General features: G+C 37.5%; 3 protein-coding genes across 3 annotated transcripts; 2 read left to right on the forward strand and 1 right to left on the reverse strand.

Annotated features, from left to right (window-relative positions):
• The first annotated feature begins 13,754 nt into the window (after positions 1-13,754).
• Positions 13,755-14,870, forward strand: LOC138878623 (uncharacterized). Its single transcript, XM_070158316.1, has 2 exons — positions 13,755-13,811; positions 13,884-14,870. The coding sequence occupies exons 1-2, from the start codon at positions 13,755-13,757 to the stop codon at positions 14,868-14,870; spliced, it is 1,044 nt and encodes a 347-aa protein (XP_070014417.1).
• Positions 14,871-22,802: 7,932 nt separating this feature from the next.
• On the forward strand, positions 22,803-27,083 carry LOC104247087 (WUSCHEL-related homeobox 13-like). The gene is made up of 3 exons (XM_009803033.2): positions 22,803-23,249; positions 24,979-25,419; positions 26,759-27,083. The coding sequence occupies exons 1-3, from the start codon at positions 23,045-23,047 to the stop codon at positions 26,842-26,844; spliced, it is 732 nt and encodes a 243-aa protein (XP_009801335.1). The 5' UTR covers positions 22,803-23,044; the 3' UTR covers positions 26,845-27,083.
• A 14,136-nt stretch (positions 27,084-41,219) lies between these two features.
• LOC104247086 (amino acid transporter AVT3B) lies at positions 41,220-43,537 on the reverse strand. The gene has a single exon (XM_009803032.2). It carries the CDS (start codon positions 42,875-42,877, stop codon positions 41,597-41,599), a length of 1,281 nt encoding a protein of 426 aa, XP_009801334.1. The 5' UTR covers positions 42,878-43,537; the 3' UTR covers positions 41,220-41,596.
• Positions 43,538-72,089: the final 28,552 nt, after the last annotated feature.

The raw sequence follows: 72,089 nt of genomic DNA on the forward strand, positions 1-72,089 counted from the left end.
TTACTTGTTGTTATTACTTCCAAAACACTCATTTTGCTAGATTCCTTTTATTAAAATCGTAACGAGTTATGAGATTTCAGTTGTAAATAGGCTATAAGGTTTAGTACTGTTAAAGGCATAAAAATGGCATCCCTTTTAAAAATAAAAATAAATAAAAAATATAAAAATAATAATAAAATAAATAAAAAAATAAAATGAGACGAGCCTCGCCAAATAAAAGGGACAAATTGCGGGGCCCTCACAAAATATATGTCTTAAATACTTAGATTCCGGGACGGGCCGTTTAGCAAATTTCACGGCCCTACCCCAAAATAATAATGCGCTAGTTGCTTTAGGCGCGTCTTAATAATGTATCTCCCTAAGCTCGGGTGCACATTTATGTGACCCAAATCCAAATCTCAACGGAGTCGAAATATGTCTCTAGTCACGGGCGCATTGATTGTGGCGTGGCCCGAGATGCATTTCCATGACGTTGCAAATTCCTTTAAAAAATAAGAATGAGATGAGCCTCGCCGAATAAAAATACAAATTGCGGGGCCCTCAGTAAATACTTGTTTTAAATTACTTAGAATTCAGGAGGGCCGCTTAGTGAATTTCGTGGCCTTCCCAAAATAATAACGCGATAGTCTCTTTAGGCGCGTGTTTAATAATTTACTTTCTTAAGCTCGGGTGTGCATTTCATGCGACCCAAATCCGATCCCAAAACATCAAATAAAATGTGTTCCGGATTATGGGTGCATTTCATGTGACGTAGTCCAAAGACGTGTTTTAAATGATGTTCACATTTCTTTTAAAAACAATAATAGTAAAGCGGTTAAAAGATAAATTTGCACATAAGTTCATATTGTATTAAAAATCAGATAAATAAGCCAAATATAACAGTTGAGCGACCGTGCTAGAACCACGGAACTCGGGAATGCCTAACACCTTCTCCCGGGTTAACAGAATTCCTTATCCAGATTTCTGGTACGCAGACTATAATATGGAGTCATTCTTTTCCTCGATTCGGGATTAAAATTGGTGACTTGGGACACCCTAAATCTCCCAAGTGGCGACTCTGAAATAAATAAACCAATCCCGTTTCGATTGTCCTTTAATTGGAAAAAACTCCCCTGCGCCCCATCGGGCGCGGAAAAAGGAGGCGTGATAGCTCTGGCGACTCCGCTGGGGACGAAACCCAGAACCACTGGTTCAGGGTTAAGAATTCGAGCTTAGAATAATTGTTATTATTTGGCTTTATTTATTATCTGATTATTACATGTTTTGAGCCTAATGTGCTAAATGCTGCTTTTACCGCTTTGATATTATTTGAACTGTATATAAACTGTGCCGAAACCTTTCTCTTCTTACCTCCGGGGATGTGCTTACTGGTTGAGACTCCCTATTCTGTTAGTGTCATACCCTAAATAAAAGAGGCTCGGAAAGTTTCTAAGCCGGCTGGCCTTTTGGTTCCCGGAAAGGAGCTCCTTCCTCAGCTCGAGTTGTCCGCTCGGGTACACTGTCTAGAACACCGACCCAGGTTTTTTGAACCTAGTATAACAAAGCCACATGCCGGATCCCTAGTAGGAACGTTTATTTGCATCATGTGCATTTGACTTAGGGGACTCAACATAGGGGTTGGGTCCGTCTAGGACAAGCAACCTGAAAATAATAGACAATCTTTCGGCATCCTATGTGCTACATGTTGTATTTAGTCAAGGGCGTATGTGTCATTTGGTCATTTCCAGCATGATGTTATTTTAATCGAAGCATGGGGAACATTTGTGGAATCCAAGAAGCCTTGGAATTCCCTATGTCCCCCACGCTTGCTTTTTGGGAAAGCACATGGGGAACATTTGTGGAATCCAAGAAGTCTTGGAATTCCCATATGTCCCCCACGCTTCATATGTTGGGAAAAGCGCATGAGGAGCATTTGCGGAATCCAAGAAGTCTTGGAAATCATTATGTCTCCCATGCCACATTTTTGAAAGAAATAATAAATATAAAAAATAAAAATACAAACAAAAACAAAGCATGAAAATTCAAAAAAAGATTTTGTATGTTGTCATCATTTTCCACATATAAGAAAATCGTGAAAAGATGAGGAAATGGCAGTGTAGAGATATAACTACTTACTTTTAGAAAGAAAAAAAAATCAATGTCCAAGTAGTATCGAAACTCTGCCGAAATTTGAGAAAATGAAAAGAAATGTCTTATTGGTTTGTTATATTAAAAACAAAGGAAAAATAGAGAAAAAAAATCATCATTGTTCTGTCTTGTTTTTTTCAGAAATATATAAAAGAAAATAGTTTGTTTTGCCATGAAGATTAAAATGGAAAAGAGTCTCGTTTTTGAAATGTTTTATTTTGTTTGTCTGTGAATATGCCAAAAATAAAAACAAAAAGAGTCGGGCGTGAACGTGATTTTATTATTTGTTCCAAAATAAATATATATATAATCCAAAAAAAATCAAAAGAAAATTCAAAATTCAAAAAATATTTTTTTTAAGCATTTCTTTTGTTAAAGGTAAAAATTCCAAAAAAAAAAACATTTTCCTTTTTCTTTAGAATAAGAAAAACACATGAAAAAAAAGGAAGGAATGTTTTATGTTTTACGTTAGTTAGTTTGTTTGTTATGAACGAAAAATAATAGTTTGTTTGTTTGCTATATATATATAAAAAAGATATATATATATATATATATATATATATAGAAAATGGAAAAGGGTCTTCTCAATAATAGTTTATTTGCCCGAACTACGCGGGTTTGATTCTCACCGGATGTGAGATACGTAGGCAACCCTCATCGGGTCCAACCCCACCTTTTGCTAAAAAAGCCAAAAAAAACAAATAATAAAAAAAATACATGTCAAATTTTAGTTTTGTCATAAAGAAGTCGGGTGACGCTGTTTTATCAAGACATAGCCGAATATTCCCGAAAGGGACGCCGGAAGGCTGACTTTGCATAAACAGCCACCTTCGGGTCATTTTTTAAGATTTAGTCCAGTTGACCCACACAGCCTTAAAAATCTTCGTCCCCGAGACGTTGAAAGGCCGTGCTTGCAATATTGAGTTTTCTAATTAAAAAAAATGATAAAAAGAGTAATAAATAAGTCAGGTGATGCCGTTTTGTCATAAATAGCCGAATGTTCCCGAAAGGAACGCCGGAAGGCTGACTTTGCATAAATAGCCACCTTTGGGTCATGTTTAGGATTTTGGTCCAGTTGACCCACACAGCCTTAAATATCTTCGTCCCCGAGACGTCGAAAGGCCGTGTTTGCAATACAAGGTTTATCATAATTTGAAAAAAAAAACAACTAGTCAACGGTCAGGTGAATACCGTTCAAATTTTGTCGTAATAAGCCGAGCCAGCTTCGACCGCGTCTTAAACCGTTCTTGCCGAAATAGCCTTAGAGTATCTTTCAGTTGTCGAAAGGCTATTTTCGTAAAAAACGGACAAGTTTGTAAAGTGTCATAAATAATCCTCCCCGGCCTCAAAATTCATGTGAAATTTGGAAGGGGCCACATTTGCAAAAATAACCGTTTGGTTGCATTTGTCGAACAGAGAAAGGGAGCTAGCCTTTTGTTTTTGAGTTTGTAAAGCTTTTGATTAAAATATGTGGTTTGGTTGATTTTTGAGTTTGCAGGTCATCTTCAAACCTTTGAAACCCAGTTTGTTTTAATATGAAAAGTGAAAAGAAAAAATGTTTACTGTTGTTTATCTTTTATTGGCCCGAACTACGCAAGGTCTGATTCATGCGGGGTCATGATACGTAGGCAATCTCCATAAGATTCGACCACAACAAAAAAAAGAAAAATGAAAAAGAGCAAAATGAAAAAAAAAAGAAAAGAGAAAGAAAAGAAAAAAAAAGGAAAAAACAATGAAAAAAAAGAAAAGAGAAAGAAAAGAAAAAAAAGAAAAAAAAACATCGAAAAAAAAGAAAAAAAAAGAAAAAGATGTTGTCAATAATGAGGACCGACTGAGTCCATTCTAACCTGTTTGTTTTGCAAATAAGTTAAGGTGGTTGGTTTGTGGTAAGCCGGACAATGACACCCAGAATCCTTTACTTGCACATCATGGTGCGCACTATGCTGGGATCAGGCCGATAACAGAAGCACTCAAGTCCTATTGGGAATTTGCTGACAGAGGACGATGATATTAAAGCTGGTAATAGTCTTGGCAGTATTGATGCGAAGCTCAAGTGGCTAAGATGCCAGTTTTGATAAAGTGGGAGGACGCTCCGTTCCTTGGTTAACAAGAAGGAGGCATTTGGTGGCTTATTTTGTTGTCATTTCTTTTGTTCGGATTATTAGATTTGTAATTCGGATTTTGTCCTGTGTCAAACCTTCTTATCTTTCCATTTGGTCATAGCAGTTTGTTTAGGATTTTGTTCTGGTTTGTTTGTTTGTTTGTTTGTTTGTTTTGTTATTCAAACCATTTCACCGGTCTAAGGCAAAATCCGGTCTTTTGTTAGTTCCAGTCGTCTTTTGTTTAGTCCTTTTATCATTTCGTTCAATGTCGATTCTAGGGACATGACATGCGCACCCAGTTTGGGCCTAATCTCTAAAGTTGATCATAAAACCCTGGAAAGGCGATCAGACCATTTAAAGAAAATAAGGACGGTTTGAGATTATTCAGAGCCCGAGTCATGTGGAACTGGGGCAAGTTAAACACAAAGAAAACCGTTAAAACCAAGATTCGCCAAATTGGCATGAAGGGCGTTCATGATAATGAGAGTATCGCCCAGCGGTGTTTAGAAGTGACAAATGAACAAACAGATGTTGAATATAATTGTCAAGTCTAGCACCATCGGAAGAGACTATAAATCTATTGTTTAATTGTGTTGTTTGCACTTGGCATGTCTTGAAGACTGGAATGACGAAGGCATTTTGTTCTGCTACCTAAACACTTTGTCCTTCGTTACCCCTTTTGAGCCTTTATTTATTTTTCTTTCATACCCCTCGTTCGGAATCAGTAACAACGAAAAAAAGAGAGAAAGAAAGAAAACAACAACGAAAAAGAAAAAAAAAGAAAAGAAAAGAAAAGAAAATTGATAACAAAGAAAAAAAAACAAAACAAAAAAAAAAGTCAAATGAAAAGAGGAATTGGGAACTACGTTTGACCTGATTCCTCAAAGAGGATACGTAGACGCTTCACGGCTCGGTCATAGTTTTGAAAAATGAAAAAAGATCAATTAAAATATCCCCAAGCAAGAAACTGGGGCAAAAGTTGCGTTGGTTATAAATAAATCTAATTCCGAAGGTTGTAATTAATAACCCAAAATTAATGCATTTTTGAGCTTTTTATACCCTTTCTTTCTAGCCCTATCCAAAACCCACATTACGGTCCAAAGAAAGACCTTCTGACCAGTCTTCAAAAGATGCCAAGTCAGACAAATGAAGAGTCTTACCGGCGAACATAACATTCTGTTCCACAGCAGAAAGGACTCTAATCTCCAGCAGAAAGAGTCATACCGGCGACACTCCAAATCCCCAGCTGGAAAGTGATACAAATGAGAGAGTCTTATCGGTGAAAACCTTCACAGGCACCATAAGGCGATGAAAGCTGAGAGAAGAACCCAAAAATGAGAGAGACTTGATAGTGAAAACCCTTCGGGCACTGCAAGTCGAATAAGATTAAGAATCAGATGGGGAATCACCAATTGCGGATCTTGAAAGATGATTGACGGTAAAGGATAGGCCCCATATGCATGTCATGGCCATTAGAGTCGGTATCTGCGTTTGATAGATTTTTATTTATAGTTTCTTTTGTAAAGGAGTCATTCGTTTCCTTTGTCTTTTATTTTGTTTCTTTTATCTTGCTCCTTTCATAGAAAAATCCCCAATAGAGTCTGTCTGGTCAGAACAAGTGAATTGACTTCAAAATATGCCATCAGCTTTCTAATTATGCCAGATGAGATCTGACTAGTACCTCCAAATGGTATAGTCAGCAAAGAACAAGCGCGAAGCCAGTGTCAAAAAAAGATATCCCCAGCAAAGGGAATTGACAAAAGGATTGACAAGCGTCAAGAGGGATATCCTTGCCAAAACCAAGGTTATAAACCTCAAAGCAAGGAGAGCAGTGAGCATGATTTGGCGAAATCAATGCTAGACTAAAAGGTCGGGGAAAATGCCAGTTTCCAAGCTATGCCACAAAAGAAGAGGGATATCCCCCAGCAGGAAGGGATTATCCCTAGCACATAATATCATCCCCAACAAGTTGTGCAACGCAAAGCAAGGAAGGAAAAAAGGAAAAGCCATCCCATTGGGAGTATCACAACCAACCACCATGTTTTAAACTAACAATTTTGTTTGATTTGAAACAGGTAAGGGAAATGGCATTGAGGCAGAAACGCATGCCACAAGGGATATTATCAAACTGGGGCAGAAAATTTTCCTTCCATTTAGAAAATTTTTCTGGAAGTCAGGTACCCCCAGCTGATAACATTTTACCCCCCGACAGGTAAGTAAATCAAGGGAGGTAGTCTTTGAAGGAAGAAGCTATGCAAAAACAAAACAAAAAAGGGAATAATAAAAATAAAAAAAGAATAATAAAAAGAAAAAAAGAGAATAAAAAAAAAAAAAGAATAAAAAAGATAATAATGAAAAAAAGGGGAAAATTCATCCCAATCCCCAGCAAGTATTCGAGGTAAGACATTTCAAGTCTTAAGGATATTTTCGGGTTCATCCGCCCTCAAATAGGATATGTCGGGTTCATCCGCCCTCAAACAGGATATGTCGGGTTCATCCGCCCTCAAATAGGATATGTCGGGTTCATCCGCCCTCAAATAGGATCTGTTGGGTCAATCCGCCCTCGAATAGGATCTGTCAGGTTCATCCGTCCTCGAATAGGATCTGTTGGGGTCATCCGCCCTCAAATAGGATATGTCGGGTTCATCCGCCCTCAAATAGGATCTTATTTTCAAAGTTATTGTTGAAGACAGGCGCCCACCTGTATAACGAGAGGAATATATTTCAGTATTTGCATTTCATGCTCCAGGCGCCCACCTGTATAACGAGAGGCATACATTTCAGTCTTTTATTTTAAGTGTTGAAATTGGGAGCCCGCCCAGATAACAGAGGCATACATTCAGTCTTTTTATTTTAAGTGTTGAAATTGGGAGCCCGCCCAGATAACAGAGGCATACATTCAGTCTTTACTTTCAAGTGTTGAAATTGGGAGCCCGCCCAAATAATAGAGGCATACATTCAGTTTTTACTTTTAGGTGTTGAAATTGGGAGCCCGCCCAGATAACAGAGGCATACATTCCACGTCTTTACCCATAGGAGATGCATTTCCTCCTAAGTTTTAGTTTTACCATAGGAGACGCACTTCCTAAGTTCAGTTCTACCAATAGGAGACGCACTTCCTAAGATAAGTTTCACCAATAGGAGACGCACTTCCTAAGCAAGTTTCATCCATAGGAGACGCACTTCCTAAGTCAGTTTCACCATAGGAGACGCACTTCCTAAAGTTCAGTTTCACCATAGGAGACGCACTTCCTAAAGCAAGTTTCACCAATAGGAGACGCACTTCCTAAGCAAGTTTCATCAATAGGAGACGCACTTCCTAAGTCAGTTTCACCATAGGAGACGCACTTCCTAAGTTCAGTTCTACCAATAGGAGACGCACTTCCTAAGATAAGTTTCACCAGTAGGAGACGCACTTCCTAAGTTTCAGTTTCACCAATAGGAGACGCACTTCCTAAGATATGTTTCACCAGTAGGAGACGCACTTCCTAAGTTCAGTTTTACCATAGGAGACGCACTTCCTAGGCAAGTTTTACCAATAGGAGACGCACTTCCTAAAAAATATTTCACCAGTAGGAGACGCACTTCCTAAGTTCAGTTTTACCATAGGAGACGCACTTCCTAGGCAAGTTTTACCAATAGGAGACGCACTTCCTAAAAAATATCTCACCAGTAGGAGACGCACTTCCTAAGACAAGTTTCACCAGTAGGAGACGCACTTCCTAAGCAAGTTTCACCAGTAGGAGACGCACTTCCTAAATCCATTGTACCAGTAGGAGACGCACTTCCTAAAAAGTTTCACCAGTAGGAGACGCACTTCCTAAGTTTATTGCACCCAATAGGAGACGCACTTCCTAGGCAAGTTTTACCAGTAGGAGACGCACTTCCTAAGAATAGTTCACCAGTAGGAGACGCACTTCCTAAGACAAGTTTCACCCAGTAGGAGACGCACTTCCTAAATCCATTGTACCAGTAGGAGACGCACTTCCTAAAAAGTTTCACCAGTAGGAGACGCACTTCCTAAGTTTATTGCACCCAATAGGAGACGCACTTCCTAAAAAAGTTTTACCAGTAGGAGACGCACTTCCTAAGATAAGTTTCACCAGTAGGAGACGCACTTCCTAAGTTCAGTTTCACCAATAGGAGACGCACTTCCTAAAAATATTTCACCAATAGGAGACGCACTTCCTAAGCAAGTTTCATCAATAGGAGACGCACTTCCTAAGTCAGTTTCACCATAGGAGACGCACTTCCTAAAGCAAGTTCCACCAATAGGAGACGCACTTCCTAAGCAAGTTTCATCAATAGGAGACGCACTTCCTAAGTCAGTTTCACCATAGGAGACGCACTTCCTAAAGCAAGTTCCACCAATAGGAGACGCACTTCCTAAGCAAGTTTCATCAATAGGAGACGCACTTCCTAAGTCAGTTTCACCATAGGAGACGCACTTCCTAAAGCAAGTTCCACCAATAGGAGACGCACTTCCTAAGCAAGTTTCATCAATAGGAGACGCACTTCCTAAGTCAGTTTCACCATAGGAGACGCACTTCCTAAGTTCAGTTTCACCAATAGGAGACGCACTTCCTAAGCAAGTTTCATCAATAGGAGACGCACTTCCTAAGTCAGTTTCACCATAGGAGACGCACTTCCTAAGTTCAGTTTCATCAATAGGAGACGCACTTCCTAAAAATATTTCACCGATAGGAGACGCACTTCCTATGTTCAGTTGTACCCACAGGAGACGCACTTCCTATGTTTCAGTTTCACCAATAGGAGACGCACTTCCTAAGATATGTTTCACCATAGGAGACGCACTTCCTAAAGCAAGTTTCACCAATAGGAGACGCACTTCCTAAGCAAGTTTTATCAATAGGAGACGCACTTCCTAAGTTCAGTTTTACCATTAGGAGACGCACTTCCTAAGAATAGGTTCACCAATAGGAGACGCACTTCCTAAGTTCAGTTTATTGTACCCAATAGGAGACGCACTTCCTAAGTTTATTGTACCCATAGGAGACGCACTTCCTAAGTTTATCCCACAGGAGACGCACTTCCTCAAAGTTTAGTTTTACCCGTAGGAGACGCACTTCCTAATCGAGATTTTATTCATAGAAGAAGCACTTCCTAGTTTCTAGTCACTGAAGTTTTCACCCTTAGGAGACGCACTTCCTAGTTTAGCTCATTCTGATTCAACCATAGAAGACACACTTTCTAGTTTGAGTCGTTGAGGTTTTTATTTTAGCAGATACATTTGCTAGCAAGAGTTTTGGTTTTACTCAGAGGAGATGCACATCCTAGCCCAGTCTTTAGTTTACTCTCATCATTGCATCAATAGTGTAAGTGAGTTACAATTTTGCTAACGACTCACAAATCTTCCCAGTACAAACTGGTTAGGAAATTTCGTTTGTTTTGTTTGTTTTGATTTTCAGGGACCCGCCTGTAGAACGGAGGTTGTTGCGTGTCGAAGATAGAAGAAGTCAGGAGTCCGCCTGTATAACGGAGAAACATTTTTCAAGATCAAGCAGTGACCCACTGGAAAGCAGAAGGTTACGACAAAAATCCCCAGCACTCAATCCAAGATAGAAGCAACAAGAAGCTCGCCTCAGGAACGCGAATCAATAGTCTGGGATGATCAACAGAAGCTGGTCACAAAAACAAAAAAAAAAACAAGAAAAAGAAAGAAAGAGAAGAGCCCAAATTACGGAAGTGGAGAACAAATGTGGTCTGCGCAAGAACTAGCACCTACAACTAGCAAGTATCAAGGTTCAGATCCAAAGTCTGTATGAAGCACCATTCAAGACTCAAGACCAAGTTTCAGAAGACTTAAGAGATAGGAATCCTTGTAACTAGTAGCTGATAGGCTTAGTTAGTCTTTTTCAGTTTTCATTTTTGTTGTAATGACAGGACCGCGGACCGGAACCTCAACGGAACGGCACCTCGATCGGCTCTTCACCTCGGTACACTTCACTATCTCTCTCATTCCCGAACTACACGTGGCCTGATTCCTGTATAACCAAGGATATGTAGGCAGCTCAGATACCAGGGCTCGGTCACATTCCCTCCCTTTCCTTAAGTGTAGTCCGTCCAAGTAATGGTCGGGTCAAAAACACGTCTAGTCGTTCTTTGTCGGAAAACTCTTCGTGTTTCCAGTCAAAGAGGGGCAGCTGTAAGCACGTGATTTTTGACCCTCCCCGGGAATTTTTACGTTCTTAAGCTTAAATATCTAATTTAGGACTAGTATAGCCATTTTAACTATTTTTACTTTATTTCGTTGCAAAAAGAAAAAATTTCAAAAAATATATATATAAATTTTAGTTTATGTATCTCTCATAAACTTTGAAAATACAAAAATTGTACTTTATTTTTGTACTTTATATAATTTCGAAAATTCCAAAAAAATAGTTCTATTAAGGTTTTATAGTCATTTTAAACTTTGAAAAATACAAAAATGTTACCTCATATTTTATCTTAATATTTAAAAACGAAAATTACAAAAAAATAGTTTTATTAATATTTTGTAGCTATTTTAAATCTTGAAAAATATTTAAAAAGATATAGTTTTGTTTAAATACTAGTCTTGTTTTTGGTAGTTATTTTGCTTACATAGGACTAGTTAAGCAACGTGTTCCTATTTCTCGGGTCCGGGCAAAAGAATAATATTCAGGTTTAAACTACCCGGTTTTAGGCCTAATTTTCGGACCTAGCCCATAATAAACTGTGTCCAGGACACGTGGGGAACCCCACCACGCGTGGGGGACATATGCCTCGAACCCCACCACGCGTGGGGCTCATTTTCATGGGCATTGTGTTACAAAAAACACGGAAAAGGCCAAAGGAACGGGGGGGGGGGGGGGACCAACGAAAAGGAGTTGGAATTTGAAAAAGAGGGGACTTGGGAAATTTTAAAAGGAAGAAAAAACCTACTGGGAAAAAAACGAAAAGGACTTGAGGACTTTTGGAAATTTTTTGGGAAAAAGTACTGTGCACCTTCTTCTTTGAGAAGAAGAAACAGAAGCCCTAAAACCACGGTGAAAACCACCTTCACCAACGGACCACCCTCCGCCTCCATCACCCCCGTCCAAACACCATAACCAACACCCAAACACCATCACCCTCGTCCCTAGCTGCTCGTCGAAGCTGCGTCTGTGTCCTCACCTCCCCGTCACCACCAAACAACCCCTACTCACCCGTCGTCAACCTCCAAATAGCCCGTCGACCACTACCCAAACCAGTCGACTCTACTGTCCGAACGCCACCACCCAAGCACCATAACCAAACAAAAACCAGTAGCAAACCCCCCCTAACGCCTGAACACCACCGGACAACCCCGACCGGAGCTGCTCCACCATTTTCAAGCTTCGCTGCATTTCCGAGCAGCTGGTTCTGCATGTTGTCGCGTCGCACCCCCCCCCTCCGTCGACCACTACCCGACGACCAAACAAACCCTCCTCCACCTCCATCAACAACCAAACAGACCTCCATAGCTGCTCCTTTCATCACCTCCAACGACCCCTTTGTTGCAGCTTCTCGCAACAGTTGCTGCGTCGAAAAATACAGCAGCTGTCGCTGCGTTGCTGCGTTGCTGAGTAGCTCAGCCGTTGCTTCAGTCCGGTGAGGTTGTTTTGTTCGTCGAGGTCCGGTACGTCGAGGCGCTGTCCGAGGTTCCGTCGTTGTGCTTCGTTCAGAAAGGTCCGGCTTAAGTTCCGTCGGAATAGTGTTTGTCGCTCTGAGTTTGTCGAGGTACAAAGGTTAGTAAACCTCGATGTATTAGATAAAGAAATTTTACGTTCAATGTTCGAAGATGCAATATATAAATTGATGCGATAATGTTCTGCTTATGTTTTCATCATATGCGTTTCGTTCATTTTTGATGTTACGTATTTTGTTTATTTGATATCATTTAATTAAGTAGGGTTAGTTGTTCCATGACACAGTTTAACGTTAATTTGTTCGTCTTTTCTCTTGCTTAGTTCATTCGGACAAAACTAGCATTACTTGTTGTTATTACTTCCAAAACACTCATTTTGCTAGATTCCTTTTATTAAAATCGTAACGAGTTATGAGATTTCAGTTGTAAATAGGCTATAAGGTTTAGTACTGTTAAAGGCATAAAAATGGCATCCCTTTTAAAAATAAAAATAAATAAAAAATATAAAAATAATAATAAAATAAATAAAAAAATAAAATGAGACGAGCCTCGCCAAATAAAAGGGACAAATTGCGGGGCCCTCACAAAATATATGTCTTAAATACTTAGATTCCGGGACGGGCCGTTTAGCAAATTTCACGGCCCTACCCCAAAATAATAATGCGCTAGTTGCTTTAGGCGCGTCTTAATAATGTATCTCCCTAAGCTCGGGTGCACATTTATGTGACCCAAATCCAAATCTCAACGGAGTCGAAATATGTCTCTAGTCACGGGCGCATTGATTGTGGCGTGGCCCGAGATGCATTTCCATGACGTTGCAAATTCCTTTAAAAAATAAGAATGAGATGAGCCTCGCCGAATAAAAATACAAATTGCGGGGCCCTCAGTAAATACTTGTTTTAAATTACTTAGAATTCAGGAGGGCCGCTTAGTGAATTTCGTGGCCTTCCCAAAATAATAACGCGATAGTCTCTTTAGGCGCGTGTTTAATAATTTACTTTCTTAAGCTCGGGTGTGCATTTCATGCGACCCAAATCCGATCCCAAAACATCAAATAAAATGTGTTCCGGATTATGGGTGCATTTCATGTGACGTAGTCCAAAGACGTGTTTTAAATGATGTTCACATTTCTTTTAAAAACAATAATAGTAAAGCGGTTAAAAGATAAATTTGCACATAAGTTCATATTGTATTAAAAATCAGATAAATAAGCCAAATATAACAGTTGAGCGACCGTGCTAGAACCACGGAACTCGGGAATGCCTAACACCTTCTCCCGGGTTAACAGAATTCCTTATCCAGATTTCTGGTACGCAGACTATAATATGGAGTCATTCTTTTCCTCGATTCGGGATTAAAATTGGTGACTTGGGACACCCTAAATCTCCCAAGTGGCGACTCTGAAATAAATAAACCAATCCCGTTTCGATTGTCCTTTAATTGGAAAAACTCCCCCTGCGCCCCCCGGGCGCGGAAAAAGGAGGTGTGACACCAATGAGTCTATTCAACGTCTTTTCGTTGGTGGTTTTGAAAGTGGTGAACTAGGTCCAGTTTTGAATGAAGTTCCTCTTTCTTCCTCTGTTCCCATTCCTTCTATTTCTCCATTGATTTCAAGTGCTTCCTTGCCCATTCTATCTGTTCCCGCTCCCTTACCTGCTTCGAGTCCTTTGACTTCTGTTATTTTCACTTCTTCTACCGCTCCTCCTTCTATAGCTCCCTCTTCCTCTGTTCAACATGCAGAGGAGGGCAGTAGCAGCAGAAGCTCGGCTATGAGGAGCGTTACACTTGAAGTTCCTGCCAATAACAGTCTTTTAAGGAAGTCTGGTGGAGCAGATGACTGACTTAAGCCTTTTATTGGAGATATTGAGAAGAAGAAGATGGACAACCATAGCTGCTTAACTTTGATGAATGACATTGTTCATTCTACTTTGAAGGTATTTTTCCTTTACTTACTAACAAGTTTTTTTTTATCTCCAAATTCTTATTTCCATGAGTTGTCACTGCAGGCTAACCTCATTGGTACAGAATTGATAGGAAGAATTTCTCTTCTGGAAAAGAAAGCCCGTGAGTCTGAAAAGTTTATCCACGAGGCTGAGGAAATAGCCAAGGGAGCCCAGCTAGAAGCAGCTAATTGGAAAGAGCAGTTTGAGAATGCTCAAGGAACTATAGAAGAATTGCAACAGAGTAGAAATCACCTAGAGCAGCAAAAGCGAGGTCTGACTTCTGAATTAGCAGTTGCCAAGGCTTCTTCAAGCCAATTTGAAAAAGATAAGGAGCGCCTTGAGTGTTCATTTTCAGAGCAATTATCAAAGTGCAGTGAAGAGATCAGAGAACTTAAGGCACTCTTGGCCAAGAAAGAAGAGTATGCAGGGGAGTTAGTGCAAAGCTTGACTCAAGCTCAAGCTGATTTAAAAATCTCTTCTGATAAGGTTCATGCCTTAGAGAGTTCTCATGCCTCCCTTGAAGCTTCCTTTGATTCTTCTTTAGCTGAAAATCAAGTGTTAAAGAATGATCTTGCTATGTGGGAAAGGGAGTATGAACTTTTTGAGGAGAATTTTAACATAGAGGTGAGTTGGGCTTTTCTAAACTCTCGTCATGATGCTTTAATAGAGGCCAGTCAAGAAAACTTTGATTTAAACTCAGAGTTGGCCAAAGTTTTAGAGACTATTGAGAGAACCCAACAACCACTTGACTTTCCCTCTCCGGCAATTGAAGCTCCCGCGGCTGAAGAACCTTTAAATGTCGAAGCCGTTGCTGTGGCAGTTGAAAATGCTGCAATTCCAGCTCCAGAGGGTGAAACTTCTATGACTCAATCTGTGGAAGTTGAAGCTTCCGTGACTCTTGCTCCCCTCATTGATCCTAACACTTCAAGCTCAGCTGAAACCGCTCCTGTTGCTGCTTCTTCAGAAGTTTCCACTGTGCCTGTGGCTATTTCTGAAAGTGAAATTAATATTGCAACTTCTGATGTGCTAACCCCTTCAGTAACCAGTTAAATTTCCATGCTTTGCTTTTTTCTTTCTTTATTGGATGATGGTTTTATCCCTTAGTTAGTTTTTAAGGGATTTTTTGGTGAAAGTCCCCAGTTATCATAATGGGGCACTTGTATAAACTTTTATTGACTAAGTTACTACTTAGTCTTTTTAATTATATTAAGAAGTTTGTTAGTACTTCAATGTGTTCTATTCTTGCCTTTTCCTTATTTATTTAGGAATTATAGAATAGTTTAGCATTTTTATCCTTTGAAAATACTTTATGATTCTTCTCATGATTTATTAACATGAGGTTTATAAAAGAGGGCCCTTTTATATATATCGACACTTAATGAAGAAGACGTCTCAACTTCATAATGGTGTTACAATACAATGAAAGAAATAGGAATACACATGTTTTGTTTGAAACAACTTTGACAAGTTTTTATTCATGAACTTGGACAAGCTTTTGAATATTACATGTATTAAAATACATCTATAACTTTCTCGTAACTGTTTTTCTTGTAACAGATTTTTACAAAATAAATGTAAACTAAACAAGGTTTTTCCTCATAACCCGTTTCAGTACATAGTCATGACTCTATCTTTATGTATTAAGAAGGGTTTGAGAGGTGACTCTGTTGCTCTTATGAGTTTGAGATGTGACTCTATTGTTCTCATGAGTTTGAGACACTATGATGATATCAATCTCCCTTTGTTCTAATGGGAAAGAACAATATGATGAATGCTGGAAACTCCGTAACTTTTGCTCAACATTTGCCACTTTGTATCTGTGCACAATTTGCACGTATCTGTGTATAATATGTAGTCTCCCAAGTGTTTGAGCGGTGAAGTATGAAGTCTCGAGCACTTGTCTGTTTCTCTCAATTTTGGTCCTTTTCCTGAAACAGAAAAACATACGGGACTCGGAGGTGCGATTAGAGATGAAGACTGCCTAACCCGTGTATATTTCCATCAAATTAATTTGTAACCCTGGGCTGGGAATTTTAGAATATTCCATTTTGCCGTGCAGGTCGTGACTCATCATTTGGCACGAGTTATGGTTTTTGCCTAGCATTTAAAATCGTTAGTAAAATTTTAACAATTCAAAGAAAAATTCTAATACAGCGATACCTGATCGTAGGTACTTTCTCAGAAATAATATCGCTTTAGGTGGACAGCATTCCAATACGAGGGTAGAACCTTGCCATTCATTGTCTCCAACTCGTATGCTCCTTTTACTGCAATGTCACGAACTCTGTAGGGTCCTTCCCATGTTGGACTCAGCTTCCCTGAATTAGCAGTTTTTGTAGATTGGAACACCTTTTTAAGCACGAAGTCCCCAATTTTAAAGAATCTGAGGCGTGCTTTCCTGTTATAATCCCGTTCAATTACTTGCTTTTGTGTTGCCATCCTTATTAGTGCAGCTTCTCTTCTTCCTTCGAGCAAATCAAGATTCACCCGCATCTCTTCATCATTTGATTCCTCCGTTGCTTGAACGTGCCATGTGCTCGATTCTCCTATTTCAACTAGAATTAAAGCCTCCGCACCATAAACCATTAAAAAGGGTGTTTCTCCCGTGCTTGTTTTTGTCGTTGTACGGTAAGCCCATAATACTCCAGGTAATACCTCAGGCCAATTACCTTTTGAATCCTGTAACCTTTTCTTCAAATTGTTGATAATGACCTTGTTTGTGGATTCCGCTTGTCCATTACCCACTGGATGGTATAGTGTAGATGTTATCCTTTTAATTTGCCAACTTTGTAAAAATTCAGTGATTTGAGTTCCTATGAATTGCGGACCGTTGTCACACACGATTTCCTTTGGTGCTCCAAAACGGCATATTATATTTCTCCAAATGAAGTCTTTAACTTCCTTCTCTCGTACCTGTTTAAATGCTCATGCTTCTACCCATTTAGTAAAATAATCTGTAAGTACAAGTAAAAATTTCACCTCACCTTTTGCTTGTGGCAATAGTCCTACGATATCCATTCCCCATTTCATAAAGGGCCACGGGGCTATAACAGGGTGCATTAGCTCAGCTGGTCTATGCATATTATTGCCGTGTCTTTGACATTTGTCACACTTGGACATGAAACCGTTTGCTTCTTCACCCATTTTAGGCCAATAATACCCTGCTCGAATCAACGTTTCCTCTTGCGTGATTTCCACAATGTCCTTCATGTACTTCCCTCATCACATATTCTGTTTGGGAAGGTATGAAACACCTTGCTAATGGTCCACCGAACATCTTTCGATAAATATTTCCTCGATGTAAACAATAACGAGCAACTTTTTTGCGAAGTGCATAAGCTTTTCCTTTGTCATCAGGCACGATTCCATGCTGTAAAAAAGCAATAATTTCGTTTCTCCAATCCCATGTTAAATGATTAAAATTTACCTCGTTCTTATCAAGTTCGAGAATGGAATGAAATAAATGTATGACTGAAGCATTTGCGTTGTTTGCTACGTCTGTTGCGGATGCGAGATTAGCTAAAACATCTGCCTCCACATTCTCATCTCTTGGGACCTGCATTACCTTCCAAGTTTGGAATTGCTTTATTAGTTCCCGTACCTTTGCGAGATATTCTTGCATTCGTGTCTCCCTGGCTGTATAAGTCCCCAGCATTTGATTGACCACGAGTTGAGAATCACTCTTGATTATAATCTGTGTTATGCCGAGTTCTCGTGCCAATTCTAGACCTGCAATTACAGCCTCATATTCTGCTTCATTGTTAGTTATAGAATGACATTTTATAGTCTGTCTAATAATTTCACCCGTAGGTGGTATGAGAACTATCCCTAGGCCTGCTCCTTTTATGTTAGACGAACCATCAGTGAATAAAATCCAAGTCCCCAAGTTTGCACCATTAAAAACTTGTAATTCTTTTTCTGCTTCTAAATGCATCACTTGGCTAAAATCAGCTATGAAATCGGCTAATGCTTGAGATTTTATTGCAGTCCTAGGTTGATAAATGATTTCGTATTCACTTAATTCTATAGCCCATTTTGCTAAACTCCCTGACAATTCATGTTTATGCAAAATGTTTCGTAATGGAAAAGCAGTAACTACAACAATGGGATGACATTGAAAATAAGGTCTTAATTTTCTAGATGCCATAATCAAAGCTAATGCTAATTTTTCCAGTTGTGGATATCGTGTTTTAGCATCTAATAAAGACTTGCTTACATAATAGATAGGAGATTGTTTACCTTAGTCCTCACGGACTAAAACAGCACTTATCGCGACCTCTGACACGACCAAATAGATGAGTAGCTTTTCTCCTTCTTTTGGTTTTGCCAATAGTGGTGGATTTGACAAGTAAGCTTTTAAATTTCTAAGGGCTTGTTGGCAATCTTCATTCCATTCAAAATGATCTTGCTTTTTGAGTGCGGAGAAAAATTGAAAGCATTTTTCTGAAGATTTGGGAATAAATCTCCCCAAGGCCGCAATTCTTCCCGTTAGCCTTTGGACTTCTTTTTTACTCGTAAGGATGTCAGGGATCTCCTCTATTGTTTTGATCTGAGAAGGATTTACCTCAATACAACGGTTAGAAACGAGAAACCCCAAAAATTTACCTGAGGCAACCCCAAATGCACATTTTTCTGGATTGAGTTTTATATTAAATTTTCGTAAAATTTCGAATGTAACAGATAAATGAGAAATATAATCATGAGAATGTTGGGTTTTGACGAGCATATCGTCTATATATACCTCCATGATAAGAACATTTTGGTGACCAACCTTTGATAGGTTGCTCCAGCATTTTTGAGACCAAAGGGCATTACTTTATAACAGTAAGTCCCCCTGTCTGTGATTAAAGAAGTTTTTTCTTTGCCACTGGGGTCCATTTTAATTTGGTTGTACCCCGAATATGCATCTAAAAAACTCGAAAGTTCATGTCCTGCAGTTGCATCAATTAACTGATCTATATGCGGTAGAGGGAAAGAATCTTTTGGGCAGGCTTTGTTAAGGTCTGTATAATCCACGCAAACCCGCCATTTACCATTTTTCTTAGGTACAACAACTGTGTTTACTAACCAATTAGGATACTTTACCTCGCGTATTGACCCAATTTTTAATAGCTTTTGGACCTCATCTTGAATCACCTGATTTTTGAAAGCTCCTTGCTTTCTTTTCTTTTGCTTTACTGGTGTGAAGGATGGGTCTTCATTTAGTTTGTGAGTCACCACATCCGGTGGTATCCCTGTCATATCAGCATGGGACCAAGCAAAACAGTCCACGTTAGCTTTTAAAAATTCAATCAACATACCTCGCATGTCTGAGCTTAAATTGGCTCCAACATAAACCTTTCGTTCAGTCCATTGCTTAAATAATATCACAGCCTCGAGCTTTTCAATTGTTGTTTTGATATCTTTATTCTCTTCAGGTTCCTGAATTGTATCAGGTCTCGAGTCTAAATTTGTCTTTTCTTGTTCGGTTGAGGTTTGATCCTTGATACCTTCAACTATTTCCCGTAATTGCTATTTTTCTTTATTTGCGGTGCTCGTACCTGTTACAACATTGATACTCCTGGCTGTCTGCTGATCCCCACGAATTTGGTAAATTCCCCACGGTGATGGGAATTTAATAACTTGATGTAGAGTTGATAGGACATCATCCATATCATGGATCCAAGGTCTCCCCATGATCATATTATAAGCCATTTCCATATCTACTACCTGAAATTTAGTTTCTTTAACAACACCTGCAGCAAAAGTTGTTAGAATTACCTCTCCTTTTGTTACCACACTTGAATTGTCGAACCCGGATAGGGTATGTGCCTTAGGTATCATTTTGTCTTCAGCTTGCATTTCACGTAATACCCTTAATAGTATAATATTCACAGAACTTCCTGGATCAATCAAAACTCGTTTTACATTAGTATTATATACAAGTAAAGATATTACCAGTGCGTCGTTATGTGGGGTCATTATTCCTTCGGTATCTGTATCATCGAAAGAAATACTTTCGTTTTCTAAAACCTGCCGTACCCGTTTCCCGTGTGTTATCGTTACTTTAGAAACCTTGTTGGAAGCCGTATAAGTTATACCGTGAATATCTTCACCCCCACTTATAACATTCACGGTTCTCTTGGGTGAAGAGGGTTTGGGTGGCTCCTGCCTATTTTTCATATAGGCTTGCTTACCTTTCTCGCTAAATAACTCAGTGAGATACCCTTGTTTCAATAGATGATCCACTTCACTCTGTAAGAATCTACATTCTGAAGTTTTGTGCACGTGATCATTGTGGAATTCGCACCAATGGTCTGGATTGCGTCTATTTGGATTAGACGGCATCTCTTTTGGCCATCGTACCTTATCTCCCAGGCTCCTCAAAACAGCTACGATCTCGGAGGTAGTGACATTAAAGTTATATCCGCCGAACCTTGCCTTTAAACTACTGTCATTATCACGTGACTCTTGCCTATTTCGGTCATTTCTGAACCTTGATGAAGAACCAGATTCCCTGTTCCTCGATTTTTGATCATATCGTTGACTATCCTTCTTTGATCGTGAGTCTTTCCCTGCAGGTCCCATATATGGACCGTACCTGTTTTTACCTGATCTTTTTTCGGTTTCTGATCTCCTAGAGTTACTTCTCTCTTCATGATGAAACTGAGGCACGATATCTTCCTCAATTCGCAATTTCGTACTATACCTGTTATAAACGTCATTCCATGTGGTTGCCGGAAACTCTCGAAGGCGTTCTTTAAGTCTTCTCGTGGCTTCTGAGATTTTGTCATTTAAGTTGCTTGCAAAAGCTATTGCAGCCCAGTTATCAGGTACACGAGGTAAAGTCATTCTTTCACGTTGGAATCTATCAACAAAATCCCTGAGCAACTCGGAGTCCCCTTGCTTGATTTTGAAAATATCCTCCATTCTTTTCTCAACCTTTTGAGCTCCCGAGTGTGCTTTAATAAAAGAATCTGCAAGCTCATCAAAAGAATTAATAGAATTTTCGGGTAAAAGAGAATACCAGGTTAATGCGCCCTTGGTAAGTGTTTCTCCAAATTTCTTGACCAGTACTGATTAAATTTCTTGTTTGGTCAAGTCATTGCCTTTCACGCCTGTTGTAAATGCAGTTACGTGATCACGTGGGTCTGTTGTGCCATCATATTTCGAGATGTCAGGCATTTTGAACTTCTTAGGGATTGGAAGGGGAGCAGCACTTGGTTTCCAAGGTTGTTGTGAATATTTATCCACATCCACTCCTTTAATTACAGGGGGAACTCCAGGGATTTGCTCGATGCACTCATTTTGTTCCTTAAGCTGTTTCTGCAAAGTTAGTACTAAATTTTGCAAATAAGAATTATTTGAATTACCTGGTTCTCCTTCCTGTGGTTCACTGGGGGTTCCTCCATTTCCAGAATTAATAAGGCCAGAACGAGGATTCTCCAATGTATTATTATTTGGTGTAGGTGTGGGTGGTGCAACAGGTAATCGACTAACTAGAGCCTGAAGAGCTTTGTTAACCCGTGCATCAATTATATTTTGTAAAGCTTCATCCACCCCTTCAAAATGTTCAGATTGCTCTTGTTGATCAACACGAGATCCAGGAGCGGGAGTGCCTTCACGAGATTGACGTGGTGAATTTTGAGGGAGGGAACCACGTCAATGTTCTGTAAATCTCCTTGATTTTGATGGATTTGATTTTCATGGTTTCCCAAGGTGTTTTCACTGTTATTGTTGTTTGACATGATGATAACAACGACTGGAATGTAGCTTAAAAGAGAAGATTATCAGATTCCCGGTAACGGAACCAATTTGTTTAACCAAAAATCTGAGTCTTTGGTCAAAACTTTAGAAATATAAAGAAATTCGGGTTACTGATAATCTAGAGACGAAAATAATAAAAGACTTTTGAGAATAATAAGTAATTTTGTATTTCAGTGTAATCTCAATAATATTTCTTGTCCCCTTACAGATGTCGAGTCCTTCTCCTTTTATAGTTGATTTTAGGAGAAGGTATAATGTCTTTGTCTTAATGAGACAATTATGAGCAATAAATGACATTAAAAGAAACGTTACTCAATCATTCTTATTAAATACAAATTCTCTAACGTATTTAATATTTAATGCTGAATTTGGACTCTTGTGCGTCATCAGATTCATATCTTCAATCCCTTCCGATCTTCGGGTTTTAAATGACTTATATAGGTACGAAACTCGTACCTTTTGAATAACGACTCGTGCCTATTTAACTTTCTTCTCTCCGTATCTGTTGTCGCCCGTGCCTTCTTAGTTGATTACCGTATTCCGACCATTTGACTAGTCCACGTGTCATGACACGTCATCTTCAATATATAAATCCAGTTTTTTCCCAATACAACAACCATCCAAACAAGCTGTCATGTAACTTCAAAACATAAACTCTATTTTTCTAAAACATAAAAGACTGTAAAAATTTACATGATATGGGCAGAAAATATTGAAAGATCCATGATCCCTAAGAAACTAAAGGAAAAAATGAAATCAGCTACGAATTTCGTAGTGAATCTATCGTTAAATGGCTTGTAACGATTATAATTTTTGATAATTTATAGTTAATCCGTCACAAATAAAATTAACGATTGATTATTCCGTTTAGTTATAAAATTTGTCCGTCATTAATTCTTGTTTTTTTAGCAATGAGAAATTTGTGAAGTCCTCTCTATTCTGGAAAAAGGTCATAGAGCTTATGGATGAGATAAAACACTGTACTTTTTTTAATTTAGAAAAAAACACTGTACTTCGATCCCAAGATATCTCGATTTGGGCTTTTATGCTCCATTTAATTTTGTCACAAATTTATTACTAGTACCAATTCGTTCTACTAGCATTAGAAAATTTATTGTATTTTAATAATGTTTTAACATTTTAAAATATTGTAACAATGTTAATAAAAAAAATTATTTGATTGGTGCGCATGCCCCACAAAACAAATAGTACGTCAAAATCTCGGCTTTACTGTCTGTCCTCTTCATTTTTCTCCAACTTTTGCTTTACTTTCTCGTTACCTTTTTTCTTGGTTTTCCATTTTTGACTCTTTCCTCCATTTTTCTTTGCTTGACTTTATTGATTAGTTTACTGACTCACCCTGCATTTACTTCAAATCATATCCTTTTAGAAATCTGAGAGACATTCTCATATTCAGACAAAATTTCTCTGACTTTTTGACCAATTAATTAAGCAAAAGCAAGAAGTTAGTATTGTAAATGGAGTGGGAAAATCAGCAACAGCAGCCACCGCAGCAGACGGCGGAGGATATGAACGGCGCCGCCGTAGGAGGAGGGATGTTTGTAAAAGTAATGACTGATGAGCAAATGGAAGTGCTACGTAAGCAAATTGCAGTGTACGCTGTAATTTGTGAACAGCTTGTTGATTTGCACAAATCCATGGCTTCTCAACATGATATTGCTGGTTCCTTCTCTTCTCTCTCTCCAATTATTGTTTATACTCTTACCTTTTGTATATTGTTTTTTTTTTCTCGAAATCTAATTTTTTTGAGTTCAGAAGAATTTTCACCTAAATATTACTGTGCGTAACGTTCATAATAAGCAAGATTAGTAACTCGAAAAAATAAGTCACGTAACTTATTACAAAAGCCAAAGGTTTTACAGGTTGTTTGGATGATTGTTGTTTTTGGTTTCATAACGTATCATATTGTATTGTACTGTATTATTTTGATATATATAATGTTTGGATAGGTTGTATTGTTTGTGTTTTATGATGTCATGCACCAACAATATGAAGAATAAACTTGCAATATTACAAAGACAAGTAAGGTACGAGGAAGAATTATTATATAAAAAGGTAGGATAAAAGATAAAATATAATTATTATTTAATAATAAGAAAGGGCAAGACGAGAGGAAAAAGATAAGGTAATGAGTTGACCACACCAAATCTGTCGTTACCAAATCTGTCGTTACGTAGTAAAGTGACAATTTTGGTTGTTATAATAAAACCTAAGTTAAATAATTTTTAGTTAAAGCTTAAGTTAAATAACTTAAATTTTCTTCTTTTTCTATATCTCTACCTCTAGTAAAGATTTAACCTATATACATTGCGTGTAAAAGTACTTAATTCAGTTTAATCTATTGTAGTAATTTAACTTTTTATGAATATTACTTTAGTTATCTTTTATCTGACTTGATATTGTAAATAGAGTATTTTATTTAACTCTTCTAGTAATTGAGTTCAAAAGGTTTACCTATAATAAATAAGAAGGTCGTTCACAATTATTACTTTTTTAGCTGTATAATGCCGAAAATATATTTGTTGCATCTCTTGGTTAAAGCTGTCTAAATTCACAATTCAACTTAAATGCCCTAAATATTCTTGCATCTCTTTCCTTTTAGAGTTTTAGACTTTAGTATAGAATCTTACTCTGACAATACTAAATGTTATTTTGATTTACTGAATTATCATATAATTCTAACCTTATGTTGTTGTTATATGTTGTACACTTATGCCAACATTATTTATTCTGTTCTTAATAAGTACTCTCTCCATTTCGATTTACGTGGCATCGTTCCGATTTCAAGAGTCAAATGAGTTTTTCTTTGACTGCAATTTTCTCATAAGCCTTTTGAATATTTTGAATTGTTAATTATTGTATCTTATAGTACTTTTTACGTAGTTTTCAAATAAATAAATTTTATTTTTTAAAAAAATTTAAAAATTCAATGTTCGAAGTTATGGTCAAAGATATGAAGTTTGACTCTGGAAATCCGAATTGTGTCACATAAATTGGAACAGAGGGAGTAAATAGGAGTAACCTTGGAAGAGCTTAATACAAATATCCTTATTAACAAAAAAGAAGTATTGGAGGAGCTCAATTTTGTTGTTGTCGCCAGGGGCGGAGCTAGTAGCCAACCGTACGGATTCGACCAAACCCAGTAGCTTTAGTTCAAACCCTATACTTGTATTAAGAAATTCACTAATTATGTACAAAAATTAAATTAAAACCCAGTTACTAACATCTTATGTCGCTATTATAAATTTTATAATCCGGAAAGTTCAAATCTCCATTTAACCTTTGTATAAACAAATTTATCTCTATGAATGTACAACACACATTTTCATTCAATTCCTGAACTGAATTAATTTGTCTAAAATTGAACAACATGCTCTTCCTGCTACCTCAGGAACTAGACTGGGGAATCTATATTGTGATCCACTTATAACATCAGCTGGACACAGAATCAGTGGCAGACAACGTTGGACGCCAACGCCTGTCCAACTTCAGATTCTTGAACGTATTTTCGATCAAGGCAATGGAACACCAAGCAAACAAAAGATTAAAGATATAACCTTTGAATTATCTCAGCATGGACAAATTTCTGAAACAAATGTTTATAATTGGTTTCAAAATAGACGTGCTCGATCAAAAAGGAAACAACAGGGTGGTGGTGCAATGAACAACGTTGAATCAGAGGTGGAGACAGAGGTCGAATCACCTAATGAAAAGAAAACAAAGCCAGAGGATTTGCAATCTTCTCATATGCCAACTTCAAGAGCTGAAGAGGGTAGTTCAAATCCAGCTGGAAGTTTTGATCAGTTGTCCTTCTATGCAATGTCAAATCCAAGTATGTGTTTTCCGTTTTCATAGTACCGTGCCATTATTACTGGTTATTGTTATTGTTATTGTTTTTCCATCTATTTTCTGGTCCTAACGATGCTGGTATTATCTGTCTGGTTGTTGTTGTTATTAATCTATTGTCTTCTTGAGTCGAAGGTCTATCAGAAACAACCTCTTTACTCCTACGGGGTAGGGGTAAGGTCTACGTACACACTACCCTCCCCATACTCTACTTGTGGGATTTATTGGGTTGTTGTTATTTCCTGTATCATCGTTTTGTTTTGGGAGAAGGGTTAAAAATAACCCTCTATTATACAAAATATCGTAATTCTATCATCCGTTATACTTTGAGTTTATTCATACCCTTGCAATTAGCAAATTTGTCTCCTATTTTCCCTTGATTCTCGCGGAGTTCTTGTGTGGACCCTAACCAAAGTATAATGAAGGGTGAACTTAAGATATTCAATAGTCAATATTGCTCCAATTTTATCAGAGAGTTTGTGACAGACAAGGCATTAGGTAATGTTTGGTTTAACAATTAATAAATAAAAGCTCAGCCACTTCTTCTACTGTCTGCTTCTGTACGATGTTTAACTGAGGTAACAAAAACCTAAAAGTAGTTATATTTTGTGGCTTTTGTACTTACTATAATTCAAGTTGAAAACAAAACCATTTGTCTCATCTTACATATGATTAGGAACCTTTTTTCAGAATTTTTGATCCAGGTGTTTGCCATTACTGGATTTGGTTACATCTTCAAGACATGATTGTTTGTTATTTTTTCTCTTGTATTATATTGAATTGAAGCAAGTTCTGCTGTTGAAGGGGACAAAATTTTTGCTAGAAGAAGAGTTAATGATAAGAAAATGAGGTGTTATTTCCTTATATGAGATTGAGTTGGCCCCACACCTATTTTCTTAATAAGTGTTCCACATTGGTTGAGGGAATAATTAGTTGTTGTCTCCTTATATAGTCTTGGACAATCTTGACATCACGGGTTAGTTTTATGGATGGGTTTGGCCTAGTTCCATTTTCTTAACATTGTTCAATAACAAACAAAGCGAGAGCCTTGGCGTAAGTAACTAGTAAAGTTGCTGTCAGGAGGTCACGGATTCTAGCCGTGGAAACAGCCTCTAGCAGAAATGCAGGGTAATGCTGCATAAAACAGATCCTTGTGCTCCGGCCCTTCCCCGGACCCTACGCACAGTGAGAGCTTAGCCAGGCTGCCCTTTTTTTTGTTCAGCAACAATCTAAAAACGAAGTCTAACTTGAATGTCTAATATATGGATTGTCCCCTTTCCTTTTGATTTATTTCTGAAGTATATGTTATGAAAATGGATATGCAGGAATGGGCCAGCTAATAGAAAAGATGGAAGAACCAACTAGCTATCATCCATATTTACATACAGAAAATTATGACATGACCAGCTAATCACCAATTCAGAAACTGGCATATGAAAACTTTGATTGAAACTAGAAGCAAGTCAAAATCTTGCCAGGGATTCTGATCTTCATTTTGGCAATTGATGCTGATTTGTATTGCAAAATAATGTCTTTGTTTCTGGAGATCTGTATCTTTGAAAATGCTTATATATGAATTTTGTTGTAAATATACATAGTAGATACTACTTGATATACTTGCTGATATTCCAACTTTGCAATATTGGACTTGATGATGGCTTCCTCTTGATCAATTCATACCATTTCTCCTCAAAACCTATGTTGCTCGGACTCTCCAAAAATATTCATAGGTGCGTGTCTTTTTGGAGGATCCGACACGGGTGCGGCAGCTGTTTTGGAGAATCCGCGCAACATAGCTCAAAACAAGGTTGTTCCTGTTTCCCTTTTTTATTAAAAATAAAATAAAATAAAATTTAAGATTAGAATGTAATTGTTCCTTATGTCGAGGGTCTATCGAATATAGCCTCTCTACCTTCTTAAGGTGTAATACTCTATATTTTTCATAAGGATGTATTGGTCATTAGCAAAATAATAATAATAATAATAAGAAACTAACTTTAAAAAAAAATAACAAAACAAATCAAAAAAAATAATAAAAAAGAGACAAGTAAAGAAAAGGGCCGAAGCCCCTTTCTCTGCCCAAATCAAAAAGGAGAAAAAGAAAGGTCTTGGTGTAACCAAACCAGAAGCAAAAGAAAAAGGGGTTTTAAAAAAAAGAGAAATCCCTAGCCAACGCAAATATCACGGCACGGCAGAAGCAGCAACTGAGAAAAACGAAAAGGGGAAAGGTTTCTGGTGTTACCTCAGTGCCAAATATCGTTTCCATTAAATATTGGTATATATTATGTAGTCTCAGTGATAAGCCCAGGTAATTGCATATATTTTTCCTTCTTTTGAAACAATAGTAGTTTTTATACATGATTCTTCGCGAGACTAAGCAAATATAATATGAGATTTGAGTCTGAGTTAGAAGAGGAGGTTAGAAACTAAGAGAAATCCATAAACCTTTTCATGAATTAAGCGGGCATATTATATGAATAGGTTGGAGTTTTAGATTAATAATTAGTCATCCCGTGGGTGAATATAATTCGGCGAATTAAGATTCAAATATGAAACCTCGAGGGTTGGGTATTCTAAATTAGCTATGAATTAGCCTAAACATAGAAATTAATATAAGACCGATATTATGTAATTATAGATTGAATTGGAGGAAGTTGTACGAATTGCTCGAGGTGAAGCATTTGAAATTTTGGCATGAGTACTGTGAGTAGTAATCTTACCGCAATTTGTGTTTTCATAACTTGCATGATTTACACATAATTTTTAATATGAATATGTTACCGATTATTTTGAGTTACATGTGGGACAAGTATTTTACTCGATATGATACCGAAATAGTTATTTGAGATGAATACCGTGATTTTAAATATTTTCATTGTCACTAGATCTGTTTTACCGTTACTTGAATTTATTGTTATCGAAAGGAAATTATATGATTTGATAAGAACCGAAATGCCCTATATTGTTTTAAAATAGTTTCTACGAGTATATACGGATTACATAGACAAGTATAAATGGGAGTAGACATTGAAGGATCCCGTAGCTAACGGCGGGTTCGTTAGACCTGGTGCACCTTGTATTTACTGATTACAAAGTACAGTTATAGCCCTCGCTAGTGGGAAGGTAGAACTAGCATACCGTTACCGATTTCCTTCGAGTAGGGACTACCGTTATATTTGACTTCTTGCGAAGAAGTCCACAGTTATACCGATTACATGATCCGTTCATTGAAACCTCCCAAATTTGAATATTGATATTATACAGTGGTTACCGAGCTTATTACTGAATTATTAATTGTATTATACTACAAGAAAGGTGTGATGAGGCTGAAAATTATTTATTATTTCTGAAATGACATTTTTATATTATCTTCTGTTTGAGATACTAGCATGTTTTCTGACTTGTCCCCAATAAAAACGGTTGGGGTTAAGTATTATTACTCGCTGATCTAGCGACTCACTCCCCGCTATTTTTTTTCCAGAGACAACAGTTGAAGGGCGAGGATTTCGTTAGCCAGACGCACAAGTTGATAATTTCTGGTGAGCCCCGCATTTGTTCGTGTGGGCGGAGATTTTATTTATTATTATGGTCTTTTCTTTGAACTCTTAGAGTCGCTCCATAGTTAAATCTTTTAGTGTCTTGAGTATTCTTCGTTATTATAGATTTATGTTGAGTATCACTCATTCTTATCAAATTTGGAGATAAAGTAGTATTTCTAGTTGTTGGTGGGTGGACTATTAAAGGTAGATATTTATTTTGGTTAATTGATAAGGTAATTGTCATTTGAATTACTATTAGGATGTTTGGTTGCTGATTTGAGACAGGGAAAATTTTGGGATAGTCCAAAAATAAGGGAAACTCTATCCGATTTTCTGTAAAATACCGATAAGGCTTACTTGGGAGCACTTGCTCCTAAGCGCCGGTCATGATCCTAAATTGGGTCGTGACAAAGTTGGTATCAGAGCTTAGGTTATTCTTGTGACTAATGGAGCACACGTCGCTAGTAGAATCTCAATTATGGTTATGTAGCCGGCCATTCCCATAATCGTGATTCTGCGAGGGTGTGATAGGATGTGTCTTGTCTTTCTTTCTTTATTATTCCACCGTACGTGTGTGGCGATTAGGGTCAGATAACTGATTATCCTATTCGTGTATGGTTCAGACCAATTATCCTATAATAGAATTTGGCTAGAGGTTCAAACTTCAAATACGTCAAATTTCGCCAATGGATATGCAGCCCTCTCCAAGCAAAGAAATGCTACATAAGTAGTATATAAGACCAGTGAAAGGTTCATTGTGCCGTATGAGGTGCTTTCTGGTAAGATGCGTAATAGGGTTCATTTCGAAAATTTATACCAGCCCACTATTACAGCGATAGAGGAGTGCTATCACAAAAAGAAAGAGATCTTTATGGATATAATAGATAAACATGAGAAAAATGAGCAACGGAATAGGGGCTATAAAGTTCTCATGCACCTAAAAGATTATGGGGAACAACAAAATATTCTTAGTAAAGTTCCTAAAGTTGAAACTACTAAGTTTACTATTTCTGATAGTTCAAAGGATCCTTAAAGGTTTTAGTAGAATACTTACCACGTTATGAGCTATAAGATATTTCATGAAGAGTTCTATGGAACAGACAACTTTTAGACTAGAGAACATGGCGAATACATGAAATGCTACTATTTTCTTAGAGATGCCAACAAGAGCAACACAACTAATTTGGGGATAATTTCACTAAAGTGTTTATGAATCACTTCTTTCTTGACAGTTTGTTGTCACACCTCCTTTTTCCGCCCCCGCGAGGGGTGAAGGAGTTTTTCCAATAAAAGGACAATCGAAACGGGATTTGTTTATTTATTTCAGAGTCGCCACTTGGGAGATTTAGGGTGTCCCAAGTCACCAATTTAATCCCGAATCGAGGAAAAGAATGACTCTGTTTAACAGTCCGCGAACCAAAAATCCGGATAAGGAATTCTGTTAACCCGGGAGAAGGTGTTAGGCATTCCCGAGTTCCGTGGTTCTAGCACGGTCGCTCAACTGTTGCATTTAGCTATTATCTGATTTTTACATGAATAACCTATGTGCTGATTCTACTTTTTACTGCTTTTACATATACATATTTATTTGAGAGAGTGAACGCCGTTTAAAGTATGTTTTCGGATTGCGCCGCATCAGATGAACCCGCAATCTTAGGCACACTCTATTCAACGTTTTAGGACTTGGATTCGGGCCGCATAAAATGCCCACCCATATTTAGGAATGTAATTTACTAAATCCGCACCTAAAGATTCTAGCGCGTTATTATCTTTTGGGAGGGCCGTGAAATTCGCTAAACGGCCCTTCCCGACTTCTAAAAAAAAATTCTTAAACCTTTACTGAGGGTCCTGTAATTTTTTATTATTATTATATATTTTTTTTGTTTTTATTTGACGAAGCTCGTCTCATTTATTTATTTATTTTTTTAAAAAGAAAGTAACTACATTTCTATTTTTATTTGTCTCTAAATAAAGAAAAATCCTGGTTAATTACATGCTAAAAAAAACCGTAACTTATTTAATTAATAGATTACAACAGATGCTAACGAAAATTGTACTTGAACTTATAAAAATGGAAAATTGTTTCGCGCCTTATTCCATAAGCTAATATTACTAAAAATGGAATTATGTATAAAAAAACGTACAAGATTGACTAACGTTACTACAATTAGCCATTTTTAACTGTGGTGAGGTTAACTAAATGATCAAAGCTATAGACTAATTCATTAACCCTAATGGATTCGCAATTTAACTATACTAAATGCTTATTGAAACTACTCTACATTAGTGTAAGTATACTTAATTATTAATACATAAAATTATCAAATACGGCCTTTATTTATTTATTTATTTATTTTTATTATTATTATTGGAACTATAATGTTGACACTACCTAACCACCTTACATTTACATTTTTATCAAGTCCACAATCTATCTATGTGAGATTATTTGTAACATGAATTAATGTCAATACTGATGAGAGTATAATCACTTAAGAGGATTAATGGAAATTAGTTTTAACCATCTAAACGAAATACTAATCGGGTTTTGACTAAGTACTCTATCTCGTTTGTGGACTACTTGAATATATGCATGAAAACAAACAACTAACTAGAGATATGCTACTTATCATGATTTACCCCATTAATCTAACAAAATTGAAAGGTTCATGTTATATCAGCGCATGACCATTTATACAATTCCTTCTCCTTTCAGTCCAATTATACAAAAAAAATTTAAAACAGTTCACAAAGAAAAACTAAATAGACCAGATTGTATATTATCTACTTTATTGAAGCGGTTGGATTTTATTGTTGCATTTCAACTTCAAAGCTTTATCACTACAAGATTCGAATGTGTACCTGGAATTCGAATTACAAATAGAGAGAAAAGAGGTCAGGAGCAACAATGTACAGCAGTAGTACAACAACAGAATCCCACAGCAAATAACAGCAACAAAAACCAGCAATAACCAGTGTAACAATGGTCAGAACCAAACTGAAAAATCCCGGAAAGCCTGACTGAAAATCAGTAGCACTAAACGCCAGCACACAGAGGCAATAACAAAGTTCCGACTTCAGTGGTAAAGAAAAGGACCTCATTTTCAGTTTTTAGCTCTCAAAGACTGATTTTCAGTTCTGAAAAATTAGCCTATTTCTCACTTTTAAGTTCTGAAAATTTTTCTCCTCTCAATTTTTTCCAGTCCCCTATCTCTATATCAACTCCTCCTCTTTATAGGCTAGAACTAAACATTATTTATTCAAAGTTTTTCACTTTCAGCCTGTATATTCCCTCCCATGTGCATCTATACACTTTTATCATTAATCCCATGCTTATTTTCTGATTTCCCACCCTTAAAGATACCAGACAGGGTGTATTCTGCACTACTAATTCCCTTTTCATTAAATAATTCATTAATTTAATTGTACACTGAATATTCAACTGGCAGACTACTAACACTAAACATTTTAAATCTTTTAACACCCAAAAATCCCCCTAAAAGCCCCCTATTATTATTGCCTTGCCCTCACTCTTAACAATCTGTATTTAAACCTCTCTGATTTACAACTACACCAAATCACTACACAGCTACAACCAATCCTTAAGTCAAATTCACACAAATGATTCAAGCATCAAAACAAAACAAAGAAATGATTCAGGCTGTATTCGTCCAAACAAAGCAGTCATAAACTAACTTTTCGACGAAGTTGTTCAAATCAAATGTAGCTTATAACGCACACTCAAACAAACAGAAGAAAACCTTGACCAAATAAAAAGGTCTTGAAGAAGAAGGAGAGCTAATGAACAAGACAAGATTACAAAATAACACTTTAAACAAAGAATCAATAATCCGAAAAATAGAATGAACAAAACAAGATTACAAACAACACTTAAAACCAAAACCATAACAGAAAAATAGATCAAATGAACTAAATAATCTTGAACGAAAAATATGAAACTTGAACGAACCCAAGTCGAAACTCGGACTTGAACTATTGGAGGTCGAACGGACTGTTTGTGAGCGTTTGTAAAAGGACGAAGCAGAAGCTGGTCATTTGGACTGTGGTGGATTAGCATGGAGGGAGGAGGGTGGTCGTGAGGCATCGAGAAGCAGCAGCGACAGCAGCTAGGTTCGCTGCTACCATGGTCGACGTGAGGAGCACCAGCTGGACGACGGGGAGCAGCAGCGGCACTAGCTGGACGACGGGGAGCAGTGGGGTCGTGGTGAGGCTGCTGCTCGTCGTAAGCGAGCAGCTGAACAAGCGTTGGGCAGTGGGGTAGTCGACGGGGCAGTGGGGTGGTGTTGAGGCGTCGAGCAGTTGGAGGTGGTGGTGAGGAGCTGGAGTGGAGTGGTCGACGGGGCAGTGGGGTGGTGTCGAGGTCGACGTGAAGCTGCCATGGCTGCTGCTCGTCGTAGGCGAGCAGCTGAGCTTGTTTGGTCGTCCATGGCTATTTCGCGAAAGGAGAATGAGCAGCTGCCATGGCTGTTTCGTGAAGGAAAAGAAACAACGTTTATGGAGGAGAAGAAGTCGTTTGGCGACTTGAAGACGAGGATGATGGCTGGAGAAGATTTGGTTTTTTTTTCTCTAGGGTTTCTTCTTCTTGAAGAAGAAGAAGAAGAAGAAGATAGGTGAAGCTTCTTGAAAAATATCGGCTGATGCATAAGTGTAGGGTTTGGGTAGTTGGGTTGTGGATCAAATAGGGTATGGGTCATGGGTGTGGGCCTGGTATTGTTTGGGTTGGGTAGAAGTGTTTTGGGCCTTATTTTTAATTCCGAAAATTGGCCCAATCCGAGTTTGTTCTTCTTCTTCTTATTATTATATTTTTTTGATAAAACTAAAATTCTAAATTGAGTCACAAACTAAATTAACTCCAAAAATACTAATTAAACTCCTAACAACAATTATCATACACAATTAAACACCAATTAAAACAAAATTGCATAATTTGACATTAACTGCTAACAATGCAAAAAATTCCTATTTTTTGTGATTTTCATTTTTGTAAAACAAACTTAATTAAATACTAAATGAAAATGTGATATATTTTATATTTTTATTAATTAAAACAAATAAACATGCACTCATAAAAATACAAATAATTATACAAAAATACCACAAAATAACAAAAATTGCACACAAAGGAAACTTGTTTTATTTTAAATTTTTGGGAGTAATTCTTTCATAGGGCAAAAATCACGTGCTTACATTTGTGACATGAACTTGCAAGCTAGATCATTTAAGAAAATGATTTAGACGTTGGGTATAATTACATATAACACCAAACCTTCTCAGCTGGATACGCAAGCAACATCTTAAGTTTCGAGGCTTGTTGAAAGGTTCATCAATTGTTCAAACAAGGTAGTAACTGCATATATGAAGATTGAAGACTTAAACCTATTTTATAGCAATTGCACTTACCAGAAAGATTGAAAATATGGAAATGATAGGCGTGCAAAAACTCACATAAGAAGATCGAGATTAAAATATCTTTTAGTATGAATTTTATTATGAGTCGAAGATTTAAAAATCAAGAATGTTTTGAGATGTTAAGTGATCCTTTTCAGGTTGCCACATCAATGAAAAATTTATAGTAGTTAGATATGTGTTTAATACTTTTAAGATTCAAGTTAAGAGAAGGAAACCCTTGCTAACCAAGTTGTACTTGATATGATTGACTCCAAAGTACAGATGGATATGGATTAATTATCTTGTTACCATGCTACCCTCGATTACTATGAAAAGAATATTAGGTTTGGCAAACTTTAAAAGCTGGTTTTGTCCAAAAAGGGGATTATAAGTTTTAGATACGAGCAAATTATATATTTTGAGTTAACGGTTATAGAAGAAAGGTTGTTTGGATCTCATAGGTACGGTAAGGGGCACAAGAGAAGAAATGCTTAGTTTGAAAAACAAAGGTGTATCATAATGAGAGATTCCCTAATGTATCCCTAAAGATTTACTAGGACTACTTCCAATATGAGAAATAGACTTCGGTATTGAGCTGATACCTGACACGCAAACTATATCATATGGCACCAACAGAGAACAAAGTTGAATGAGCTAATTGAATAATTGAGAGACCTACTATATACAGGTTTTATCATACCGAGTGTTGCACCATGGGGTATACCAATATTATTTGAAAAAAGGGGAGGGGGGATGAGTCTTTAAGAATGTGGGCCAACTACAGATAATTAAATAGGATAACAATACACAACAAATATCCCATGTCTTGTATAGATAACTTGTTTGATCAGTTACAAGGAGCCATAGGCCTTTAGTCTGGTTATCATCAACTTAGAATAAGAAAGGAAGATATTTTGATATTGCTTCTGTACTCGGTACAAACATTATGAGTTATCTGTGATGTCCTTTAGATTGGCCAATGCTCCAATTGCATTGATGTGTATAATGAATATGGTGTTCAAAGTTGCTTTTGGAGAAAAAAATTCATAGTTTTTACTTACTATATTCTCGTACCCAGGAAGAGCACGAGAATTACTTGAAAAATATATCAAACATGCTGCAGGAAAATCAATTTTTTCTAAGTTCTTCAATTAGCTGGACTCGATGGTATTCATAGGACACATGGAATCTAAGAATGAAAAATATGACAGATTCTAAGAAGATAGAAATAGTTCATAAATGGCTGAGATCCATTTCCTCTACAGATATTACTTTTGGCTTGACAAGCTAATATAGGCATTTGTGTAGGATTTCTCTAGAATAGCACTACCACTCACCAAGTTAACATAGAAAATCGCTAAATTTTAGTGGATGGAGAAATGTACAACGAGAAAGCATGTTTGACAATCACACTAATATTAGCTTTATTCCAATAGGCTCTAGAGGATTCACGATGTTATGTGATACTTTGAGGGCAGGATTAGGATATTTTCTCATGCAAAATAGTCGTGTGATAACCTATGCTCTAAGGAATATTGAAGAAGCTCAAGTCGTATTATGCCATTCATGATTTGGAGATGGTCATATTGGTGTTTCCTTTTAAGATTTAGAGACACTATCTATACGAAGAAACCTATGAGATTTATACCTAGCACAAGAGCCTGAAGTACATTTAAAACTAATAGAGATAAACATTTAGCAATGTTGATGCAGGGAACTACTGAAGATATAATTGTACTATTTTGTACTGCTCGGGAAAGATAAATATTATAACTTATGCAAAAAAAAAATTATGGATGATTTGACGCATTTAGCTCCTGTAAAGATACTTTTGGACAAAGATATCCATAGACTAGAACGTACAAGTATTAGATTCAATGAAAAAAAAATTCAAAGACATTATTGGCTATTAGTCAAGCCCGATGTAGATGTATAAAGGCTAGCCAATACGAGGATGAACGATTGTTTAATTACCGAGATTTATTTACATCCTTGGTAAAAGCAAGGATATGATTGTTAATAGTAAGGATATTCTCCGACTCGGTAATTAATTATGTGTAGCAAACATATATGGGCTGAGACAAGCTATTCGTGATGGAGCTCACAACTCCAGATACAGTGTATATCTCAGGTCTATAAGATGCACCATGACTATAAAAAAAATTGATTGGTTGGATAAGAAAGAAGGGAAAAAAACTCGTTAACTTTGTTTCTAACTATTTGTCATGTCAGTATGTTAAGGCAAGCACTTGCGACTCACAGGCCCACTAAAATAACTCAAGATTCTGAAGTGAAAATACAATAAAACAATACATATATGACTAAATTACTCAAACCATTAGAGGTATGATTATATATGGGAAAGTTGTATATTGACTTACCAAGAAGGCACATTTCTTGCTAGTCAAAACTTCTTATAGTGAGGTAAAGTATGCATAGATATGCATGAACAGAAAATTATCTGACTCAATAGTGCTCTATTGTCCATCAGCTCTAATAAACTATTGCATTCACTTCATCATTTGAAAACCTTTTCAAGAAAGGTTAGGTACACGAGTAGATCTTAGTACTAGTTTTATCGCACGCAAACACAAAGTCCAAAGGTGCTATACATATCTTGGATGATATATTGAGAGAGTGTATTCTTAAGTTTGGAGGTAGTTGGGATGCTTATCTACCTTTAGCTGAATTTGCTTACAACAATAGCTTCTAGTCCAGTATTCAAATGGCACCGTACGAAGCATTGTATGGTAGAAGATGTCGTTCTCCTATTGGATGGTTTGAAGCTGATGAGACTAACTTATTGGGACCCGACCTAGTACAAGAAGCTATGGACAAGGTCTAGTTGATCAGACAGAGATTGCTTGCAGCTCAAAGTAGACAAAAGTCTTATGCTGATAAGAGAAGAAGAGATTTAGTGTTCACAATTGGGGACAAAGTGTTCCTACGAGTCTCCCCTATGAAAGGTGTGATGCGGTTTGGGAAAAGAGGCAAGTTGAACCCCAAGTTTATAGGACCGTATGAGATACTAGACCGAGTGAGAGCGGTGACTTATTGTTTGACACTTCCTCTTGAGTTATCTTTTATTCACCCAGTGTTTCATGTTTCAATGCTAAGAAAATGTATATCAAACTCATCTCGCTTGAAGCATCAACTATACCGCTTGATGAGAAGTTGTCTTACGAGGAAGAGCCGATGACAATTGTTGATAGACAAGTAAGAAAGCTACGGTCAAAAGAAATTGTGTTCGTAAAAGTTTTATGGAGAAATCATGTCGTTGAAGAAGCTACTTGAGAAATAGAGGATAATATGCGAGTCAAGTACCCCTATTTGTTTCAGTCTACAGATACGTACTTGAATTAAATTCGGGGACCGAATTTCATAAGGTGGGGAGGATGTAATACCCTATATTTTTCATAAGGGTGTATTGGTCATTAGCAAAATAATAATAATAATAAGAAGAAGAAACTAACTTAAAAAAAACAAATAAAAAAAAATAAAAAAAAGAGACAAGTAAAGAAAAGGGCCGAAGCCCCTTTCTCTGCCCAAATCAAAAAGGAGAAAAAGAAAGGTCTTGGCGTAACCAAACCAGAAGCAAAAGAAAAAAGGGATTTAAAAAAAAAAAGAGAAACCCCTAGCCAACGCAAACATCACGGCATGGCAGAAGCAGCAACAGAGAAAAACGAAAAGGGGAAATGTTTCTGGTGTTACCTCAGTGCCAAATACCGTTTTCATTAAACATTGGTATATATTCTGTAGTCTCAGTGATAAGCCCAGGTAGTTGCATATATTTTTCCTTCTTTTAAAACAATAGTAGTTTTTATACATGATTCTTCGCGAGACTAAGCAAATATAATATGAGATTTGAGTCTGAGTTAGAAGAGGAGGTTAGAAACTAAGAGAAATCCATAAACCTTTTCATGAATTAAGTGGGTATATTATATGAATAGGTTGGAGTTGATAGATTAATAATTACTCATCCCGTGGGTGAATATAATTCGGCGAATTAAGATTCAAATATTGAACCTCGAGGGTTGGGTATTCTAAATTAGCTATGAATTAGCCTAAACATAGAAATTAACATGAGACCGATATTATGTAATTATAGATTGAATTGGAGGAAGTTGTACGAATTGCTCGAGGTGAAGCATTTTGAATTTCGGCATGAGTACTGTGAGCAGTAATCTTACCGCAATTTGTGTTTTTCATAACTTGCATGATTTACACATGATTTTTAATATGAATATGTTACCGATTATTTTGAGTTGCATATGGGACAAGTATTTTACTCGATATGATACCGAAATAGTTATTTGAGATGAATACCGTGATTTTAAATATTTTCGTTGTCACTAGATCTGTTTTATCGTTACTTGAATTTACTGTTATTAAAAGGAAATTATATGATTTGATAAGAACCGAAATGCCCTATATTGTTTTAAAATAGTTTCTACGAGTATATACGAATTACAGAGACAGGTATAAATGAGAGTAGATATTGAAGGATCCCGTAGCTAACGGCGGGTTCGTTAGACCTGATGCACCTTGTATTTACCGATTACAGAGTACAGTTATAACTCTCGCTAGTGGGAAGGTTGAACTAGCATACCGTTACCGATTTCCCTCGAGTAGGGACTACCGTTATATTTGACTTCTTGCGAAGAAGTCCACAGTTATACCGATTACATAATCCGTTCATTGAAACCTCCCAAATTTGAATATTGATATTATACAGTGGTTACCGAGCTTATTACTGAATTACTAATTGTATTATACTACAAGAAAGGCATGATGAGGCTGAAAATTATTTATTATTTCTGAAAGGGCATTTTTATATTATCTTCTATTTGAGATACTAGCATGTTTTCTAACTTGTCCCCAATAAAAACGGTCAGGGTTAAGTATTATTACTCGCTGAGCTAGCGACTCACTCCCCGCTATTTTTTTTCCAGAGACAACAGTTGAAGGGCGAGGATTTCGTTAGTGAGACGCACAAGTTGATAATTTCTAGTGAGCCCCGCATTTGTTCGCGTGGGCGGAGATTTTATTTATTATTATGGTCTTGTCTTTGAACTCTTAGAGTCGCTCCATAGCTAAAAATTTTAGTGTCTTGAGTATTCTTCGTTATTATAGATTTATGTTGAGTATCACTCATTCTTATCAAATTTGGAGATAAAGTAGTATTTCTAGTTGTTGGTGGGTGGACTATTAAAGGTAGATATTTATTTTGGTTAATTGATAAGGTCATTATCATTTGAATTGCTATTAGGATGTTTGGTTGCTGATTTGAGACAGGGAAAATTTTGGGATAGTCCAAAAATCAGGGAAACTCTGTCCAATTTTCTGTAAAATACCGATGAGGCTTACTTGGGGGCACTTGCTCCTAAGCGCCGGTCATGATCCTAAATTGGGTCGTGACATAAGGTAGGGGTAAGGTTTGCGTACACACTATTTTCCTCATACCCCACTCGTAGGATTATACTAGGTTTGTTGTTGTTATTGTTGTTGTATTAGAATGTAATTAGTTTGTAACTATATTTTTTACCAAAACTGTGATCTCACAAGTGGGGTATGGGGAGGGTGGGGTGTACACATACCATTTCCCTACCTTGTGTGAGGTAGAGAGTTTGTTTCCGATAGACCATCAGTTCAAGAAAAACATTTTTCAAGCATATTTAAAAAATATAAGAGAAAAAGTTATGATGAAAATACTGAAGAAAAGAGAAGTATTGACAGCAAAAATAATAAAGATAATCAAGCAAACGAATAGTAACAATTTGAAGAATTAGATAATAATATAATAAAAATAAAGTCTTTGTTGTCCTGAAAATCACCAAATTCCACTCAATGCTACTTGTAATTGACATCCCCTCCCATTTGCACAGCATAAAAAATTGTACATTAAAGTGCAGTTAAATTTCTAACACAAATGATATCCTATGTATCAATGTGAAAATAACTTTTTCAAATTCTTTTCTTGTCAAAAGTAACAGAGCATTTCTATGGACATACACAAAATAATTCTTATCATTCATAATTGAGTATTGTTTCTATACATACAATTAAAATAATTAATTATAATCGAATATATGTCTGTAACAAATTAAACCATAAGAAATAAGTAAAATGAAATCTTTGTTTGAAGAAGTGCGTGCAGATTTATCAATTCTAGGTGAAGATACTTACAGAATGTAAGGATTATATTTACTCAATTCTGCCTTCCTTTTCTATGCACAAAAACATTTAAGGAGCTAAGCATAATCAATAATTTAGATTTGTGTAATCCATTTAAATCAAGATGCTTAATTCTATGAATTATGGCATTTTCTGGTCAAAGTTTCTGTTTTTAATCTTGGAAGCTTGAAAGTAGTGTATTTTTGTTCTTTCTCTCATTTGTTTGGTTTTATTCTTCATCATCTTAATAGGCTTGCATTGAATTTTGTATTTGTGCTGTTTGTTTGATTCAATTTATTAAGTGACTGTGTTTGTTGTGGTCTTCTGTAAAATCTGATGTGGGGTTTTGAAATAACAACCAGATATGTAATATTGAGCTGGTTTAGTCATAAGCTTTATGCTAAAGGTGTCATCTTTAATGTTGTTTGTAGTTTAAAGATTGTTGAAGCAATCAGCTTTTGTGTAGATGTAGAGAAAGATGAAAGGGAATGTATGTGACATAAATCACTTGAATTTAGATGTGCTTTTGCCTCCTCGGAAAAAGGAAGAATTTTGATGTTAATTCATATACATAGTCCCCTCCTGCTGATAATATTCCAAGAATTTAAACTAGTACTAAGAATAGAACCAAATGGTCATTTAATCAAACTATGACCATTTGCAATGAATAATAAATAGACATGATCATAAATCTCACTCAAATTCCATGATTGTACAAAGCCTATTATCAATAGCCTTCAATGGAAACAAATTTACAAGTGGTAGGAATGAAAAAAAAAATGGACAACTTACTCTTTTGGACCCTCCTCTATAGTAAATTAAATTCCAATCTTAACCATAATAAGATTTCAATTTTCACACAAAAAGTAAAACAAACAGTTCTAGGCTCTCTATTGCTTCGTTTTACTGTTCTTGAACCAACGGTCGTGGTCGTTCGGAAACAGTATCTCTACCTTCATAAGTAGGGGTAAGGTCTGCATACACACTACCTCCCAAGACCCTATTCGTGGGATTTCACTGGATTTTTGTCGTTGTTGTGCTCTAAGCCTTGGCTCCAAAGATCTCCAGCATAGAAGAGAAAGTTCCATACACTGAAAAAACTGTAGCCATTACAATAATTGCACCATCACAAGCCAAACCATGCCATCTTAACTCATCTTTGAACACAATCAAATGAAACAAAGCAGGCAATACAAAGCCAAGAATAATGCACACACTGCTCCCAACAAGTGACAAGAAATCAGCAAAATTTGGTACCAATAATGCCACAATTGTCACTACTAAAACCACAATCCATCTTATCCAAAGACAATACCTCCCTTCACAAAATCTCCTTTCCATTACTTCATATACTGGATTCATCATAAGTGGAAATGTAAAGAATAAATTTATACAAAGACCAATTTGAACTAAGCTGCTAAGCCAACCTTGTCCAAGATTTGTGGTAATTATATCCTTTGTCTCTTCACCAAAAGCAAAATAGCCTAATACTCCAAAAGCACCATACATTAAAGATATTAAAGCCATTGACAAACCCAATATTTTACCAAATTTTGCCTTGTTTTTCATCTCAGCTTCTAAAGGCAAAACCATTCCAACACCTTCAAATGCATAAACAGCAACACCAAGACCATAGAAAAATACACTAAACCCACCAAAAGCTTCAAGAATATGACTACTTTTGAGATAAACCATCACATCTTCAACCATAACTACACCCATAGCTCCTAATTCAACAACATCAGCAAAAATACTCAAAGGGGCTAAAAGGGTAAGACTAGGAATTGAATTCAACCCCAACTGAAATGGAAAACAGCTCCAGATATACACTGTTTTAGGTGGAAACCCCAAGATTTTAGGACTTGGATTTGACTTGGAGTAATTAAAACAGTATGCTAAAGTATTAGCTATGAAAATCATGTAACTGATACAAAAACCAGCTTGTGATAACACAATCATAGCATCTACAGCAAACCTACCAATAGGTCCACAAACAGCAAATCCCAAATCACCAAAAGATGAGATTTCTGAAGTTTTAAGATGGGATTCAATTTTTCTTCTTGAAAATACAAGAAGCATCATACAATGGTAAGTTAAAAAGGCTACTGAAAATAACATAATAGCACCCATTATCCATCCTGTTCTTTTAAAAGTATAAGGAAGGCCAAGAACTCCTGCTCCAACTATAGCTATAAATACATTAGCAAAAGTTTTGGATGGTGAAGAAAGGTGTTGATTCTTGGCTAAAAGGGGTGTATCTTCTCTTGGGATTTGTAAGACATGAGAGGATGAACTTGCTTTATTATTTTTCTCAAACCCCATTTGGGAAAAATCTTAAATTCTTAATCAGGAATCTCAATACAAGTGCAAAAATCAGATAAAGATCAAAACTTTATTTCAAGATAGCCTCAAATTTGAGTGAAAATAGTGAATATGTGTTTTTGTGAAAAGGGGAAAAAGTTTTGAACTTTGCTTATGGTTTTTGCCTCTGCTAAAATCAAGAATCTAATACAAGTAAAAACCAGGGAGATAAAGATCAAAACTTTATATCAAGATTGCCTCAAATTTGGGTGAATATAGTGAATATTGGTTTGAAAAGGGGGAAAAAGTTTTGAACTTTGCTTATGGTTTTTGCTTCTGCTAAATTAATCAAGAATCTCAATCCAAGTGCAAAAATCAGATAAAGATCAAAACTTTATTTCAAGATTACCTCAATTTTGAGTGAAAATAGTGAATATGTGTTTGAAAAGGGAAAAAGTTTTGAACTTTGCTTATGGTTTTTGCCTCTGCTAAATTAATCAAGAATCTCAATTCAAGTGCAAAAACCAGAGAAAAATCAAAACTTTTATATCAAAATTGCAATCAAATAGTGTGTTTTTTGGAAAGGGGAAAAGGCTTTGAATTTTGCTTATGGTTTTGCTTCTGCCAGAATTCAGGAGTTTAGAAAGAGATTTAAAGGTGTCAAATCTTAAAATGGCTTTTTGGGAACTGTGGAGCTGTGGGCTGTCTTATCAACAGGAGTAAAACTTTCAAAAAGGACAAAACATGAAAGTGACAATTAAGCAATATTTATATTTGAATAATATTAAAGTTTATAGTTCGTACACGTCTCTTTTTTTGAAAAATTTGTAGTATTTGTTTGCAAAAAGAAGTATTCAAGTAAACAATAATCGTAGACGTGTCCATTTGTTAATTGAGAAAATATCTGCTTGCAAAAAGAAGTCATTCTCTTCCTCCTTTTTTCTTTTCTTTTTATCTCATTCTCTTTGTTTTATAGTTCTAGTTGAAAAGGACAGAATGCTATATTAACGACGCCTTTGATACATTATAGAACTTCTCAATAGTTTATGCATAGTGGTGATAAAAGAAAATAGGTATCCACTCATATTATTTATTAAAAAATAAATTATGATGAACTTTTTAAAAATAAATTAAATATAGATAAAAATCATATTATATATTTAGAAAATAGATAATCAATTAGTTTAATTTTTATATTTGTAAAGTTTCAAATTGGGGGTTTTCAAGTTTGGGAGACTAAGCTGGCGTTTGGCAATAGATTTCCCATTTTTTCTTTTAAAAAAAAACCTAATTTGGGTGAAGTTTGGTTTGAAGATTTAAATTTGTTTGGACATAATTTTTCAAAATACATTTCAATTTTTTTTGTTGAAAAAACATGAAACGTGACATATACCAATTAGTTCTAAAAACTATCAAAAATACTCATCAATACCAAAAAATAAACTTTTAATATTGTATTGGTCAAAATCTGACCGCTATGGTCGACCCAACCGGGACCCCGTCCAAATGGCGGGGTAAGGAAAGACGCCCTGACTTGCTGCAAACCACGTACTCACAGTGCCCGCTAAGTCGAAGAACAATACTCAGGGAACGAAGAAAACGAACGTGGTATGGAGGTGCTTTGACCCGAAAACATAGCAAGGACGCCATGACTATATATATGGAGGAGATCTTCCTAGAATGGTGGGGAGGGGAGGGGTTTTTTCTCTCTTTCCTCTCCTCTGTAATCTTCTCAGTGAAAAGAAGGCAAAACAACTTTCCATTAATAATGTACAACAGTCATCTCCATCAATAAGTGAGAGAAGAAATGAAAAATCTGAATAAGATTGATCGCCCCTATTTCATCTTATACATCATTTTCTGATTCGTTTATAGATCTGGAGTTTATTATGTTTGACTAAGATTTACCTCTTCATCCCCATCAATTGATTTAATCAAAAAGGTTTCAATATCTTTTGGTCAAACAATTTGGCGCCGTCTGTGAGGATTTCTTAGTGAAAGCTTCTTAGTCTCCTCCAGATCAAAAATTGGAAACATGATCGCCCACCAAAAAGAACGGTAAGTAAACCTCACACACCAACCTAGATCATGATGTTATATACAAGCAGAAATTGCAACCAACATTCTTCCCCGCACGCCGGGCAGCCTATGAACCAGCCAAAACGAGCCTAACCCGCACAGGACAAAGACGTAAAAAAAGGGGAAGGGAAAGAGAGCTGAATACGGTTACCGAATTCAGAAAACATCACCCCCATCAACTATTAAAACGCCAAAAAAGCGAGCAACGCCACAGATCCACCTTCATTCACCAACTCATCAAATCGAGATAAGGAGAATATCGTCCTGGCCCACCTTCTGCTGATTGCTCAAACAAGAATGCAGGTGCTGCGCGGGCGAGCGAGCGAGAGAGGAAACAACCCAACCGAAGAAGGGGAAATTACTACAAAACAATCGAAATATCGTCCATCAGACAAACCCAACTCCTAGGAAATGATACCCCTTAAGTGATACCCCCTCTCCCTCGCCAAGAAGGCGTCCCAAGAGAATTTTCATGGGGTCTTAAAAACCAGGCAGACGAGGGGGAAATCCTCGAGGTCAAAGTGTAATTCATCGTCCCACCCACCAATGACATCTCCAGACCGAAAAGCGAAAAGATAGATAGGGAAACTCCAATATGTGCGTGAAACGAGTGTGAGCAAATCATCAACGTTTTCTTCTCTCCGACATCACACTCCCCTGTAAATAAAATCAAGCGAACTGAGACTCCCCCAAAAGATACCAAACTCTCCAAAAAATCGAGACTCACGGATGGGTTAATATTTCGACGAAAGTTCGAAATAACACCATTTAGGCCAAGGGCCTTCGCCAAAAGAAGAGTTTGACCTCGATCGAACCGCGACGGGTTAATATTTCGACGAAAGTTTGAATCAAATAACACCCTTAAGGCCAAGGGCCTTCGCCAAAAAGAAGAGTTCGACTTCGATCGAACAACGACAGGTTAATATTTCGACGAAAGTTCGAAATAACACCCTTAAGGCCAAGGGCCTTTGCAAAAAAGAAAGAGTTTATCTCGATCGAATCGCGACGGATTAATATTTCGACGAAAGTTCGAAATAATACCCTTTAGGCCAAGGGCCTTTGCCAAAAGAAGAGTTCGACCTCGATCGAACTGCAACGGGTTAATATTTCGATAAAAGTTCGAAATAACACCCTTAAGGCCAAGGGTCTTCGCCAAAAAGAAGAGTTAGACTTCGATCGAACAATGACGGGCTAATATTTCAATGAAAGTTCGAAATAACACCCTTAAGGCCAAGGGCCTTTACCAAAAAGAAAGAGTTCGATCCCAATCAAACAATGACGGGTTAATATTTCGATAAAATTTCGAAATAACACCCTTAAGGCCAAGGGCCTTCGCCAAAAAGAAAGAGTTCGACCTTAATCGAACAACGATGGGTTAATATTTCGACGAAAGTTCAAAATAACACCCTTAAGGCCAAGGGCCTTCGCCAAAAAGAAGGGTTTGATCTCGATCGAACAACGATGAATTAATATTTCGACGAAAGTTCGAAATAACACCCTTAAGGCCAAGGGCCTTCACCAAAAAGAAAGAGTTCGATCTCGATCGAACTGTGACGGGTTAATATTTCTATGAAAGTTCGAAATAACACCCTTAAGGCCAAGGGCCTTCGCCAAAAAGAAAGAGTTTGATCTCGATCGAACAACGACGGGTTAATATTTCGATGAAAGTTCGAAATAACACCCTTAAGGCTAAGGGCCTTCGCCAAAAAGAAAGAGTTCGACCTCGATCGAACAATGACGGGTTAATATTTCGACGAAAGTTCGAAATAACACCTTTAAGGCCAAGGGCCTTCTCCAAAAAGAAAGAGTTCGACCTTGATCGAATAACGACGAGTTAATATTTAGACGAAAGTTCGAAATAACACCCTTAAGGCCAAGGGCCTTCGCCAAAATGAAGGGTTTGATCTCGATCGAACAATGACCGGTTCATATTTCGACGAAAGTTCGAAACACCCTTAAGACCAAGGGCCTTTACCAAGAAGAAAGAGTTCGATCCCAATCAAACAACGACAGGTTAATATTTCGACGAAAGTTCGAAATAACACCCTTAAGGCCAAGGGCCTTCACCAAAAAGAAAGAGTTTGATCTCGATCGAACAACGACGGGTTAATATTTTGATGAAAGTTCGAAATAACACCCTTAAGGCCAAGGGGCTTCGCCAAAAAGAAAGAGTTCGACCTCGATCGAACAATGACGGGTTAATATTTTGATGAAAGTTCGAAATAACACCCTTAAGGCCAAGGGCCTTCGCCAAAAAGAAAAAGTTCAACCTCGATCGAACATCGACGGGTTAATATTTCGACAAAAGTTTGAAATAACACCCTTAAAACCAAGGGCCTTCGCCAAAAATAAAGAGTTCAACCTCGATCGAACAACGACGTGTTAGTATTTCGACGAAAGTTCGAAATAACACTCTTAAGGCTAAGGGACTTCGCCAAAAAGAAGAGTTAGACTTCGATCGAATGACGACGGGTTAATATTTCGACGAAAGTTTGAAATAACACCCTTAAGGCCAAGGGCCTTAGCCAAAGAGATGAGTTCGACCTCAATCGAACAACGACAGGTTAATATTTTGATAGGAGTTCGAAATAACACCCTCAAGGCTAAGGGCTTTCACCAAAAAAATAATTCAACTTCAATCAAGTAACGAAGGGTTAATATTTTATTTAACGTTCGAAGTAACACCCTTAAGGCCAAGGGCCTTCGCCAAAAAGAAGAGTTCGACTTCGATCGAACAACGACGGGTTAATATTTCGATGAATGTTCAAAATAACACCCTTAAGGCCAAGAACCATCGCCGAAGAAAGAGTTTGAAATATCCTTGAGGCCAAAGGACATAAAAAAAAGGAAAGAAAACTGGGACTCACGACGGGATAATACTTCAATATAAGCTCGAAAGTAACATCCCTACGACTAAGGTCGCTATTAGAAAAAGAGTTCGATACCATTCAGACTATGATGGTACAACATCTCAACACAATTTCGAAAACATCATTCCGCTAGCTAAAGTCGTTATCAAGGTCCCACTCAACCCGAGTGACATTAAATTCCCAAAGAGTAGGGAACTCATCACGCGGAAATCTACTTCTTTGCACCAAAGTTATGAAAAGCAAAATAGGGAAAAAAGTACAATAGGCATATAACAATGGAAAATTTCTCTTTATACAAAGCTACTGCGCAAACATCCGCAGATTACATACGGCTAAAACCAACAAAGTCCAAGAATAAACAATAAACAACAAATAAATAAAAGATGACAAAGACAACAATTCTTTCACTCGGTGTTATCATTGCCACCTTCTTCACCACCATCTCCAAGAAGTCCTCCCTCGTCATCCGTGCCCTCATCAGCTTCCGGCGTCGCAGAGTCATATCCACAGGTAACACGAGCCTCTCGTGCCTTTGCCTGTGCTCCATCATATGCGGCCTCGGTAACATTGCCCGCCTCCCACAAACTCTTATATAGGTCCCGCTGGGCTTCAGCATGAACCCAAAGCTCGTGCAAATGATGGGGAACAATGGCGGAGGACGATTCAACTTGAGCCAACAGTTGATCCTTTTCGGCCTCAAGGGCAGCGACCCCGTCTCCTAAGGATGATGCCTTCCGGTCGATCTCACCAATACGCTCCTCGAGCCTCACTTCCCTTAGCCTGGTCGTCGCCCTCTCCAACTCCTGCTCGGATTGGATAAAGCAGATAGTGTTCTCTAGAGCCGCAGCCCTCGCCAAAGCTGACGACCAGATGCTCTCGATGTTCTCCAACCCGGCAACCTTTCTCTCCAACTCGGCCAATTTTCCCATTCACTCCGCGCTCATCGCCTCGACCCTGATAAGATTCTGATCCATCTCAGACTACATCGATCTCAGCTTCCCATGAAGATATTCACACTCTGCAGCAACCCCTTTTCCCAACTCAAGCTCTTCATCCTTTGCACGAAGTTTCTCCTCGAGTGCACTCTTATTGCGAATAACCTGCATCAATTCCTGATCCCTCTTCTCCAATTCCTCGCCAAGAGATCGATCACTAGGGTTCGCCTTCAGTCGCTCATCTCACGGCACTTGTAGCGATAGCGCCGATACTTCTCTAACATCTTCAAGAAAATCTTAGCCTGAATGTCAGCCCTACGAGCGCTCTCAATTTCCATCACGTACGTCTAAAAAACGAAAAGATGGGTTAAGACCATATCACCGAGAAAAATGAAAAGAACATGAAAGAAAAGTGCAACATACTTTCAAGCCCATAGCGGCCACTTCATGCATCAAATCAATATCAGGAACGTCCCGAAAGGCTGCGTTCTCGGCGGCAGAACACAAGATGTCGAACTGCGGCACCAGGTCCTCCGTGTCCCCTAGGAGATTGATATCCGATGAGATCTCAAGAATACGGGACGGGCCTCCCGCATGAACCACCGAATGGGTAAGACCCTCTTCAAACATCCTAACATCATCAGGATCAAGGTTAGACTCAGATTCGTAGTCGTTGACTACGACACCCTTTCCCCTTTCTGCGGCCGATGAGGAAACACGACCCGACACCGAAGATGAAGGCCCATCCAAAGCAGCAACAATAGTCTCAGGAGTCTGACCCCCTGCCACGGTAGGCTGCTGGTCAATCATAATAGTCGGGATCTCTGTCGATAGGGCAGACACAACGATTGGCTCTATCTCTACAGGTGGATGGCATCAACTCCCACCTCAAACCCTATCAAGGGAAGGTCTTCCTCTAAATGTATCACGGCTGCATGAGCTGCTTCTGACTCCATTTGTCGCCTCTTTGACGCCCTCCCCTTTTGCAGCACGGGAAGATTCCTCCGCTGGGTGAGTGACCGGGGTCGGAATCCTGGTTCGAGGGGTAGCCTCCGTGCGTATAGCCACAACCATAGATTCAACTAAGGTGGCCCTCGACGAAGGTCGGACAGTAGACACTGAAGCAGGGCGAGCGAACAATGTAGGCTGATAAAAAGCTAGTGGATGAGCCCTCGCTCTCCGCACTCTCCCTGACATCGACGAACCTCACATAAGAAATTAAGTAAAAAAGGGAAAGGGGGAGAGTAGCGAACGAAAACGATATTACTCACCAGTAAGGGGCCTGCGTCCATATTTCTCATAGAAGGACAACCATGTGTGGATCCCTGCCGTATGAGGAATGATGACGTTCAACCACTCACAGATACCATCAATAAGTGCATGGGGTAGTTTCGCGGCTGTAAAAACATAAACAGTTTAGTACTACCCAAAGGAAAGCAGTCGGACATCATTCTGACCAAAAATATAGAAACCTATGTGCGAAATTCCATTTCTTAGGGAACCCTGTAGGATCCGCCACAAGGTGCTCGGTTCGCACATAAAAGTAATTCTCGTAGAAGCGATGGTTGGCTCCGTCGTCCATCTTCACCACCAGGCTCTTCGATCCTCAGTGGCACATGTGAATCATCGTGCCATGAATAAGTTGAGGGGCAAAGATATTGAGCATGTGCCCCAAAGTGATCTCACGACCGACAAGTTTCGCAAACTTGAGCAGCATGAGGAACAACTTATACATGTACGACGAAAGTTGAGCCGGGCATACCTCGTAAAAGCGGCAAAAATCTACCACTAAGAGAGGGAGAGGAAGCGTGTACCCAACAATAAAGGGGTAGGCATAGAACACTCAATACCCTGGGCGGTCAAAATTAACTATGTCGTTCCCCACTGCCGACAACATTTTGACGTAGTGAGGAATTGCCTACCTAGCTTTCAATTCTACGATCCCCTCCTCATTTATGACGGAGGAAGCAGGTTCCGGTTCCTCCCTTGCGGGACTATGAAAATCGTTCCATGCTTTCCTAGGGCGAGGCAAGATCTCAGCCACCGATGGGACCTCCTCATCTTCTACCACTTCTACTCCTCCAGTGGCCAGAACATCGCTTTCCGGCATCGAAATTGTGGCGGGGAGGTTAGCGCGAGAAGAATCACCAGCCATTTGTATCAATTTGATAAAGCAAAGGGATAAAGAAAAGGAAAGATGAAAGTTCTTGGCTAACCGAAGAAAATAAAAAATCCGAAGTATCAAGAGAAAAGAAGATTTGCAAAGTTCTTTCAAGTAAAGGCAACGAAGTGGCATTCCTTCTATTTATAAGAGACATAAATTCCCCAAGCACGAAACCCAAGAGTCGCCAATCGAAGCTGATGGGGCATGAAACGGTTCAATCCCCTGGGAACGTGTGTCATAATGGCGGCAACCACGAACAACGTTTCAAGTTAAAAGATGTTTCAGTTCTGAAACGGCCGTAACGATTCAAAGATATCTAAAGGGTGCCGTTACGTTACTTGAATCTAAAAATCATACCCAAGGGGTAGATGGTCAGATTTCTCTTAGATAAGCAAAAATCATAATCCGTCTACTGGGCCCGACAAGAAACGACCCCGGCAGACGGAGGGACTAACTATATTGGTCAAAATCTGACCACTATGGTCGACCCAATCGGGACCCCGTCTAAAAGGCGGGGTAAGGAAAGATGCCTTGACTTGCTGCAAACCACGTACTCACAGTGCCCGCTAAGTCGAAGAACAATACTCATGGAACGACGAAAACGGACGTGGTATAAAGGTGCTTTGACCCGAAAACATAGCAAAGACTCCATGACTATATATAGGGAAGAGATCTTCCTAGAATGGGGGAGGGGAGGGGGAGGGGGTGGCTTTTTCTCTCTTTCCTCTCCTCTGTAATCTTCTTAGTGAAAAGAAGGCAAAACAATTTTTCATTGATATTGTACAACAGTCATCTCCATCAATCAGTGAGAGAAGAAATGAAAATCCTCAATAAGATTGATCGCCCATATTTCATCTAATGTATCATTTTCTGATTCGTTTATAGATCTGGAGTTTATTATGTTTGACTAAGATTTACCTCTTCATCCTCATTAATTGATTTAATCAAAAAGGTTTCAATATCTTTTGGTTAAACAAATATCAACTGCTAATAATAACACAATTACTAACCACTATAACTTGTCAAGTCACAATAATATTACAAGATCTATCAGTCTAAAAGAAAATGATAGTAATTAGCTGGTGGATTAGTTGGATCGTAGTAGATGGTGAGCTTTTTTATAAAATACAAAAGTTTAGGGTAAGTTTTAAAATTATTAAAAAATCAAACAGTAATAATTTGGGCCAAAAACAGGTCTAGAGCTAGTTTTGGGATTTGAAAAATTTATTTTCAAAATCCGCCAAAACATGGATAAAATCTATTAACAAACATGTTTTGCCAAAATCTTTTTGGAAATAACTTGGCAAAATATATGGCCAAACGGGGGTTAACAATTCTCTTAAAAGTGATCATATTTAAAAAGCCATGAATAATATGAATATCTATATTTTAACCTACTTTTTATCCGTATTAAATATGAATCCAATCAAATAATTTATTTATTTTTGAATTATCTATTTTTACCCGTCTCATATCTAATTCGACTCGTCCGTTAGCCACTTATGCATATGCATCCACCTGTTAATGGCTTTGCAAACAGTCGTCTGTCTACCATTTATCAGTCGAAATACCATGACTTTTTCTAGCTCTTGGCATTGTGAGAAATTAAAAAAAAGGGGGATTTTCCGGTTAAGTCATGATTGTAAGTACAAGACTAATGAAAATATCTTAGGGGCCGTTTCGTACTATGGATAAATAAAAATAATTTCGGGATAAAATTTAATATTATCGTATCCTTTCTTTAATTACTAATTTTGAGATAAGTTATTACAAAAATTTATAGGCATATTTAAAATTAAAATTTTTAATTTAAATTTTCAAAATAAAATAAATAATAACTATTTTATATATAGCAGCTCTAAGAATGACTGTTTGTGTACTTCACTTTCGCTTCATAATATATGAAAATTTATATCCTTGGTGCACTCAAACATGACTTTGGATAGGAAGGGGTGGAGGTCGAGCATTAGGGTTGTAGGTTAAGAGAGAGTCGAGCACCTTTTTTTTTTGGGTTTCGGGGGCGAGACTGGCCTGTTGATGTTTCACTGTGGGTTGTTAGTCGTTTATGTAGTTTCCTTACTATTTCATATGGTAGTATTACTGTTTATTGTTATTGCTTTTATATTTATTTTTCTGTTTCTTACGATGCTGTTACTATTTTTTATCTTCTATTGCTGTCACTGATCTATTGTCTATTGTTTATTTTTCTTCTTCTCGAGCCGAGGATCTTTCGGAAACAGTCACTCTATCCCTCCTGGAGTAGGAGTAAGATCTGCGTATACTCTACCCTCCCCAGACTCCACTTATATGATTTTACTGGGTTATTGTTGTTGTTATTAGTATTCATCAATTTTGGTACAGCTAATTAGCTACCCAAATTGAACCAGGGGCCATGAACCTATGTTTACTTTTATGACAATGACCTAAAGAAAACTTGAACATAAAGATGTCGTGTTTTGTGTTTTCTTATTAGGTCGGTGAGGTTATTGATTCCTAGTTCGTACCATATTTTCAGAAAGTTTGCCTATTTGTATAAGATCACAGGAAGATCAAGATAAGCAACCATTAATTATCTGTCAATTTATTTACTAATCTTTATGTGCACAAAACCAATTTTTCCTCTTTGAATGATTATTTTGCCACTACCCCTTTTTCATCCTTGACTATTTTTTGGTCTCCAAATGAAAGAAAGAAAGAAACGTGTCAACGTGACACCTCCATTACTTATCAAGTGTTTAATTTTGGAAATTAATTGGTTGAAACTTGGTATGATTTCTATTTCAACCAAAATCTCTTTATAAATATTCGAGTTAAGAATCATGACATCTTCGGTTCATATTTTAATAGAGATAAAAATATTTAGCAATTTCTTTTCACATTTTTAAAAATCTTGATGGATAAAATTATTTAATACTTTTTTAAAATATATATAAACGGACCCGAATACCAGAATTATCAAAAAAACATGATGGAAGCCCTACCTAGTTAATTATCATGTTTCTCGAGTGGGATGGAGTTGGCTACTTCCACGGCAAATGTTGTTGCCTTCTACCCGATTTTCTTTGTTGATAACGATTCATAATGAATGGGTCCATGAATGGTAATGAGGAATAATATCTTATTCTAGCATGTGTAAAAAGAACATCAATAATATTTGGAAGTCCCCCTCATTATAGAATTCATCAACAGGTGGACTAATAAAAAATAAGCGGTCTCTATCTATGATGTACTAGTACCCCCACCAATTTTTGTCTTCCTGTGATACACAATCAAATTTCTCTATAAAAGTCTCATTTGTTTCGATAACTTTTTGGCTGCTATAACGAAATACTATTATAAAAAATACAATTCTCTTTATAATACTCTCGTTTGTTCCGACAACTTTTTGGCTGCTACAATGAATACTATTATAAAGAACATACATTTTAACATGATAGAAGAAGTTGGTTCCAAAAAGAACTTACTGTTATAATCCTTTTGAAACCCAATTCTTTGTCACTTTCAAATGAGAAACCCTTTTCAACCTTTACTAAATCTTTTAATATTTTAAAAGGTTAAGTGAGGTTTGTAAGAAAAAAAAAGGGGTGTGACATCTCTAGCGACCCTGCTGGGAAATTGCAGGTTCGAGCTAGTACTTGATCTTGTTGTTTTTTAGGATATTCAGTTGAGATTTTTATGTGTTTTGTTTGCCTTTTATTTTGTTTATGTCGTTTTTATTTGCTTGTTGCTTATTTGTTTACAGTTTTTCCTTTATGTGTTACTGCTTTATAAATTGTCATCATTTGCATAACCATGAGTCTTCTTTCTGCAACAAGTCTCGGAGCATGCGTTGCGTGCACGAACTCTTTGTTGAGTCACCTTTAATTTAGGAGGGGGGGCCGTCGGACGTATGGAGTGGGTGGAAAGCTTGAGCAGCTACCATCGACCATACGCTCCCCCGAATTGCCTTGTTAGTGAACCCCAAACTTAGGTCAGTCTTTAGGTCATTTTTATTTGCATCATATCATTTAGACCTAGTAGGGCTCGGTCCCAGGCACCGTGTCCCTTTGTAGGAAGCCTATCCAAATTTTGTCAAAAATGGGTCCGTGGCCCAAAAAGATATTCAATCATCCCTATGTGATACAAGTTGCATCTTTGAGGGTAGAAGGTCATTTGGCGGACCGATGTTTGGGAAAGAAGGGTGAAAAATGAAGCAAGTAGGGCCCAGTTATATTTTTCTTTCACGACTTTTTCAAGAAAAGACAAAAAAATTGGAAATAGAAAATCCAAAAAAGATTTTACACTTTTCCATTATTTTTCAAAAATTCAAAAAAAAATGAAAATAAAAAATCCAAAAAGATTTTGCACTTTTCCGTTATTTTCCAAAAACCCAAAAAAAGGAAAAAAAATCCATTTTTTTTACATTTTCCAAAAATTCAAAAAAAGGAAGAAAAAGAAAATCCGAAAAGATTTTATATTTTTCATCATTTTTCAAAAAAGACAAAAAATATATTTTTTTCAAATTAGTGTCATTTTTTTAAGCTTTCTCCCATGTCCGATATTCCCGAACTACGCGAACCTGATTCTCGTCTTTCGAGACGCGATACGTAGGCAACCCACATAGGATCCGGTCTTCCTAGTGAGTCTTAGGTTCTTGGCTTTGCGGGGTCTTAGCCAAATCTTGCATGTCTGGCCACTTTTGGCCATGTCGGCCATTGTTGCAAAATGGGGTCATTTTCGCAAAAGTGGTTCAATTACCTATGTCTTAGGATCTTGAGTCCACAACTAGGAGTCATATTACTTTAATGCACGCCCTTATTGAGTTTGCATCTTTAGCCACTTTTGGCCACATCGGCCATTCTTGCAAAATAGGTCATTTTCGCAAAAGTGGTTCATGACCCATGTCTCTAAATCCCGAGTTCGCAACTAAGTGTCCCACTACCTTAATGTCCGCCCTTTTGAGTTTGCATCTTCAGCCACTTCGGGCCATATCGATCATTTTTGCAAAATGGGGCATTTTCACAAATTAATTTTGGGCCATGATGTTCGTAGTTTGAATCCATAGAAGCCTTAGTGAGGCATTTTCCTTGTCCATGAGGTCAATCTTCTTGAGTTTGCATTAATAGCCACTCTTGGCCACGTAGTTTAATTTTCAAAAATAGCCTAAGCTTGTCTTGCATGTGTCTAATAGGAGGTGTGGTCTCACATAGTGTCTCGAGTCATTTAATCTGTTTGGTCTTATTTTTTTCATTCAGGTATGGATTCATTTACCAGGACTTGATCATGACAAATACCCCAGGACCATTCTAGTCAAGACCATTGCATGCACGATCTACTTGAGATTTTTTTTTTATTTTTAGTCTATTTTATGTTGTCTTTTAATTATTAGTCTTGTACAATAGTATCTAGTCTGTCAGTCTAGTTAAGATTGTCGAGTTTTTTGTTATAGTATTTCCTTTTTTGTATTTGAAAAACCAAAAAAAAAGTTATAAGTGGAAAATCTAAAAGATTTGTTTTAGTTTATTTTATCCATCATTTTTTTCTAGAACTACGCTTGATCTGATTCATGAGGGACATGATACGCAGGCAACCTACATAGGGTTCGATCGAATCATTATTAAAAAAAAAAAAAAGAAAAAAAGAGAGAATGAAGTTGTGGGACGTGAGAAATAGGAGGAAAGAAAAGAGCGATGACCAGAAAGAAAAGAGGGGAAAAGAAATGAAAAATCAAACGGTGTTAGAAATGAAGATGAAGAGGAAAAGGGGCAAGAAGAGTGAAATTGGGATGATGCCATATGATCTTCATACCCTCGAAGCCATTCTAGAACCGTTAACTGTGACTAGGGGCATTGCACGTAATGTGATATTTCTATCTGATAAATGCTCTAACGCTAACATGTTGGCTCTGTTTTGCCCCTCTTTGTCATTTTCATTGTTATTATAACAGAGGGTGGTTAGTTTGTGGCACTTTGGTGATTCGTCCATACAACACCAGAAAGCACAAGGCAGTCATGGCTAGTAAAGAAACAGACACTGGGGTTGTAGACCCACCAAAGGAATTTGTCGAGTCGGAGTCTGAATTGAAAGCGGAGGTCCAAAGGTTGAAACAACAGATGACAGAAATGTATTAGTCTTGGGTCAGGGGGCATCCCTTACCTTCATTCCCCACTAACTACACTGAAAACCCTGCAACTATCCTGCCACTATCACAAGCCCAAGTTTCCACTATCGTCGACCTTTCCCCTCAACATGCACTGGGATTTACCCCTTACCACAGTTACCCTGACACTTCCTCCCAAATTTTCCATGCTCCACCAGCCAAAACAACCTCATACCATGCTTCAACATCTGCTCCTATTTTTGTAGCTCCTCCACCAGCTACCCTTCCTCGATCCTCTAGCGAGACTGTGTTCAAAGTCCCCAATGCCCAAGGAAAGAGACCCAAGAAGGTTTTAGGGAGTTTTGGTTAAGATGGAACGAACAAGTTGCTCGGGTCAATTCTTCGATTAATAGAAAAGATGTTGTCGAACCCAGCCAACGACATGATCCAGTGGGCATCCCTTCTAAACGCTTTCAGCCTCAATACCGACCCCATAAATATCCTCGTACTCCAAATAATCCTCATAAATGCTACTTTCCTCCAAGAATCCCCAAAGTCATACCTTCCCTCCCCAGTACTCTATCTATAATGCACCGCCATATGCTCCACACTCACAAAACCCGCAACAGCTTGCACCGCCTCCACAAACGTCTTACCCACCTCAACGAGCATATCAACCCCCTAACCGAAAGAGGTTCCAACCAAGGCCGGAGTACAAAATGAGAAGGCAACAACAAAGAAAAAAGTCTTTCACTCCTATACAAGCTTGTTTGAGAAGTTAAAGCATTATGACCTGATTGCACCTATTCCTCTGAATCATGTGGACCCGCATGCAAGAAGCTTTGACCCTTCTAAAAGGTGTGAATACCATTCCAATGCTCAGGGGCACAAGGTCGAAAGTTGTCGGGATTTTAAAAGGGAGATAGAAAGAATGATTCAAGAAGGGATGATTGTGGTCCAGGACAGTGACATCCAGAACATTTCACAGAATCCTTTACCTGCACATGATGATGTACACTTTGTGGGGAAGATGCATGGTGACAAGGAGTATGAGAATCCTCTTGGGAACTTGCTGACTGAAGTTAACGATATTGAAATTGGTGAAGGTCCTAGTAATTTTGATGTGCAACTTAGTGGCTAAGATATCGATCTTGGTAATTGGAAAGACACTCCTTTCTTGGCTAGCCAGGGAGGAGTTTTGGTAGTTTATTTTGTTGTCATTTCTGTTTGTCCGGGTTATTTCAGGGTTGTAATCCGGATATTATCTTGTGGCTCAAACTCTTCTTCTTCTCATTTTGTCTAGTTCATTTAGTTGTAGTAACCCGTTTAGTGTTATTTAAGATTATTCTAGGGTTATAACCCATGTCTATTTTGCTTGTCTTGTTCAAACCCTTTTCATCATCTGTCTAATGCAATCTCTTAGTTTCTGTTAGTTCTAGTCAATTTTTATTTAGGTCATTTTTCCTTTTATAGTTTTTCTCATGCTGACTCTAGTGACATGACATGCATGCATAGTTCTCAGCATGATCTTGAAAGTTAGTCTAATCATGAAGCAATGGCACGGTTTTTTGAATATGATAAATGGATGCATTTGAGGAAACACGTAAAGATTCACGCATTCTGAGATGACCTAAATTTTGAATTGAGCGAAACTGAGGTAGTAAGTCTGGGAAATCAAGAGGTTGATAAGAGCATACAACAAGAAAATGTCTCTCAAACAGTTTGAGGTAAATCAGTCAGTGCTGAAATGCATTCTTCCACATCAAGATAAGGTTGAGACACTCTTTGTTTGTATTGATACCATCAGTAGTTACTATGTGTGATTTGTTTGCTTATCTTCAAGTGTATGTTTGTACTTGGCATTTTTGAGTTTGGTATGACGAAAGCATTTTATTCTGCTAGCCAAACACTTTTATCCTTTGCTACCTATTTGAGCCCTAATTTTTCGTTTCATACCCCTCTTTTGGAATCATAAATAGAGTGGGAACTAGAAAAGGAAAAGAAAAGAAAAGAAAAAGTAAAAAAAAAAAGAAAAAGGAAAAAAGGGACAGGAAAAAAGGGAAAAGAGAAAAAGAAAAAAGAAAAGAAGGAAAAAGAAAAGAAAAATTTCTTTTGAACTACGTTCGACCTGATTCTTGACACCTTAAGATACGTAGGCAGCCTTACGGTTCGGTCGCACCAAATAAAATATTTCATAATCCCCAAAGCCAAGAGTGGGGATGTTTTTCTTAGAAATCCCATCAAAGCAAAGATCCAAAAAAAAAAGTAAAATAAATAAATAAATAAAAAATCCCAGACTCTAGAAACTGGGACAGAAGTTTTAATTTTGCCAAAAGATTTGATTCCAAAAGTTGTAATTTTGAACCCTTTCATCTTAAATTATTTTGAGCCTTCATGCCACCCTTTCTTTCCAACCCTGTCCAAAAGCCTACATTACGGCCCAAAGAAAGACCTTTTGACCAATCTTTGAGGATGTCAAATCAAGTGTGTGGTGAAAGTATGATCTTTCTGCATCATGGGTAATACCTTTGTTCTCAGCACAATGAGAGAAAATCATAAAATGAGAGTCTTATCGGTGAAAACTCTCAGGGGCACCGTAAGGCGACGATGGGTTGAGAAAAGAGCAAAATGAGAGAGACTTGATGGTGAAAACCTTTAGGGCACTACAAGTCGACTGAGGATTGTGGATCAAATGGGACAATTGAAGCGCTGAAGCCCAGTTTCACATCGAAGAGGTACAACAAGAGTTGAATATTAGACTTGCTTGAGAGATTAGGCCACTTAATCCAAAGGTGCATGTCATGGTCATTAGAGTTGGTATCCATATCCGATAAGTTTTCTACTTTGTAATTTTCTTGTAGGTATCATCTCTTTGCCTTGTCCCTTATTTTGTTCCTCTCGTTTTGTTTGAGTCCCTTCTTGGGTCTGTTTGGTCATAACAAGTGAGAAATGACTTCAAAATTTGCTACCAGCTTTCCAATTGCACAAAACGAATTTGGCTAGCACATCAAAGTGGCATGAGTCAGGGAAAAGTGGTATGCACATTGAGTTGGTAACAATCAACATGCTTTGGGATTCTTGTGACATGCAAGGGTTTGGTAAATGTCAATCCATGAGCAAAACGCAACAGATAGAGGATATTGGGAACGAATGGAGCAGAGGTACTTTCTGTGATAAGGGTTGAAAGAAAATGGGCAGTCGATAACAGTCAAGGTCGTCCAAGTTGAAATCAAAGTTATTTTGGCAAGTGTATAAGCAGCTGCTCTCAAGGTCAAGGCCACAAACTAACCACCACGTTTTCAAATTGACAAGATTTTATTTGTCTGAAACAGGGGCAAGAAAATTTGTTAATCCACAGGGACCTCCCATGAAAAAGGCATGGCTCAGGGACAAGAAATTCTTTACAGAATCCTCCAAGAAGAGAGAATGGCTTACGTAAGTTCATTCTCGTCTTTTCAGGACCCTCCTGGATAATGAGATTTAATTTTAAAAGTTCTTAGGACCCTCCTGGATAATGGGATTTAGTTTAAAATTTACAGGACCCTTCTGGATAATGGGATTCAATTTAAAATTTTCAGGACTCTCCTGGATAATGAGACTTAATTTTAACTTTTTAGGACCCTCCTGGATAATGAAATTTAATTTAAAATTTTCATGGGCCCTCCTGGATAATGGGACTTAATTTTAACTTTTCAGGACCCTCCTGGATAATGGGACATAATATTTTAGGACCCTCCTGGATAATGGGATTTAGTTTTACATTTTCAGGACCCTCCTGGAGAATGAGATTTAATTTTTAAAAGTTCTCAGGACCCTCCGGGATAATGGGATTTAATTTTTAAAGTTTTCAGAACCCTCTTGGATAATGGAATTTAATTTAAAATTTTCAGGATCCTCCTGGATAATGGGATTTAATTTAAAAGTTTTCAGGGCCCTCCTGGATAATGAGATTTAATTCAAAAGCTTTAAGGACCCTCATGGATAATGTGATTTAATTTTAAAAGTTCTCAGGATCCTCCTGGATAATGAGATTTAATTTTAAATTTTCAGGACCCTCCTGGATAATGGGATTTAATTTAAAATTTTCAGGACCATCATGGATAATGGGATATAATTTAAAATTTTCAGGACCCTCCTAGATAATGAGATTTAAATTAAAGTTTTCAGGACCCTCCTGGATAATGGGATTTAGTTTTAAGTTTTAGCGTAAGTTCTCCCTTTAGAAAATATAATTTAGCTTTAAAGTTATCACTCTTAAGATGAGATTTAATTCGAAGTTTTCAGGCCCCTCCTGGAATGGAATTTAGCTTTTAAATTCTTAGAGCTCTGTAGGTAACATGATCTGATTAACACTCACAAATATGCCTAGATCCCAAATTGGGCCAGAAAAATTTCTTTTGTTTTGTCTGTTTTGTTGAAATATCAGGCGCCCACCTGGATAACAAGGTAATACATTTCAAGTTTGGTAATCAGGTGCCCACCTGGATAACAAGGGAATACATATCAAGTTTTAGCAATCAGGCGCCCACCTGGATAACAAGAGAATACATATCAAGTTTTAGCAATCAGGCGCCCACCTGGATAATAAGGGAATACATTTCAAGTTTTGGTAATCAGGCGCCCACCTGGATAACAAGGGAATACGTTTCAAGTTTTAGCAATCAGGCGCCCACCTGGACAACAAGATAATACATTTCAAGTTTTGGCAATCAGGCGCCCACCTGGATAATAAGGGAATACATTTCAAGTTTTAGTGATCAGATGCCCACCTGGATAATGAGGGAGTACAGTTTCAAGTTTTGGTAATCAGGCGCCCACCTGGATAACGAGGGAATACAGTCTCAAGTTTTAGCAATCAGGCACCCACCTGGATAACGAGGGAATACAGTTTCAAGTTTTAGCAACTAGGCGCCCACCTGGATAACGAGGGAATACAATTTCAAGTTGTTGGCACTCAGGCGCCCACGTGGATAATGAGGGAATACAGTTTCAAGTTTTAGCAATCAGGCGCCCACCTGGATAACGAGGGAATACAGTTTCAAGTTTCAGCAATCAGGCGCCCACCTGGATAATGAGGAATACAGTTTCAAGTTATTGACAATCACGCGCCCACCTGGATAATGAAGGAATACAATTTAAGTTTTAGCAATCAGGCGCCCACGTGGATAACGAGGGAATACAATTCAAGTTTTGGAAATTAGGCACCCTCTGGATAACGAGGGGATATAATTCAAGTTGTTGGCAATCAGGCGCCCACCTGGAGAATGAGGGAGTTCATTTCAGAGTTACTTTCAATTCACAAATTTATGAAGTATCAGGAGCCCGCCTGAAGAACAGGGTCCACTTTTCAGTATCATGTTGAAGATTAAATAGAGATTCAAGGAAGGAACCGCGGACCGAAACCTCGACGGCACCTCAAGCTCTCCACCTCAGTATACTCCATCACCTCATTCACTTCTGAACTACACGTGACCTGATTCCTTTATAGCCAAGGATATGTAGGCAGCTCAGACACCAAGGCTCGGTCACACTCTCTTTTCTTTTAGTTTTTGGTCTCTCTAAATAAGGGTCGGGTCAAAAGACCTGTCTAGTCGTTCTTTGTTTGAAAATACTTCGTATTTCCACTCAAAGAGGGGCAACTGTAGACATGTGATTTTTGACCCTCCCCAAAATTTTGCATATTTTAGCAGTTAATTACTTAGTTTAGGCCTAATATAGTTATTTTAACTAGTTTTAACTCTTTTACTCTATTTTAAGAACAAAAATTAAAAATTACAAAAATAGTTCCATATTTTTCTATTTAATTCAAGTGTTAGATATTTTTAGAAGGATATATTACTTCGAACCTATTTTATTTTAATATAATATTTGAAAAATACAAAAAATAATAATTTCATATTATATATATAATTTAGTTTAATTAATTAGATCAATTTTTGCATTATGTAATATATTTGTCTTATATTAAGAGGGATTTAACTAAGATTTGGACATCTGTTTTAGCCCAATGTTAAAGGCCCAAATTCGAATCCCACCCTTCACTAACCCAACAAGACCTAACCTAGATGAACCTTTCTACTTCCTTATCGAGACTACAAGAAAACCGAGCTTCATCTTCTTCTCCAAGACCATAGGAGCAACAAAAAAACCATAGAGATAAAACCCTAGAAATACACAAACACACAAGACAGCCATGGCTTGATCTTCTTCAACCTGAGACTACAACAAAAACCCTAGACACCATAAAAACCACTAGTAGCCGCCAATCCACCCCCATCGTCGGATCTCTCACGCCGCCGACCAGCCACACAGCTGCTGCCATCTCCAAAAAACAACCAGCCCCGTCGCCGCTGAGCAACTACCAGCCCACGACCATAGCTCCAACTTCTATCCATCGTCGTGCCACCCCAAACACCAACAAACGAGCCACGCTTGACTACCACCAGACAACCTCCATTAACGTCGCCACATGAAGCTCGAAACTATCTGAAAAACCAGCCACCCAGCTCGCCGGAATCAACCAGCACCCCCCCTTGTCGCCGCTGGACAGAAATCGACGAGCAGCATAGCCATTGCTGCTTCTGCTTCTTCCCTATTAAAGACCACCCACTCGATCTTCACCTCTCCCGCTGCCAACGTTGACAGCAAATTTCAGTCACAACATCAGCTCTTGAGTCGCTGGAATCAATGGCGTAAAAAACAGCAAAAACAGTTAACAAAGAAGAAAAAGGAAAAACAGAAAATTTTTTTAAAAAAAGAGAATTTTTTTGCTTATTAACTTTTCAATTCCAGAATTTTGTTCAAGGATAGATTTTGATTTAAATGTGGGTCCGAATCCGCGTTTGGTTGAGTCTTTGGTGACGATTTGAGATTCTGACCGGTTTTTCAGCTTCTCGGTCCAGTTCGGGTTCTTGTTTGGTGAGATTCGTCCGTCGAGTTGCGATTCTGGTTCCTGACGTGTTACTGTAATTGCTTGAGGTTCACTCTAACTTCCCTCTTTGTTGATATATTCTGTCACATGTTCCTCTTTGTTACTACATTCCATTACATGTTAAAGTGGTGCATTTGCTTTCAATTCTACTGATTTGATGATCCTTGATGGTGTTAGCATTTATTAGACTTTATTTGTTTGTGATATTTGGGTCAGGTAATTAAATCGAAAGATATTAGAACATAAATGTTTCATTTAGTTTCGTTTTATTGCTTTGACCGCTAGGAGCATGTTTAGGCCGTCATCACCTGGGTAGGCAAACTTTAGGATTTTTGTTAATTTTGAGGCGAGAGGTCGTTCCCGTAGTTAAATTTATCCGGGGAATGCCCCGTGAAGTTTGTATATATTATTACCCGGAATATGCCCCGAAGAACTATGTAAATATTTTGGAGGCCTTGGCGTGCACTGTCGTAGTATAGGTTAGCTTAGGATTTTTCTTTTCCTTTCCTTCTCATTTTCTTTCATTTAGGTGGGGACGACCTCGAGCCTCTTGTGTGTTTATTTTATTTATGTGTGTTTTGCCTCAATTCGAATGTTTTGAAAGCCAACTAGATCGAGTACGCAACCGTGACCTTCACGGGACTTAGGGAGTGTCTAACACCTTCTCCCCGAGTCAAATGAACCCCCTTACCCTAATCTCTGGTGCAGACTTTGTTTTAGAGTCTGAAACGTTTTAAAAGGAAAAATCATTTTTAGAAAAAACGGTGACCTGACACACCGAAATTAAATGTCAGGTGGCGACTCAGAGTTAATCCTTTTGAAACTCAATTCTTTGTCACTTTAAAATGAGAAACCATTTTCAAGCTTTACTAAATCTTTTAATATTTTAAGAGGGTTAAGTGAGGTTTGTAAGAAAAAAAAAGGGATGTGACAAATGAAGTGTTATTATAGATGATATAATTGTTATAAAGAAGTTTAACTGTATGTATCTCCAAAAAAGACAAGAAAAAGGGGGGAAATTTTACTTCATTTACTTAAACATTTTCGAGTCATAAGTCTTTTTTTCTGGTCAGAAAAATTATAAGTGAAAACAACCAGCGTCTAAGCTTTCAATGGATGATTTTTTAAACAGTTGTATCTAAATGGGTTCAACACAAAAAACAGTAATTATTGAATTGATAGAGTTAAAATTTTGAATTCGCCTGTCTGCCGCTATCCACTCCAAAAGCAAAGAAGATATTCGCCTCTGACCCTCAAATGAAATGGGAAGAATAAAAGAAAAAACCAACAAAAAAACATCACATAAGTTGGCGTTCCATTTTCTCGCTACCAGACATGATGGTAGTTATCCCTCTTCATTATAATGTAGTAGGTTTTCTTAAATATATGTCCACGCCAATTTTTACGTGCATCCACTATTTTATCGGGTACCTAATATTTTATACCAGTATAAGTATCAAGTAGTGCACTGTTTAAATAGATCGAAAGAAACCTCTTAACTTTTTTCGTTTCTGCTCAAATTTAAATCGTGATTTTCACTTACATCATTGACAACATTTTAAGGTGTTTTCTCTATTATAATGAAGTTGGCTTTACATGCATCTTCAACTACAACATAAAAATGTCCATGGACAGACATTGCAATATACATATGTGTCAAATCCTCGAGAACAGGAGTTGGATTAACCAAGTAGAAAAGTGTGATCCAACACAATGTAACCCCATCATAAACCACGAATATTGATCCTATCCAAACCAATCAAAATAACACGGATCGGTTCAGATTTTCAAGTTGACCCAAATAATGCACGGCCCTAATTAGAGTGTTCATAAGACAATACTTTTTCCCAAAACTTCATCCTATAAGACATACATTACAAATTACCTCAAGCCCTAACACCCAAAATATCAACCCAATAATTACTGCTGTCCAGTTGCAAATGCAAATCATTTCAAGCTATAGATGACTTGCTAATTGCTATCTAAACTTGATGACACATGAACATCATTAGTCTAGACCACATACCTTTATGTCCAAATAAAACTTAATAAACAAGCTCTATAATTCTTGTTTTCCTTCTTTCTCATGTTAGCAAGGCAGGCTCTAAAGTTATGAATAGTAAGCCTTGTGCTTTAGGCTCTCAAATTTGGAGGGTCCTATTTTTCAAAAATAATAGGTTTATAGGTATTTAAAAAATAATATCTTAGTACTTTTAATAGAATTTCAAATATAAAAATGTTCTGTAGATATATAAATAAAGTAATAATTTGACTTACTTGAAAATGGATAGATGAATAATTCTTTTAATGTTTAATTTTTTACTTTTTTCATTAGATTAAGTGTCAAAATGTTACTCTCCCTTCTTAGTTTGTGCAAATAAATTTTTCTTTCTCCGATCTATTCATATTTCAGAAACACCTACATATTTTCTTTTTCTTTAATATTCTTATTGATCACCTTCTGTGATGACCCAAAAGGTCATCACTTGTGTTGCAATGAAATTCTACGTTCCGAGGCCTTAAAAACCACCCTTAGCATCACCTCAATTTGCGTGCACAGTCCGGACGCGTAGCCGGAAAGCTTAAATGTGAAAATCTGTGAAAAATGACAAGTTTTGACTGTAAAATAATAAATTTGACTTCAGTCAACGTTTTGGGTAAACGGACCCGGACCCGTAATTTGACGATCTCGGAGGGTCCGTAGGAAAATATGGGACTTGGACGTATGCCCGGAATCGGATTCCGAGGTCCCAAGCCAGAGAAATGAATTTTTTTAAAGAAATTGTTTTACTGAATTATCTAAGGAATAAAGAAAAGAATTAATGTTTGAAACCATTGTTATCGGGCTAGTATTTTAGTTCCGGATCCCGGTACAAACTTGTTATAGTATTTGAAAGATAACTGTGAAATTCGGTGAAAAACGGAGTTTATTTGACGTGAGTTAGACTTCCGGTTGAAGAGTTATGAACTTTGAGAGTTCTTGATAAAAATGTTGAGTTTTGAGGTTTAATTCATAATTTTACATGTTATTTTGATGATGTGATCGCACGAGTAGGTCCATACGATATTTTTGAGTCAGTATGCACACTTGGTTTGGAGTTCCGAGGGCTCGGGTGAGTTTCGGATAGGTTCCGGGATGTTTTAGGCTTAAAACCCGAAGTTGCACGCCTCTGAACCCGCCAATGCGGTCCGTGGTCGACCTTGTGCGGTGCACGGTGTAGGGCTGTGCGGCCGCAGTCGACTTTGTGCGGTCCGCACAGGGGCGCTGCTGTGCGGCCGCAGTCGACTTTGTGCGATCCGCACAGGGCACTAAACCGCAGTACCCTCAGGAAGGCCTGTGCGATCACAGTTCATTTCGTGCGGTCCGCACAGGGGGGGTCTGAGAAGGGTATAAATAGACGGGATTTTCAGTCATTGTGCATTTTTCAAAACCCAAAAACATAAGAGGCGATTTTTCAAACAACCTTTCTTCTCCAAATCAATTGTAAGTCGTTTTTAACTAGTTTTCTTCAATCATTAATATCTTTTAACATGATTTCAACTTCGAATCAATGATTTTCATGGGGAAAATTGGGTGTTTTAGGTAGAACCTAAGTTTTTCAAAAATTGGGGATTTGGACCCCGATTTGAGGTCCAATTTCAAAACAAATTACATATTTGAGCTCGTGGGAGAACGAGTAATCGGGTTTTGGTTCGAACCTCGGATTTTGACCACGTGGGCCCCGGGGCAATTTTGACTTTTTGGGTAAAACTTTGGAAAACTCATTTTCATGCATTCAAATTGATTTATTTAGCATTTATTGATGTAATTAAGTAACTTGTGGCTAGATACGAGCGAATTGGCGGAGGAATCAAGGGGTAAAGCTATAATTGAAACTTGAGTTGTGTTCGAGGCATTGAGGTAAGTGTTTAGTCTAAACTTAGCTTGAGAGATTAGGAGTTGTGTCTTATTTGCTACATGTTAATTGTGGAGTACGACGTATAGGCTATCACACCTCTTTTTTTACAACCTCACTAAACCCTCTTAAATTAATAAAAAGATTTAGTAAAGCTTGAAAAGAAATTTTTAATTAAAAAGTGACCAAATGTGTTCAGAAGGAATAACTCAGAGTCGCCACCTGACATTTGATTTCGGTGTGTCAGGTCACCATTTTTTTTTCTAAAAATATTTTTTCCTTTCAAAACACTTAAGACTCCAAAACTAAGTCTGTACCAGAGATTCGGGTAAGGGGGCTCATTTGACTCGGGAAGAAGGTGTTAGGCACTCCCCAAGTTTCGTAACTGGTACGGTTGCGTACTTGATCTAGTCGGCTATTAAAATATTCAATTGAGGTAGAAAACCCAAAAAAAGGAAAATAAATACACAAGAGGTTCGAGGTCATCCCCACCTAAATAAAAGAAAAAAAATGAAAATAAAATAAAAATACTACGAGTTTCTACTTTTGGCCTCCATTTACATTCACTTTGGGGCATACCCCTGAATAAAATATATACAAATCCTTCGGGACATTCCCCGGATAAATTTAACTAAGGGAAACGACCTCTCGCCTCGCAATTAACACGAGTCCTAAGCTTGCCTACCCAATGTGGTCAGCCTAACATGCTCAAAACGAGAATAAGTAAATAAGAGAAAAACTAAAAGAAATTCAACTCGGGGTCGTGTTCTATGTATTTAAACCAAACTTAATTCCTAAAACATGCGAGCAAATTTTAATCACTCATGGGCTTCCCCCTCCCCTCCCCCCTCCCCCCGATTCCCACATCCCCAACAACATCCAAAGCAATTAGAGAAACAAGAATATAAGAAAAAGCTAGTAAAAAGGTGAATTTGAGCCACGAGAAGTGCCATTAAAAGATGTATTACCTCTTAATCCTTAGTTAATCTTCACTGTGTTAGGTCCCAAAACTAGGTATGAAGACTAAATACATGATTCCACAGGCTTACTTACCTTAAACTATTCTCCACGTAACTCGATATAAATATTTTAATATGCATCAAATTACTCCAACCAATTAGTACAACAATCTTCTTAAGACTAAAAGAAAAGTTTTGAAATCAGATGTAGCTAACGAAACCAACATTTAAAGAATGTCTCGATTCTCATAGAGCCTCACTTTTGAACCACCTATCCATTTATCTTAAACAAAACTGCAAAAGATACTATTCTAATTTAAAAAAAAAAACTAAGAAAAACTTTCTTTGAGGAGGATCTTAAAAAAATCAGAAATATACTTCAAAGCACCTAAATAAATTAAGGATCCGAAAAGAATCAGTTGCCGTCCATTTTCAGTAATATCAGAAGATGCCAATCTAATGTAGAGGTTTAAGGCCAAAATTAATATTTGGAGTCGGACCCAAATTCCTAACGAAGACATGGATCCACACGTTGGGGTCGAAATGTGGAGAAAACTCAAAAATATGTAGAATACTCAAGCATGATCCTAATGAACTCAAAATAACTTCTAAAATTAATACTAGTATCTAAGCATCTCCGGGCAAGAAATCAACATCCATTCATAGTTCATATAACTCAAACCCATCCTAAAATAGCTCCTCTAATGCTCAGATTCAAAACACTAATAGCAAGTAAATAAAAGAGGGGAGGGACGGACCTGAAATTAGCTCTTGATTAATCAAAGTTCCGGGAATTACAGAGAAGTTAATAAGTCGCAACTAGAATCAAACTCGAAGCAGCAATGAAAATTGATTGAAACCACAAACCGAACCTCGAGACCGATAGCTTGAAACTCTCACTCGGACACATCAAGCAATCTCCATGTTTGCAGATCAAAAATTTAAAGTTGAAATTCTGAAATAGAAAAACAGTAAAGAGATATGTATAATATTTTTTGTGCTATTTTTTCTGGAAATTTGCAAAGAAACGAAAAAGACTTGAAGAATTTCTAAACCCTCGTTTTCCTTTCTTCCTCCTCTCCCAGACTGACCCCCTCCACTATCTCTCCCTCCTTTTTGTTTTTTATCTATCCTTTTTTGCTTGGAGAGAAAGTCTCCAGAAATCAGAAAAAGACGTGTGGTCCCCACTAATAAAAATGTCGTATGTTTGTGCTCTCCTTGGTTATAAAAGAAACAAAATTTAAAGATGATGTGTCATATTCTAGAAGGTAAAAGAAGGAATAAAATAAGGCAAATAGAAAAATATTAGATGTAATTCACTAGTAAAATCACGTACTAACATTTTAAACTGTTATTTTCCTATCTTTACTTTAGCTTTTGCCTTTTCATTCTTTTCCTTTTTTTCACGTCCTCTTTATTATTATTTTTCTTTCTTTCTTTCTTTTTTCTTCTAAGATTGAATTAAAAATACCATTATAAATATACTAGTATATTTAAGATAACACAAATATTAAAAGAAAACATAAAATTTCTATATTAATGAAACTTAAATACTACTCAATATATACTAGAACCTACAACTTTAAAACTAAACTAAGTAAATATTTTATTTTATTTAAAATTTTTCTTCTTAATTTTTATAAAAATAAAATAAAAGTAAATAGATAAAATACCAATAAGCTAAAATATTTTTTTTTGTAGTTTTCATTTTAAGAGAAAATAAAGATGAAAGGTCAAAAATAGGTAAATTAACAATATTAAAACTAAAAGAAATATCTAAGCACTGAAATGGTATAAATTTCTAGGAAGGGTCAAAATTACATGTCTACAACTGCCCCTCTTTGACTGGAAATACGAAGTATTTTCAGGCAAAGAACGGCTAGACATATTTTTTGACCCGACCCTTATTTGGAGAGACCAAAACTAAAGAAAAGAGAATGTGACCGAGACCCGGTATCTGAGCTGCCTACATATCCTAGGCTATAAAGGAATCAGGCCACGTGTAGTTCGGAGTGGGAAGAGCGATGGAGTATACCGAGGTGGAGAGCCGAGTGAAGTGCCGTCGAGGTTCCGATCCGCGGTTCCTGCCATTACATCAAAAATAAAAGGAAAAATTACAGCAGAAGTAAAAGAAAATACAAGATCCTATCTACTTCTTGTCTTGAATCTTCCTTGAATCTCTATTTGATCTTCGACATGAGACTGAAAAGTGGACCCTGTTCTTCCAGCGGGCTCCTGATGCTTCTTGAATTTGCGAATTGAAAGTAACTCTGAAATGAATTCCCTCGTTCTCCAGGTGGGCGCCTGCCAATAGCTTGACTTTGGTATAAAATGAGTTCCCTCGTTCTCTAGGTGGGTGCCTGATTTCCAAAACTTGAATTGTATTCCCTCGTTATCCAGGTGGGCGCCTGATTTCCAACAACTTGAATGGTATTCCCTCGTTATCCAGGTGGGCACTTGATTGCTAGAACTTGAACTGTATTCCCTCGTTATCCAGGTGGGCACCTGATTGCTAAAACTTGAATTGTATTCCCTCATTATCCAGGTAGGCGCCTGATTGCTAAAACTTGAACTGTATTCCCTCGTTATCCAGGTAGGAGCCTGATTGCTAAAACTTGAAACTGTATTCCTTCGTTATCCAGGTGGGCGCTTGATTGCTAAAACTCGAAACTGTATTCCATCTATCCAGGTGGGTGCCTAATTGCTAAAACTTAAAACTGTATTCCCTCGTTATCCAGGTGGGTGCCTGATTGCTAAAACTTGAAATCGTATTCCCTCGTTATCCATATGGGCGCTAGATTACCAAAACTCGAAACTATATTCCCTCGTTATCCAGGTGGGAGCCTGATTGCTAAAACTTGAAACGTATTCCCTTGTTATCCAAGTGGGTGCCTGATTGCTAAAATTTGAAACTGTATTCCTTCGTTATCTAGGTGGGCGCCTGATTACCAAAACTCGAAACAGTATTCCCTCATTATCCAGGTGGGCACCTGATTGCTAAAACTTGAAACATATTCCCTCGTTATCCAGGTGGGCGCCTGATATTGCAACAAAACAGACAAAACAAAAGAAATTTTTCTGCCCCAGTTTGGGATCTGGGCATATTTGTGAGTGTTAATCGGATCATGTTACCCATAGAGCTCTAAGAATTTAAAAGCTAAATCCCATTATCTAGGAGGGCCCTGAAAACTTCAAATTAAATCTCATCTTAAGAGTGATAACTTTAAAGCTAAATTATATTTTCTAAAGGGAGAACTTACGCTAAAACTTAAAACTAAATCCCATTATCCAGGAGGGTCCTAAAAATTTTAAATTAAATC

The sequence above is a fragment of the Nicotiana sylvestris genome, chromosome 9, assembly GCF_000393655.2.
Source record: "Nicotiana sylvestris chromosome 9, ASM39365v2, whole genome shotgun sequence".
Classification (NCBI taxonomy): domain Eukaryota; kingdom Viridiplantae; phylum Streptophyta; class Magnoliopsida; order Solanales; family Solanaceae; genus Nicotiana; species Nicotiana sylvestris.

Coding starts and splice junctions, on each gene's coding strand:
- LOC104247087 (XM_009803033.2), top strand. CDS start 23,045: ATGGAGTGGGAAAATCAGCAACAGCAGCCACCGCAGCAGACGGCGGAG. Junction 23,250..24,978: donor TTCTCAACATGATATTGCTG/GTTCCTTCTCTT, acceptor CTGCTACCTCAG/GAACTAGACTGGGGAATCTA. Junction 25,420..26,758: donor CTATGCAATGTCAAATCCAA/GTATGTGTTTTC, acceptor ATGGATATGCAG/GAATGGGCCAGCTAATAGAA.
- LOC138878623 (XM_070158316.1), top strand. CDS start 13,755: ATGGACAACCATAGCTGCTTAACTTTGATGAATGACATTGTTCATTCT. Junction 13,812..13,883: donor TTGTTCATTCTACTTTGAAG/GTATTTTTCCTT, acceptor TTGTCACTGCAG/GCTAACCTCATTGGTACAGA.
- LOC104247086 (XM_009803032.2), bottom strand. CDS start 42,877: ATGGGGTTTGAGAAAAATAATAAAGCAAGTTCATCCTCTCATGTCTTA.